The sequence below is a fragment of the Monodon monoceros genome, unplaced genomic scaffold (genome assembly GCF_005190385.1).
Source record: "Monodon monoceros isolate NGI ecotype Baffin Bay Population unplaced genomic scaffold, NGI_Narwhal_1 Super_Scaffold_20, whole genome shotgun sequence".
Lineage (NCBI taxonomy): Eukaryota > Metazoa > Chordata > Mammalia > Artiodactyla > Monodontidae > Monodon > Monodon monoceros.
This window is the reverse complement of record NW_021703777.1, coordinates 94288751-94355112: the sequence shown is the minus strand read 5'-3', so window position 1 is coordinate 94355112 and position 66362 is coordinate 94288751. Positions and strand designations below refer to the sequence as shown.

At 42.8% G+C, this 66362-nt stretch overlaps 1 protein-coding gene across 2 annotated transcripts; it reads left to right on the top strand.

Moving 5' to 3' along the window:
* Positions 1 to 12521: 12521 nt before the first annotated feature.
* Positions 12522 to 41913, top strand: BST1 (bone marrow stromal cell antigen 1). 2 transcript variants are annotated; one of them, XM_029235457.1, is made up of 9 exons: positions 12522 to 12786; positions 13906 to 14032; positions 16209 to 16344; positions 19299 to 19381; positions 22441 to 22517; positions 22857 to 22949; positions 26937 to 27023; positions 30329 to 30388; positions 40423 to 41913. In XM_029235457.1, the coding sequence occupies exons 1-9, from the start codon at positions 12593 to 12595 to the stop codon at positions 40526 to 40528; spliced, it is 963 nt and encodes a 320-aa protein (XP_029091290.1). In that variant the 5' UTR covers positions 12522 to 12592; the 3' UTR covers positions 40529 to 41913. The 2 variants fall into 2 exon arrangements, with proteins under 2 accessions (XP_029091290.1, XP_029091291.1); XM_029235458.1 differs by lacking the exon at positions 40423 to 41913 and adding an exon at positions 31070 to 31093.
* Positions 41914 to 66362: the final 24449 nt, after the last annotated feature.

Sequence of the window (66362 nt, the reverse complement as noted above, 5' to 3'; positions counted from 1 at the left end):
TTTCTGCACAGTCTGGATCCTCTGAATGAAAGTATTTGTGTTTAAGTTAAGAACACTTGTGTAAGGAGACATTTCAGAATGGTGAAACTAGAGACATCTTCCCAAGAAACATCCCAGGGAAGTAAAGATAAAGCCTTTTCCTACCTCCCTGGAGGCATTTGCGTGCATTCCAGGAGTAATGAGTAATCTCCCTGTAGGGAAGGGTGAGAGGATGTACCAGCAGCCCCCACTGTGTGCAGAGCTAACACCTGTGGGAATTGGGGGATGGGAAACAAACCCACAATGCTGATCTGGCTCTTTTTTTTTTTTTTGCTATGAGTAACATTGTATCTCTGACCCAAAGGTCGTGTGTCTTTATGTCAGTATATGTCACTTCTACAAAATCTCTTTTACTATGTACAACATATTCACAGGTTCCAGGGATTAAGACTTGGCTATCTTTACGGGGGACCATTATTCAGCTTATCACAGTCCACTGCCAGTCCGCGAAGACTCATACATCCCACATGAGAAATACCTTCACCCATTCCAAGGCCCCCCAGAGTCTCAGCCCATTACAGTATCAAGTCTAAAATTTCATATCTAATCATCTGAATTATGGGTGCAGTTCTGATATAATGTGTCCTGGGGCAAAATCCTCTACCTGTGGAGCTGTGAAACTAGAAAGCATGTTTGTGCTCTAGAAATACAGTGGTGGGACAGGCATAGAGTAACAGATCCATTCTCATTCAAGAAGGGAGAAAATGAAGAAAAAGAGTCAGTTAATCACTTTTGAAGTCCACCTAGGCAAACTCCATTAAGTTTCAAAGCCTGGAAATAACTTACACGGCTCATGCCTCTGCCCTCTGGACCCCTGACTCCACTTTTTGGAGCTTTCCACCCTTGGAATCATCCTTTTTCATGAAGAGTAACACATGTCTGCCACTGAGTGGTTTTTCTCAGCATGTTTTCTGCCTGTAGAATTTTGAGAGTCTTCATTTTTGCCCTCTGTCCCTCTTAGTCCAACTTGACAATGTTTCTGTTGGTATAGCATTCTCAAGAACTTTGTGGGTCACGGAGATTCACTTTATTAAAAAACAGGCTACTCCACAGATCTTTCCTGAATAATTTCATCTGTTTTTGGCTTCTGAGTCTTACACCCCTTCAAAGAGCCCTCTATGTACTTGAATGTACTAAACTTTTGTACTTTCCAAGTACTAGCAAAAGTCTATCCACACTTAAAAATGGTTAAGATGATAACTTTTATGTATATTTTACTACAGTTTAAAACATTTTTAATCAAAAAAAAAAAAAAAGCTGTGCAACTGCATCATTGGCTTACTCTCCAGAGCATGCTTTCTTGGCAGTGGATCTCTTAACTTCAGCATTGTTTGCAATCTGTGTAGGCTGAGAATTTCCCAAATCAAATTTTGCTTCCTTTTTGTAACAGTTCTCTCCGCTTCTCTCTCACATTTTACTAAAAGCAACCAAGAAGAAACCAGGTCACACCTTCAATATTTTCCTTGGAAATCTCAACCAAATACCCAAATTCATTGCTTACAAGTTCTGTTTTCTGTATAATTATAGGACACAATCTAAGCTTTCTACCATTATATAACAGATCCCCTTCCCTCCAGTTTCCCAAATCACATTCCTCACATTCTGAGACCTCACCAGAAGTCTTTAACACCCATATTTCTACTAACAGTCTGTTCAAGGCAATCTAGGACTTTTCCATCATGTTCCTCAAAATTCTTCCAACTTCTACCCATTACCCACTTCCAAACCACTTTCATATTTTTAGTATTTGTTACAGTAGAGTTGCCATAGTTTGGAGCTAGAAAAACATCTTTTTTCTGATGACTGAACTCACCTCACCCCTTCTCCAATCTCTCTTCTTCTTTGGGGCAGCCTCCTTGCAGACTCTGGCCAAGACTAGCCAAGAGTAATAATCCTGTGCTAATGACGTCCCAAGCTCAGTCTTGGAACTGAGGACAAAGGGAGGCAGAAAGAGGGATACTTTCGGATACCAAAATCTGTACTCATTTCCTACGGCTGCTGTAACAAATTACCACAATATTAATGGCTTAAAACAACATGAATTTATTCTCTTTTGGAGGTCAGAAGTACAATAATAGTCTCATTAGACTAAAGTCAAGGTGTCAGCAGGGTTTGTTCCTTCTGGAGACTCTGGGGAAGAATCTGTTTCCGTACTTTTTCAAGCTTCTAGAGTCTGCCTGCATTCCCTGCCTCACACCTTCAAAGCCAGCAGCAAATCACCTTCAAATATCTCTCTGCTTCCATCATCACATTGCCTTCTCTGTACGATCACCTCTCTGGGTGATTCCCCTTCTCTTATGATTACATTGGACCCATCCAGACAATCCATTGTAATCTCTCCATCTCAAGATCCTTAAATTAATCACATTTGCAAAGTCCCTTTTACTATGTAAGGTAATGTATTCAGAGGTTCTGGGGCCTAGGACACGGACATCTTTGTGGGGCCATTACTCAGCTTACCACAACCCAAAATAAACAAGGAACAAATAAGCTGTTAATAAGTATTTGAAACATTCCTTGAGAGGACACTATGAAACACTGTTCTAAAAACTTCAAATTCATGATATCTCTTGCTTCATACTCAAGCAACCAAAAATGCCAACTAACAAACAAGACAAAAAAAATTTTTTTTGACAAAATTTTAAATAAGGAAGTTCAGAAAGTATTGAAAGCTCTTGATGTTCAAGAGCACAAATTTCAGAGAGCACTGAAATCACAACTAACTGCTGAACAATCATTGACAGAAAGACACTGGAACTCACCAAAAAAGATACCCCACATTCAAAGACAAAGGAGAGGCCACAAAGAGATGGTAGGAGGGGTGCAATCACAATAAAATCAAATCCCATAGCTGCTGGATGGATGACTCACAAATTGTAGAACACTTATACCACAGAAGTCCACCCACTGGAGTGAAGGTTCTGAGCCCCACGTCAGGCTTCCCAACCTGCGGGTCTAGCAACGGGAGGAGGAATTTCTAGAGAATCAGACTTTGAAGGCTAGCAGGATTTGATTGCAGGACTTTGACAGGACTGGGAGAAACAGACACTGCACTCTTGGAGGGCACACACAAAGTACTGTGCACATCGGGACCCAGGGGAAGGAGCAGTGACCCCCTAGGAGACTGAACTAGACCTACCTGCTAGTATTAGAGGGTCTCCTGCAGAGGCGGGCGGTGGCTGTGGTTCACTGTGGGGACAAGGACACTGGCAGTGGAAGTTCTGGGAAGTACTCTTTGGCGTGAGCACTCCCAGAGTCCGCCATTAGCCCCACCAAAGAGCCGGGTAGGCTCCAGTGTTGGGTCGCCTCAGGCCAAAAAACCAACAGGGAGGGAACCCAGCCCCACCCATCAGCAGACAACCAGATTAAAGTTTTACTGAGCACTGCTCACCACAGCAACAGCCAGCTCTACCCACCAACAGTCCCTCCCATCAGGAAACTTGCACAAGCCTCTTAGATAGCCTCATCCACCAGAGGTCAGACAGCAGAAGCAAGAAGAACTACAATCCTGCAGCCTGTGGAAGGAAACCACATTCACAGAAATAAACACAAAATGCAAAGGCAGAGGACTTTGTACCAGATGAAGGAACAAGATAAAACCCCAGAAAAACAACTAAATGAAGTGGAGATAGGCAACCTTCCAGAAAAAGAATTAGAATAATCATAGTGAAGATGATCCAGGACCTTGGAAAAAGATTGGAGGCAAAGCTCGAGAAGATGCAAGAATGTTTAACAAAGACATTAGAAGAATTAAGAACAAACACCTAGAAGAATTAAATAACAAACAAACAGAGATGAACAATACAATAATTGAAATGAAAAATACACTAGAAGAAATCAATAGCAGAATAACTGAGGCAGAAGAACACATAAGTGGCCTGGAAGACAGAATGGTGGAATTCACTGCCATGGAACAGAATAAAGAAAAAGAATGAAAAGAAATGAAAACAGCCTAAGAGACCACTGGGGCAACATGAAATACAACAACATTCACATTATCGGGGTCTCAGGAGAAGGGAGAGAGAAAGGACCCGAGAAAATATTTGAAGAGATTATAATCAAAAACTTGCCTAACATGGGAAAGAAACTAGCCACCCAAGTCCAGGAAGTGCAGAGACTCCCAGGCAGGATAAACCCAAGGAGAAACATGACGAGACACATAGTAAACAAATTGGGAAAAATTAAAGACAAAGAAAAATTACTGAATGCAGCAAGGGAAAAACTACAAATAACATACAGGGGAACTCCCATAAGGTTAACAGCTGATTTCTCAGCAGAAATTCTACAAGCCTGAAGGGAGTGGCATGATATACTTAAAGTGATGAAAGGGAAGAACCTGCAACCAAGATTACTCTCCCTGGCAAGGATCTCATTCAGATTTGACAGAGAAATCAAAAGCTTTACAGACAAGCAAAAGCTAAGAGAATTCAGCACAACCAAACCAGCTCTACAGCAAATGCTAAAGGAACTTCTCTACATGGGAAACACAAGAGAAGAAAAGGACCTACAAAAACAAACCGAAAACTGTTAAGAAAATGGTAATAAGAACATACATATCGATAATTACCTTAAGCGTGAATGGATTAAATGCTACAACCAAAAGACACAGTCTCGCTGAATGGATACAAAAACAAGACCCATATATGTGCTGTCTACAAGAGACCCACTTCAGACCAAGGGACACATACCTACTGAAAGTGAGGGGATGGAAAAAGATTTTCCATGCAAATGGAAATCAAAAGAAAGCTGGAGTAGCAATTTCTTATCAGATAAAGGAGACTTTAAAATAAAGAATGTTACAAGAGACAAGGAAGGACACTACATAATGATCAAGGGATCAATCCAAGAAGAAGATATAACAATTATAAATATATATGCACTCAAAATAGGAGCACATCAATGCATAAGACAAATGCTAACAGCTATAACAGAGGAAATCAACAGTAACACAATAATAGTGAGGGACTTTAACACCTCACTTACACCAATGGACAGATCATCCAGACAGAAAATTAATTAGAAAACACAAGCTTTAAATGACACAATAGACCAGATAGATTTAATTGATATTTATACGACATTCCATTCAAAAACAGCAGATTACACTTTCTTTTCAAGTGCACATGGAACATTCTCCAGGATAGATCACATCTTGGGTCACAAATCAGGCCTCAGTAAATTTAAGAAAATTGAAATCATATCAAGCATTGTCTCTGACCACAGTGCTATGAGATTAGAAATGAATTACAGGGAAATAAATGTAAAAAACACAAACACATGGAGGCTAAACAATACGTTACTAAGTAACCAAGAGATCACGGAAGAAATCAAAGAGGAAATCAAAAAATGCCTAGAGACAAATTACAGTGAAAACACTGTAATCCAAAACTTATTGGATGCAGTAAAAGTAGTTCTAAGAGGGAATTTTATAGCAATACAACCCTACCTCAAGGAACAAGAAAAATCTCAAATAAACAATCTAATCTTACACCTAAAGGAACTAGAGAAAGAAGAACAAACAAAACCCGAAGTTAGTAGAAGGAAAGAAATCATAGAGATCAGAGCAGAAATAAATGAAATAGAAACAAAGAAAACAATAGCAAAGATCAATAAAACTAATAGCTGGTTCTTTCAGAAGGTAAACAAAATTGACAAACCATTAGCCAGACTTCTGAAGAAAAAGAAGGAGAGGACTCAAATCAATAAAATTAGAAATGAAATAGGAAAAGTTACAACAGACACCACAGAAATACAAAGCATTCTAAGAGACTACTATAAGCAAATCTATGCCAATAAAATGGACAATCTGGAAGAAATGGACAAATTCTTAGGAAGGTATAGTTTTCCAAGACTGAACCAGGAAGAAATAGAAAATATGAACAGACAAATCACAAGTAATGAAATTGAAACTGTTATTAAAAATCTTCCAAGAGGAGCTTCCCTGGTGGCACAGTGGTTGAGAATCTGCCTGCTAATGCAGGGGACACGGGTTCGAGCCCTGGTCTGGGAGGATCCCACATGCCACGGAGCAACTAGGCCTGTGAGCCACAACTACTGAGCCTGTGTGTCTGGAGCCTGTGCTCCGCAACAAGAGAGGCGGAGATAGTGAGAGGCCTGCGCACCACGATGTAAAGTGGCCCCCGCTTGCCACAACTAGAGAAAGCCCTCACACAGGAACAAAGACCCAACACAGCCAAAAATAAATAAATAAATTAAAAAAAAAATCTTCCAACAAACAGAAGTCCAGGACCAGATGGCTTCACAGGTGAATTCTATCAAACATTTAGAGAAGAGCTAACACCCATCCTTCTCAAACTCTTCCAAAAATTTGCAGAGGAAGGAGCACTCCAAAAGTCATTCTACGAAGCCACCATTACCCTGATATCAAAACCAGACAAAGATATAACAAAAAAAGAAAATTACAGAAAAATATCACTGATGAATATTAATGCAAAAATCCTCAACAAAATACTAGCGAACAGAATCCAACAACATATTAAAAACATCATACACCATGATCAAGTGGGATTTATCCCAGGGATGCAAGGATTCTTCAATATACACAAATCAGTCCATGTGATACACCATATTAACAAATTAAAGAAGAAAAAGCATATGATCATCTCAATAGATGCAGAAAAAGCTTTTGACAAAATTCAACACCCATTTATGATAAAAACTCTCCAGAAAGTTGGCATAGAGGGAACCTACCTCAACATAATAAAGGCCATATATGACAAACCTACAGCAAAATGGTGAAAAACTGAAAGCATTTCCTCTAAGACCAGGAACAAGACAAGAATGTCCACTCTCACCACTGTTATTCAACATCGTTTTGGAAGTCCTAGCCATGGCAATCAGAGAAGAAAAAAGAAGTAAAAGGAATCCAAATTGGAAAAGAAGCAGTAAAACTGTCACTGTTTGCAGATGACATTATAACATACATAGAGAATCCTAAAGATGCCACTAGAAAACTTCTAGAGCTAATCAATGAATTTGGTAAATTTGAAGGATACAAAATCAATGCACAGAAATCTCTTGCATTCATATACACTAATGATGAAAAATCTGAAAGAGAAATTAAGGAAACACTTCCATTTACCACTGCAACAACAAAAAATAAAATTTCTAGGAATAAACCTACCTAATGAGACAAATGACCTGTATGCAGAAAACTATAAGACACTGATGAAAGAAATTAAAGATGATACAAACAGATGGAGAGATATACCATGTTCTTGGATTGGAAGAATCAATATTGTGAAAATGACTATACTACCCAAAGCAATCTACAGATTCAATGCAATCCCTATCAAATTACCAATGGCATGTTTTACAGGACTAGAACAAAAAATCTTAAAATTATTATTGAGACGCAAAAGACCCTGAATAGCCAAAGTAGCCTTGAGGGAAAAAAACAGAGCTGGGCTAATCAGACTCCCTGACTTCAGACTATACTACAAAGCTACAGTAAAAAAGACAATATGGTACTGGGACAAAAACAGAAATATAGATCAATGGAACAGGATAGAAAGCCCAGAAATAAACCCATGCACCTATGGTCAACTTAGCTATGACAAGGGAGGCAAGGATATACAATGGACAAAAGCCAGCCTCTTCAATAAATGGTGCTGAGAAAACTGGACAGCTACATGTAAAAGAATGAAATTAGAACACTCCCTAACACCATACACAAAAATAAACTCAAAATGGATTAGAGACCTAAATGTAAGACTGTACACTATAAAACTCTTAGAGGAAAACATAGGAAGAACACACTTTGACATAAATCACAGCAAGATGGTTTTTTGATCCACCTCCTAGAGTAGTGGAAATAAAATCAAAAATAAACAAATGGGACCTAATGAAACTTAAAAGCTTTTGCAAAGCAAAAGAAAATACAAACAAGATGAAAACGCAACCCTCAGAATGGGAGAAAATATTGGCAAACGAATCAATGGACAAAGGATTAATATTCAAAATATATAAACAGCTCATGCAGCTCAATATTAAACAAACAACCCAATCAAAAAAAATGCGCAGAAGACCTAAATAGACATTTCTCCAAAGAAGATATACAGATGGCCAAAATGCACATGAAAAGCTGCTAAACATCACTAATTATTAGAGAAATGCAAATCAAAACTACAGTGAGGTATCACTTCACACCAGTTAGATTGGCCATCATCAGAAAATCTAGAAACAACAAATGCTGGAGTGGGTGTGAAGAAAAGGGAACCCTCTTGTACTGTTAGTGGGAATGTGAATTGATACAGCCACTATGGAGAACAGTATGGAGATTCCTTAAAGAACTAAAAATAGAATTACCATATGACCCAGCAATCCCACTACTGGGCATATACCCAGAGAAAACCATAATTCAAAAAGACATGTGCACCCCAATATCCATTGTAGCACTATTTACAGTAGCCAGGTCATGGAAGCAACCAAAATGCCCATCGACAGACGAATGGATAAAGGAGATGTGATACACAGATACAATGGAATATTACTCAGCCATAAAAAGGAACGAAACTGGGTCATTTGTAGAGACGTGGATGTTTCCAGAGACTGTCATAGAGAGTGAAGTAAGTCAGAAAGGGAAAAACAAATATCGAACATTAACACATATATGTGGAACCTAGAAAAATGGTACAGATGAACTGGTTTTCAGGGCAGAAATAGTGACACAGATGTAGAGAACCAATGTATGGACACCAAGGGGGGAAAGTGGCAGGGGGAGGGGATGGTGGTATGATGAATTGCAAGATTGGGATTGACATGTATACACTAATATGTATAAAATGGATAACTAATAAGAACCTGCTGTATAAAAAATATATAAAATAAAATTCAAAAAAGAAAGAAAAAGAGCACAAAGTTCAAACTATTATTGTGTCCAAGGTCTTTAGGATATAATATATGGGGGTGGGATAGAGAAGGTGGGAGGGAGACGGAAGAGGGAGGAGACGTGGTGATATATGTATATATATAGCTGATTCACTTTGTTATAAAGCAGAAACTAACGCACCATTGTAAAGCAATTATACTCCAATAAAGATGGTAAAAAAAAAGAAAAAGAAAAACTGATATATGACCCTAGGAATTCCCTGGAGGTCCACTGGTTAGGACTTCGTGCTTTCACTGCCGATGGTATGGGTTCAATCCTGTGTCAGGGGACTCAGATCCTGCAAGCTGCTAGGTGTGGAAAAAAAAAAAAAGGTATGACCCTAACTTATTTTGTCAAGTCTCAACCTGTACCCTATTTATCAGTCAAAATAAAATTTTACCTTTTTCAGGAGAAGCCCCATGCTTTCCCATTATTCTGTATTTGCTCAGGCAATTGGTTCCATCTGAAATCTCTTTCCCCCCAATTCTGTATATCAGCGTCCTATTCCTTCTAGAACTTCATGTAAGGAGAATAATAAAGTGTGTATTATTTTATATCTAGCTTCTTTCATTTAGCATACATTCTTTTTTACATTCTTCAGTGTGTCTGTAGTTCATTCCTTTGCACTGCTTAGTAGTATTTTATTGTAGCCTATATCACGATTTGTTTATTCTTCTCTTGTTGGGTATTTGCATTGTTTAGGGGTTACTATGAATTAAGGTTCTGTGAACATTTCATGTATAAATCTTTGGGCAGGCATATTTTCATTTTCTCTTTGGTACATACCTAGTAGTGGAATGTCTTTTTTGGTGAGGCATCTGCTCAACTATTTTAAAAGCAGATACCATTTAAAAATTTGGGTTGTTTTTCTTATTTTTGAGTTGTTGAATTCTTTCTATTTTCTGGATATAAATGTTAAAGCAGTAATTGAAACCGTGCACCTCAGATTGCGACTTGAACCCATGCGGCCGGGACTTGAACATGGCCAAAACCCTGCTTGGGACTCGAACTCACGGTGTTTTAATTAGAATCACTCACCTGGTGTCTGGACTTACTGAGGCTCATGTTCTTTGTGTCTCAGCGTGGAAAGAATTCAGTGAGAGACAGAGTGATAGGTAAGAAGCAGATTTATTTAGAGCGAAACACACTCCACAGACAGAGTGTGGGCCATCTCAGAAGGTGAGAAAGGCACCAAGGTATGAGGTTGTCAGTTTTTATAGGGGTGGGTAATTTCATAGGCTAATGAGTGGGAGGAGTATTCCAGCTGGTTCAGGAAGGGGTGGTGATTTCCAGGAATTGGGCCACCGCCCACTTTTTGATCCTTATGGTTGGCCTTGGAACTGTCATGGCACCTGTAGGTGTGTCATTTAGCTTGCTGATGTGTTACAGTGAGCATATACTGAGGCTCAGGGCCTAGTGGAATTTGACTTATCTGCCATCTTGGACCCATTTGGTTCTAATCAGTTTATGTCTCGTCCTCTGGCTATGTCATTGTTTCAAAGGTTGTGCCCTGCCGCCTTCCCTCCTGTTTCATAATCAGCATTTACTTTATTATGACTTGTGAATATTATTCATGGCTGAGCTTAGAGAATTATATGACTATACTTTTTTTTCTTATAAACTTGCTTAACTGGAGGTAGTAATCGTCTCCCTCCCCCCCCCCCCCCCCCCTTATTTGTTTGATTGGTATTCTACATACATTTATGATTATGGTTAAATTCTCTGCAAGACATATAAATCTCACAATGCATTCAAAAGCATCAGTCAATACTTCAGGTGGTGTGTGTGTGATTTCTTTCCCTCTGTCTCTCTCTCTCTTTTTTTTTTTGTTTCTTGGAAACATCCTTCCTAGAGCTGTCAGCACAATGAATGGAAATTACTTGCTCTCAGGTTCATCTCTGAAATTTCATACTCTTGAGATTTATCTTAGAAACTTCCAGAGAGAAGATCAAATAAACAGGATTAGGAAAAGGGCTCTAGATTTTTCAGTAGTAACATAGAAATCAGAAAACAGTGGAGCACTGCCTTCAAAATTTTGAGGGAAAATGATTTGCAACTTAAAATTCTCTCTAACCAAACTCTCAATCAAGCATGAGGGTAGAATAATGACATTTTACATTATTATGCAAAAGTCAAAAAATTTAGCCCTTATGACATCTTCTCAAGAAGCTATTGGAAGGTGTGCTCTAGACATGGGTTCTAGGAAACAGGGCATCAATCCAGGAGAGACAAGAACAGGCATCTTCCTGGGCCACTGCAAGACAACTATGCAGCAAGTTGAGAGCAGTAAGCTCAGGCTGGGACAGTAAACTGGACAAAAAAGGGTGTTTCCAAGAAACAAAAAGAAAAGAGAGAGAGAGAAAGAAATCACACACACCACCTGAAATATTGACTGATGCTTTTAAATGCATTGAAAGATTTACATGCCTTGTAGAGAATTTGACCATAATCATAAGTGTACATATAATATCACAAACAAACAAATAAGCCAGTGGTTGGGGATGGTGGGAGGGAGACTATTATTACCTCTAGGGTAAGCACGAAGTTCACAAGAAAGGAAACAGAATCATAGAATACTACAACTCAGCCATGAATAATATTCACAAGTCATAACATAAATGCTGATTACTGAGTTAAAGCTTTTGATAAAAAGACTTGGACAATGAAGGGTGCAGAAGGATGCCTTTTGAGGATGTGTGGGGTTAAAGATAGAATTTCCTTTGACGTGGTGGGAAAGATAGAATTTCCTTTGACGTGGTGGGAAGTCCTAGAATACTATCCAAAATGGAAACATCAAGAAACAGCACACAGGCATATTATTTGGAAATGTGGAAGTAAATGCCAGGAAAACAAAAACAAAATACCTGTTGAAATAATTTAAAATGCTTATTTCTGGAAAGTGGACTCGAGTTAGGGAGGGGCTGGACAGGACAATGAGAGTTTGGGTTATAAACTTTAAAAATAGAAAAGAGAGATTAAAATAAAATATTCCAGAACCCTCCACCCTACCTCTCACGGGCCTCCCACATTTATCACGTCTGCCAGGCACATAGCTATCATTACCGTAGGAATTGAGGACTTGGCCCTCCAGTGAGTTCTGTTACTCTCAAATCTCTACACCGATTGTCTCTGGAATTTTGCATCTATCTGGAAGGGAGATTGTGACCTCCGACAAGCTACTTAACTTCCCTGAATTCACTCACCTGTAAATGGGAGTGATAAACCTAGCTTGGAGGGATATTGTGAAAAGGCAATGAAAATTATGCTTGTAACGTGGTTGGCACATAGTAACAGCTCAATAAATATTAGCTTTTGTGGTTATTATTTCCTGAAAACAAACACCATCCACTCATCATTAACCAGTGAGAAATAGGGTGTCTGTGAAAGTTGTCATAGTTTGAAGACAGAAAAATCTTCCTTCGGGGGACCGAACTCGCCTCACCCCTTCTCCAACCTTGCTTCTTCTTTGGGCCTCCCACCTAGTGGACTCCGGCCGAGATTAGCCGAGGGCAATAGTCCTGCCCCCGGAAATGTCCCAACTCAGTTGCGGAGCTGAAGCAGAAAGAGAGAGAGCAAGTGAGCGCGGGTTCTGTTAGGCCTCGGGGAGCCACCTCAGCGCGACGGGAGGAGGCGAGTCTGGGAGGCACCCCCAAAGTGACTGCGATGGAAGCCCGGGGGTGCGCGCGGTCCCGGCGGCCGCTGCCGGCGCTGCTGCTGATCCTGCTGCTGCCGCCGGCCGCGGGCGCTGCAGGCGCTGCGGACGCGCGCTGGAGCGGGCAGGGCACCATCCCGCACCTGCAGAGCATCTTCCTGGGCCGCTGCGCGGAGTACATTGCGGTGCTGAGCCCCGATCTGCGGTGAGCGCGGCGGCTGGCGAGGGAGCCGGAGAGGAAGAGGAAGGGACGGGGAGAGGAAGGGGAGGAGGAGGGGGGAGAGGGAAGGAGGATGGGGAATCTACTGGGGAGGGTGCACTGGGTGGGGTCTGGAGGTGAAGGGTGTGTGTGTGTGTGTGTGTGTGTGTGTGTGTGTGTGTGTGTGTGTAAAAATGAAGCGGGTGCTGGGGAGTGGATGAGGATTAGGTAGCAGTGAGTTTGGACGACAGCCAGCGTAAGGTTAACCAGACCCATCAGACCCAGGAATATGGTCTCCAGCTGGAATTCCCCGAGTCCAGGTACTTTGGGAATTCAAATTTCAGGTCTTCTAATTTAGAGGACTTAAAGTTTGAGTCTCTCTTGCCAGCACTGTGCTTCTTACTAATTTTTGCTCCTTCCTTGGACACATTTTTTCTGTTTTCATGAAGTCCCTCTCTTGTGCCAGTTGTTTTTATTGTGACAGATTTTAGGCCAATAAAAAAGAATGGAAAATAATGGGAACACCCATGGAACACCATGTTACCACCCAGCATAAGAAATAAGTTACAAATGGGGTGGGAAATGGTTTTGGAAAGCTAGTTTGGACTTGAGGAGTTGCAGCGGACACTGGAAGTCATACTTTCTGCCTTAGCAGGAGGTGGAACAGTCTTTCCACACTCTGTGCTCACTCCTGATTTTACAAGGTCGCATGTCCGCCTGATCTCACCTGGCCCCCAACCCTAGGATGGACCTGTGTCTAAATGAAGGGGCACCTGAAGCTGGCAGCCCATGTGGTTTATTGGAATTGTCACCTTCTAGCTCTGTGCATTTTCTGCTGTCTCTGTGAGCCTGTTCTAAGAAATGTGTGTTGCACCTCTGAAAGACACTTCCACTGTCAGATTTCTAAATCCATCACCAAAGTTATTTTTCTTCCTCTTCTGAATTGGGGTTAATGCAAGAGTTATGACAATTTCCTGTCTCTTTTGTATGCCCAGTTCTGCAGAGTTGATATTTGACAAAATCACTAGTAAAAACTTGGAGAGAGAAACGGAAATATATCACACTGGAATGTGGTCTTTTGTTTTTTTTCTTCTTTTTCTTTTTTAAACTTGTACTTTTCCGCAGGGACAAGAACTGCACAGCCATCTGGGAAGCCTTTAAACTGGTGCTGGATAAGGATCCCTGTTCTGTGCTTCCCTCAGATTACGACCTTTTTATTAACCTCTCCAGGCACTCCATTCCCAGAGACAAGGTAACTCTACCTTCGCCTCGGTAAAACGTTGCTCTGTCTCTATAGAGACAGACAGTGTCCAGGCCAAGCAGCCAACTCGCAATGTGTGCCAGGCTCTCTGGTGGGAAAGTGGCTCTGTCTTCAACGGTGCTCCTGGGTCTCCTGCCTGTCCTGGGCAGAAGGAACTTTCCTAAGTCAAGAAGTCAGTGCAAAAACCACAGGAACATCAGGGCGTCACCACACCTTTCCCACGGGGCCTCTGCACCTGGCTAGCTCTGAACAATCTCCATCCTAACTGGCTCGAAAGGCCTGAACCTTGAGTACTTCAGAAAACCCTCTGTCAGTATCCTCCCAGGAGACCAATCCCTCCTCTTAACAGGTCTTAAGATTATATCCATTCAGGACCAGTTTCTTGAAGAAGCTGGTTAACATATAATCATGTGGTTTACATGTCTGTATTCTGTCTGTACTCTAAGCACTAATACAGTGAAAGTAAATGAGAACATCTATGTAAATTGCTTATTTAGAACAGTATCTTGAGTTTAAAGAAAGTTAGATATCATTTTTATTTCTCTGACATAAATTCTTTTTTTTCTTAATGAAGGACATATTTTTGACATAAATTTTTTTTAAACATCTTTATTGGAGTATAATTGCTTTACAATGGTGTGTTAGTTTCTGCTGTATAACAAAGTGAATCAGCTATACATATACATATATCACCATATCCCCTCCCTCTTGCGGCTCCCTCCCCCCCCCCCTATCCCCCCCCTCTAGGTGATCACAAAGCACTGAGCTGATCTCTCTGTGCTATGTGGCTGCTTCCCACTAGCTATCTATTTTACATTTGGTAGTGTATATATGTCCATGCCACTCTCTCACTTCATCCCAGCTTACCCTTCCCCCTCCTCATGTCCTCAAGTCCATTCACTACGTCTTTATTCCTGTCCTGCCCCTAGGTTCTTCAGAGCCATTTTTTTTTTTTTTTTAGATTCCATATATATGTGTTAGCGTACGGTATTTGTTTTTCTCTTTCTGACTTCACTGTGTATGACAGACTCTAGGTCGACTCACCTCACTACAAATAACTCAATTTCGATTCTTTTATGGCTGAGTAATATTCCATTGTATATATGTGTCACATCTTCTTTATCCATTCATCTGTTGATGGACACTTAGGTTGCTTCCATGTCCTGGCTATTGTAAATAGGTTGACACAAATTCTTAACTTGAGTTTTTCATTGTAAAGCCATGTAACATTGATGTTTACAAATGAAAACATCTTAACATTGATTTTTTTCATTTGTAAAGGCAGGTAAATGGAGCTGGGAGGTTCAAACACATAATAGGCTGAAAACATGATTTTTGAGTATATGTTGCCTTTGAACCTTGCAGCCTCTTGGTCAGTAAAAAGGGGAGCTGTTATTTTTGTTCTCCTTTCTCATGGACTTTGGTTGATAAACTCAGTAAATACTGAGCTAATTCCATGTACCAGGTGTTGTTCTCAGAGTTTCAGATGCAACAGGGAACAAAACAGCCTCTGCCCTTGGGAAGCATCCAGTCTAGACAGAGATTGCTGGTTGGAATACTGAGGATCTGATGGCATGATGAGGGGGATATTGTTATTTGTATTATTATTATGTGAAAACATTGTAACTTCATAGTGGAAACTATAAAGTATAATATAAAAGTAATGTATTTTTGAGGCACTTTACCCTTTAGGAATTCAATTTGTGATTGCATATCATCCTCACCACAGCTCTGGGAGAAGAGAAAGGGTTCATACTCCCCATTTTCCACATGTGGAAACTGAGGCACAGGGAGATTACATGGCTTGTTCAAGATCACACATTTAGTATGTGACAGACCCAAAATTCGAACCCAGGTCCCTTGATTTAAAAAAAAATCGATCTATCTATAATTTTTTAACTACTAGAAAAAATATAGATGTATGTATGTATCTGTATTTTTTCTCTACTGGGAAAATATTTCATTAACATTTGCATGATACCCTTGGAATAAAGCAAAGAGAGCTGGTAGCACTCTCTGAATGGGTAACTAAAGACAAAAACAAAGAAGGTTCAGTTGTTGTGAGGCAGGTCCCAGGTGAATGAGAAATGGTTGGCCTGACTTGTCTTGATGATACTGTGCCTGAAGAAATCTGTTTTGATTTCATTTTGTGTTGGTTTTTCCTTAGTCCCTATTCTGGGAAAACAACCACCTCCTTGTCACCAGCTATGCGGAGAACGGCCGCCGCTTTATGCCACTGTGCAATGTTCTGTATGGCATGGTTGGAGATTTCTTGAGCTGGTGTCGACAGAAAAATGCCTCTGGTAAGACTTCTGCACAAATCACAAGAAAAGTCAGGGTTCCTATTTACTATGCATATGCCATTTGTGCTAAGTGCTTTCGTATGCGTTTTTATCTCTTTGGATTCCGCCCCCCTCAAATCCTCTCAGGTAAAGTGGTCATAATAATAATTAAATAATAACAATGATAATAGAGAAAGAGAATCTATCTTTTGCTAGGTACTGTTCTAAGCACTTTATGGGTATTAACTCATTTAATCCCTGCAACAGCCCCATGGGATAGGTCCTATCCTGATTCCTATTTTGACAAACGAGGAAAGTGAGGCACTGCTTAGGACACTTGCTTAGGATTGCACAGTGCTCAAACTGCAAAGTCAGAGTCTGACTCCAGAGTCCTGCGTGACTCTGTCTCACTATCCCCATTTTCCAGAGGGGGAAACTGAGGCTTTGGGAGGATAAATGACTTGAAGAACTAGGGCCAGGATTCTCCCCTCTTCTCACTGATTCTGAAGCTGCTCCAGGCCACCAGCAGATATTTCGAGATTCAAATTATTGACTTAAAAAAAAAAAAAAAAGCACAACGTGAAAGCTGAGAGTCAAGCTTTATTTAGGGCAAAATGAGGACTATAGCCCAGGAGACAGCACTTCGGATTGCTCTGAGAAACTGCTCCAAAGAGGTAGGGGGGAAGGGTCACTGTTACATATGACTTTAGTGAAGGGGTGGGTGTGTGAAGTCAGGCACGCATTTTGGCAGAGACCTGCTGCTAGTCACAGGAACAGATGTCACCGTTAATAATTTTAGTACTTTCCTAGATATGAGGAGATGCAAGACTTGGGCTCATAAAATCTTCTCCTGAAACTATTTAACTATCTAAAGACCTGTTCTGCCAGCTTTTCCCACAGCACGGAGGGCCTCTTTCCTGATCTCCACCCTGAACTCCCCTCAGGGGGTGTTGAAGGTCAGCGGTTGCAGTGGCTCATGATTTAATCCTTGTAGAGGTAGATGGCAGGTGCCAATTTTGTAGTTGGCAAAATCACAGTGAAAGTTAAAGTCACAGGGGCTGGCCTGATGGTAAGGAAAACGCTCTTCATTCATCAACTCCCACGCTAGGAGCTGGTGATACAGCGGTCTCCGCCCTCAGGAAACAAGTAGTTTTGTGAGTGCAGAGAGGTGTGCTCTCAGGCGGGAATGACCCAGAGCTAGGGAGTAGCAGAGGGAGACAACGGCATAGACCAGAGCCTCGGGAAGCTTCCTGGCGGCTCCGTTCATTCACCCATGTATAAAGTTTGTAGAGTGCCTCCTCCGTGCCAGTCCTTGCTCTTCTAGGCACTGGGAACACAGCAGAGGATAAACCAGGAAAGTAATACCTCATCCTTACTTTATAGGGGCAGGGGTGGAGGTAAGACCATCAACAGGCAAGTAAAAACATATACGTATAGTTCGCCGTAAGATTATAAAGGTTACAGAGAAAAACAAAACAGGGAAAAGAGGGTAGGGAGTGCTGGCTGGTAAGGAGGGGAGAGGGAAGCATTGCAGTTTTACACGGGCCCGGCGAAGGCCTCACTGAGAAGCTGATGTTTGAGCAAAGACCTAAAGGACTTGAGGAAGAGCATTTCCTGACAGAGGGAACAGCACGTGCAAAGGCCTTGAGGTGGGAGTGTGTATGGCATATTTAAGGAACAGAAAGGCAGGCAGTAAGTGAAGGGGCAAGTAGTAGACTGTGAGGCTAGAGGAATAAAGGAGGGCCAGACAGCACAGGACATCGTGAGGATGCGGACTTTCACTTTGCGTGAGACGGGCAGCATGGCAGGGTGCAGATCAAATGGACATGGCCATTCTTCCAGTGGACTGTGACCAGGAAGCCTCAGTTTGATGATCCTACAGAGGGTGAGGGAGCATGGAGGAGGGGTGAGATGGAAAGATCATGAAGGGAGGGAGATGGTGGTATAATACAAATTAATAGTTGTCTTGGACCCCCTGGTTCCTGGCGCACAGCTCCTGAAACCCTTGGGCTCTGAGGAATGATGAGTGTCTTTTGTATGGTAATGGGATGACTGGTGGTTGGGAGCCCCTAGATAGCTTCAGATGCGGGCTGGTCACCAAAAAGATAGAGGCATCATTAGAGAGTTGGGACTTTCAGCCCCATCCTCTGTTCTCTGGGAAGGGGCGGGGGACTGGAGATTGAGTTAATCACCAATGATTTAATCAATCATGTCTACTTAATGAAATCTCCATAGAAACCCCTCTCTGACGGGGTTTGGGGAGCCTCCAAGTTGGTGAGCACAACGAGATGCTGGTGCTCCCGGGGGAGCAAGGACGCTCCATGTGTTTCCCTTCAAGAAGTTCACATTTTGCCCTGCTTCGTTCTCCCTGGAACGAATTGTCAATTAGCACTTTCTCCTTTTGTTATAGAGTAAATGGGGAACAAATCCCATTATATATCTGCTGAATTTTGTCCTTAAAATTTTTTTTAATGTAATACATTTTAACATTTTCTATATTTTAAATATTATAAAATTTCTATTTTCTGGTTAAGGACTGTTACTTTCTTGGTCTGTTTTTCTTGTATTTACTTCTAAGACCTGGGTTAATTGGAGAAGGCATTTCTCCCAACAATGCAAGAAAAAAGTTATATATGTAATAAATATAATTTTTAATATATAATTTTTAATATGGATATAATGTATAATATAATATTATATATTTTTGGACATATGTATATATATATATATATATATATATATATCACTTGCTAGAGCTCCAGTAGAGAATTAACCCAGCTGTTTAGTTCTCTGCTTTCCTCACATTTGTGCCGAGCACAATGACAAATGTCTGTGGGCAGAGCTATGAACGTTAAGCCCATACACATTATGTAGAATGAGTTTCAGTATATTTTGCGGAGCCAGCAAATATTTTCAATTAATTCTTCCTTGATATAATCTTTGAAATAAAATGTGTTTGTCTGTTTTCCCTGTAGGACTCGACTACCAATCCTGCCCTACATCTGAAGATTGTGAAAACAATCCTGTGGATTCTTACTGGAAAAGTGCATCCATCCAGGTAATCATGGGATGGCTGGCTGGGTGACTGAGCAGGTGTGGGATCTGTGAACAGGGGACAGAAGGGTTCAGAGGCTGGGCCATTACTAAACTTCTCTGAGTCTCAGTTTCTACCTTTGCAACATTCTGATTCACGCTCTCTTCTCCATAAAGGGGTGAGGATTTAAGAAGCTAAAATGCTTAATGCAATGCCTGGTACAGAGAAAAAATTCTGAATGTTAGCTCCAGAAGAAGGTGTTAAACAGTGATTATTACTCTGGTGTTGTGGTTGTCGTTAGTAGTTCAAATCAATGTGATTTTGATTGAGGTGTGAAGTGGGGTAACCCCTGCTTTATAGGAGAGCCTGGGACCCCTAAGATCTAGATGTGGGCGTCAGAGATGTGCACAAGGTTGATATTAACTGAAGAGGAGGCAATAGGAGACCAGGGATAAGCTGGAGACAAAGAACTGGTCCCCTAAATGTGGGTCTGTTTCTCAGAGGATATTGTCACCAGAGTTGATGATAGCTATCGGTAGCTATAACATGCCAGTGACTACAGCTTACATTTTCTGTCACCAGTGTTAGACCAAAGATTCCAAATAAAGAGGGTGCAGTCCTTAGCTCAAGTATTGAGCAAAGCAGTCAACTATTAACTGTTAGCTGTATTGACTAGGAGGCTGGTGGATGTCAGGTCCTTCTACCCACGGCCACCAAGCTCCTTTCAGGGCTCTCTGTGTCTCTTCTGGTCCTACTTCCTGCTCTGGATCACCAGGTGTCCACTGGGTCCACTGTTAATCAGGGTGAGTGAGACTGGTCCAGTCCCCCACCACAGCTGCAGTTTGGATCTAAGCAGAGGGCCCGCTCCAGACAGAAGCATTCTTATTCCTGTGCTCTCCTGCCAGCTCCGGTCGGAGCCCTCCGTCCATGCCCGCTCCCCACAGGCTCTGCTTGGAGTGCTGCCCGAGCCCCTCAGTGAGGAGTGGGAGGTGGTGGACACGTCATCACTTGAACGTGGGATCATAACGACAACTTGGGGGTGATGTCAACATTATATGTTAAAAACAAACAAACCGTATTCTCCCCAGCGGATCTGCCCAACTTCAAAGTGTGCCGGAAGCCACCGTCTTATACTTCCTTCAACTCTAGAATGGGAATCTAATAATCATGCTCACATTTTATGAGCCCTTAGAATACGCTGGATGGTCTGAACATGAGGAGAGGTAGTCTAGTATAGTGACGAGGAGAGGGTCTGAACTATAGCAAATAGGTATTCAATAAATGTTAAGTATTATTTTAAGTGATTTGATCTTTACAATCCTATGGGGTAGGGACTCTTATTACCCTTGTTTTACAGATAGGAAAAATGAGGCACAGAGAGGCCAAGAAACTTGATCAGACCTATTACCCAGCTACTAAGTGCAGCAGCCAGAAACCACATTTTCGACCATGACTTCATAGAGCCTCACTGTATCTGCACGCATGTTTTTAATGAAAAAAAATTTTATCATCAATGTAATAACTGCTCAGGCTAGAAAATGACAAATTATAGAAAGTATAAATAAGAAAACTAATCATCCATATTCATGCTACCTAAGGGCAAATAGTGGTCATCAGACCTTGACATTTGCAGATTTAACTGAGACTGTTAGCCTACTTGGAAGCAATCTGAGACAGGCGTGGCACGGAGTACATTGTTGCTTTGTTGCGGCTGGCATTCGACGTGGCTCTGCTGGGCATGTGTCACAGAGCTGCGTGATACCCCCTGCCGTCCCCAGCACCCGGCTTCACACTAGAATAAATGTTTTATCAGGGAAATTATATGCTCCAGTAGTGTTCTCAACTGGAGATTTGGGAACTTCTCTGGACCTGTCTGTCCCTTGGGAATCTCAGGGACAGACAGGTCCAAAGAATATTGACTAATATTCCCAGACTTCTGCCTATTTATTTATTTTATTTTATTTTATTTTATTATTTTTTTTTGCTGTACTCGGGCCTCTCACTGTTGTGGCCTCTCCCGTTGCGGAGCACAGGCTCCGGACGCGCAGGCTCAGCAGCCATGGCTCACGGGCCCAGCCGCTCCGCGGCATGTGGGATCCTCCCGGACTGGGGCACGAACCCGTGTCCCCTGCATTGGCAGGCAGACTCTCAACCACTGCGCCACCATGGAAGCCCTGCCTATTTATTTTTAACAGAGTGGAGCACATGCTCTGTCCACCTAGTCTTGCTTTTTGCTTTGAATGTAAGCACTTTCTATGTTATTGCATATCTTTTGTAGACTTTTTTTTTTTCTTTTGTAGACTTTTATTAATGGCTGGGTAATATTTCAGACACGAAAGGGCCATAATTGACTTATCCTTCCCTGTTGTTGACTGTTTTAGACTGGTTACAAACCATGTTGCAATATACATCTTTGTGCACATCTCTGTGCACCAGGTGATCCTTTGTGCTGTTTACCAAGTATTTCTGGCTCATCTTCTGAGCATGTGGTTTGCACTCATTCTGTCTCTTGAAGTTACTTATGTGTGACTTACGCTGGCCAATAGGATGCGAGTAGGAATGACTGTGTGACATCTGGGTGGAAGCCTTTAAGAACTGGTCTGTGATTTGCCACTTTCTTCTCCCTTTCCTGATAACCAGTGACTCTGCAGTTGTGGAGACTGCATCAGCTTGGGTCCCAGAGCAAGGACATATGGAGCAAACCCCAAACCCCAAATCCAAACACTTGTGATAAACATGTAGTGTGTGCATGAAATAAATCTTTCTTGTTTAAAGCCACTGTGATTTTGAGGTTGCTTGTAATGCCAGCGTAAGTTAGTGTACACCGGCTGAAACAATGCTGGAATCTGATACTAGTTTGCATTATTTTATAATGGTAGATTCCCAGGCATGGAATTACTGCGTTTTTGACATTTCAAAGCAGTTTGCTTTCCAAGATATGCCAGTTTGCATCCCTCTGGCTCTATGAAATACCAAATTTATCCCATCCTTGCCAGTACTGAAAATTGTCAATTTAAAAAACAATTGACCATTTCATAGCTTAAAAATGACAGCTTACTCAAAATGCTTGTTTCTTTTTGCAGTATGCAAAGGATAGTTCTGGGGTGATCTATGTCATGCTGAATGGTTCAGAGCCAACAGGAGCCTATCCTGTAAAAGGGTAAGAATGCAGCACCAACATGTAAGACAAAGATGCCAAAATGTGTTTTTAGTTGTTTTTAATGGAGGCTTAAGAGAGTCATTCACATCCTCAGTCTAATGCTTGCTTCAGTAAGATCAGGTAGAGAAAAACAATTGAATGACCTGGAGATCAGAACTATGTCCATACATTTATAAAGCTGATGAATGCCTGAATGAAACAAGTAACCTAAAAATTAAAGCTAAAAAGTGCCCCCCGCAAAGCTTTAAAACAAAAGTAATGTGTAAGTCAACTAACATTGATATGGGAACAGTATCATATTGCTTTAGGACTTTAAGAAATGTCTTTCTTGTTTCTCAGGTTTTTTGCAGATTTTGAAATTCCCCACTTACAGAAGGATAAAATCACACGCATTGAGATCTGGGTTATGCATGAAATCGGGGGATCCAATGTGTAAGTTATGGTGCTACTGGTAATGATCTTTGTGCAAACCTGCTTTTCTTGGATGTAGTATGATCCAGTCTGATTTACATTTACATTTCTGGGGAATCAACAGTCTTCTCTGTTTCTAATGTGGTAGGCAGAGAAAGGCAAAGGCTTGACTTTCTGGAAATGCCATGAGTCAGCCCTGAGCCCAGAGAGAAAACCTCCTTTATCCAGATACTCCTCTCAGCCTTTCTGAGTAGGTCATTTGTGTAGGTCAAAGCCAGTTTTTCTCCCTGGTCATTTAAAGCTCAAAAGCCTCACTGGGAGTTCACAGAATGGGCTCATGGACCATGTAACGAAGACGTTCTTCTCAGAGAACAACCAGTTTCGCAGCTGGGTCTCAGATAACTGGCTAAGGAAACTTTTATGATCCATATTTTTCTCGGAAGCCACTAACTCAAGTGGTTATATCAACTCAGATATCAATGCAAACTTGAACTCATCCTTCTCATCAACAAAGGGCAATGCTGGCAAAACTAAAGATAAAAAACGTAAACCCAGTTGGCTCAGAGACAAGCCAATAAGGCCAAGCCTGGTAAAAGCTGTGCAGCCGTGATGGTGCTTCAGAAGCAGCTGGGGCCCTGTCCTTCAGAGCATTGAAGCTACATTGGGGAAAACATTGAGTGGATATGTTATTGAAAGAATGTTCTGGAAGAATCTTAGCAAATTCCCCATTTCAGGCTGCCAGGACCCCCTAAGACTCACCATATAATGAGTGATATTTTTTTTCTCTTGGGCAGAAGATTAAATTTGCAAATGACTTATTACATAGTCATACCAGAATCTGCTCTTCTCTTCCCAGAAGACAACTTATACCTATTGTTGCATGAAAAACAATGTGTATTGTTTTTCTTGTTTCTGTGAGAAGTTGCTTTTTGTCTAGATATTATGCTTGCTTGTTGTTTTAATGTATCTATCAGAGAAAGGTTGTCCTTTGAATCTTTTTTTTTTAAAAACATCTTTATTGGAGTATAATTTCTTTACATTGTTGTGTTAGTTTCTGCTGTATAACAAAGTGAATCAGCTATACGTATACATATGTCCCCATATCCCTTCCCTCTTGCGTCTCCCTCCCACCCTCCCTATTCCACCCCCTTAGGAGGTCACAAAGCATGGAGCTGATCTCCCTGTGCTATGTGGCTGCTTCCCACTAGCTATCTATTTGACATTTGGTAGTGTATATATGTCCATACCACTCTCTCACTTCATCCCAGCTCATCCTTCCCTCTCCCCATGTCCTCAAGTCCATTCTCTACATCTGCATCTTTATTCCTGTCCTGCCCCTAGGTTCTTCAGAACCATTTTTTTTTAGGTTCTATATATACATGTTTGCATACGGTACTTGTTTTTCTCTTTCTGACTTACTTCACTCTGTATGACAGACTCTAGGTCCATCCACCTCACTACAAATAACTCAATTTCGTTTCTTTTTCTGGCTGAGTAATATTCCATTGTATATACGTGCCACATCTTCTTTATCCATTCAACTGTTGATGGACACTTAGGTTGCTTCCATGTCCTGGCTATTGTAAATAGTGCTGCAATGAACATTGTGGTACATGACTCTTTTTGAATTATGGTTTTCTCAGGGTATATGCCCAGTGGTGGGATTGCTGGGTCATGTGGTAGTTCTATTTTTAGCTTTTTTTTTTTTTTTTTTTTTTGCGGTACGTGGGCCTCTCACTGTTGTGGCCTCTCCTGTTGCGGAGCACAGGCTCCGGACGCGCAGGCTCAGCGGCCATGGCTCACGGGCCTAGCCGCTCCGCGGCATGTGGGATCTTCCCAGACCAGGGCACGAACCCGTGTCCCCTGCATCGGCAGGTGGACTCTCAACCACTGCGCCACCAGGAAAGCCCTACTTTTAGCTTTTTAAGGAACCTCCATACTGGTCTCCATAGTGGCTGTATCAATTTACATTCCCACCAAAGTGCTAGAGGGTTCACTTTTCTCAACACCCACTCCAGCATTTATTGTTTCTAGATATTTTGATGATGGCCATTCTGACCAGTGTGAGATGATATCTCATTGTGGTTTTGATTTGCATTTCTCTAATGATTAGTGATATTGAGCATCCTTTCATGTGTTTGTTGGCAATCTGTATATCTTCTTTGGAGAAATGTTTATTTAGGTCTTCTGCCCATTTTTAGACTGTTTTCTTTTTGTTTTTTTGATATTGAGCTGCATGAGCTGCTTGTATATTTTGGAGATTAATCCTTTGTAGTTGCTTTGTTTGCAAATATTTTCTCCCATTCTGAGGGTTGTCTTTTTGTCTTGCTTATGGTTTCCTTTGCTGTGCAAAAGCTTTTAAGTTTCATTAGGTCACATTTGTTTATTTTTGTTTTCTTTGAATCTGTTTTTAATGAGATAAGGAAATTGCAATTCATTGTCATCTCAGCACATTATTCCTGTGTCAGGAGAGATAATAAAGGGGTAAGAACACCTGGTTGTCCACATCTGTGCCACAGGATGGAGGTGCAGGTCATGAGCTAAGAAAATGGGGGTCCCAAACTGCTCAGATTTTAGGGGGAAAAATCATAGAGAGTGAAAAATCACATGGCTGATAGCTAATTGTGTTTAGCACTGCTTTGATTGCTTTTATTAAAAGAAAATAGGTTAAATAACCCATTGACTGAGCTCTGTGTCTAGGTGTCCTGAAACCTCCATGTCATTGCTTACCAAAAAGTTCTAAGTAGTGAACTTGGCCCAGAGAAGGACATAGAGATTTTGGCAAGGTTCTAAAACATGATGTCACTCAACACCTTACCCTCTTCATTCCCGTAATGCCTAGAATTCCGCTTCTGTGAAAACTTCCTCCAATGGCTCATTTCCTCCCTGTACACTCCCTCTCTGTTAATTTTATAGTGGGGAGGCTGTTCACCTTCCCACTCCAGGTAAACTGAGGCCGGATCCTGTCTGCAACGTGAATAACATACCTACTCATCACAGCTGGCAGTGTTGTACCCACCTCTCTTTGCCTTTATCAATCCCCCTGCTTAACTCTGACCATCGAGAGGGCAAGAATCCTTGTTGATGAGAATGTGGGGAGATAGACATCTTATACTCTGTTGGGGTGGTCAACGTGGGGTTCAGTGTGGCAGTGCCATCAAGAGCCTGAAAATGCATTCAAAACCTCAGTGACAGAAAACCTACTTTCAGGAATGTATGCTAAGGAAACAAATAATTAAGCATGTGTATGAAAATGAAACTTCAACAAGGTTTTTTTGTAGTGTCAATGACATTGCAATATAGGAATGAACCTTGGTCTTTAACAAGAGGCGACTGTGTTCTGATTATGTAAGGTAGACCAGGCAGGAATTAAGAATAATGGCAGAGAGGTATATATGTATAGACACAGACATGGGCAAATGCATATTACAAAATGCGTTGGGCAACAGAATCACATTGTAATATTTTAAAAGTCTTGTGGGAATAAATGTACTGTAAAAGTCTAGAATGATGTACACCAAAGTGTTAGCAGCAGTTATCTCTAGTGATATGAGATTTGGGTTTTTTTCCCTTTTGTTTATTTGCGTTTTCTAGTATTTTTTGACATGTATGTTTTTGTTTCCATTTGAAGCTTAACTTAATACACTCTGGGTTGAACAGGCAGGCACTCACCTTTGGTCAGGCTCGGCACACAAGCACAGTGCTGCGTTGGCGGGTGGGGCTATGATGAGCCCTGTGGAGCACCACGCATGCCCTGGCAGAAGCCCTCTGAAGGCGTGTGACTTGCAAAACTTCGGGCAGGTTTGAAGGCTCAGAGCACCCCATCCTGGGCACCCGTGGCTTGACTGCTGGCAGCCTTTTTGGGTCCAGAGAATTTGCCACATATTTCTCCAGAGAGGAGAACATCTAGGGAGCACACGGTCAAAATATTTTTTGATTAACACAGAAACAGCTCCCCCCATCCTCTTCTCCTTCTATTTTGATAGTTTTTATGCTTTTGTGTTTCAGGGAATCCTGTGGAGAAGGCAGTGTGAAAATCCTGGAAGAGAGACTGGAGAAAATGGGTTTCCAGTATAGCTGTATCAATGACTACAAGTAGGTGGCATATTATAGTCAGTGTATATATTCAAAGGAGGAGCAGAGGGTTGCCGAAAAGGTTTTTCAGAGATCAGCTCCAAAGGCCACGGAACTGTGCCTTCTGGGTTGTCACTGGGTGTGGGGACTGGGAGGGCCTTCTGGCCAGGGTTCCGCCTGGCCCCCGCCCACTTCTGTCCAGAGGCCTTTTTAATGACGCTAAAGGACAGACAGCAGCCCTTTGTCATTTGTGTATGTCTAGTTTTCTCTTCACTCGCTTACTGCATGTGTGTCACCTGAGAACAGGGACTGTGGTCCCTGCATCTCTGGATGCCACACTGCGCATGACATGTGCTAAGGTGGAGTTTGAGATACTTACAGAGAGATGCATGGTGACTGTGGACCAACAGGAAAATCACCATAGCTACCATTTATTGAGCACGTTATGGGACAGGCACTTTATATACGTATAATCAGAGATCGTTTCAGGGCATCCCTGATACTTGGAAATGTAGGTAAATTTGGCTCAAACCCTGCAACGGTTGAAAGCCCTCCCCTGGACTGGGAATTACTCACCTTGCTGCTTCCTTCTTCTCTCTGTGTCGGCACCTGAGTCTGCAGGCCTGTTTGTCTCCTTAGGGGCTGGAGTCCAACATTGCAAGGACTTAGTGGCTTTCCCGAACGTTTGTGGGTATGGCAGGGTGCACATTACATCTGCAGTCTTTGCCAGTGCCCGTGACCGTCCAGGCAGCCCTGTTGCCCTCTGCTGTCTCAAAAGTTCCATGGACCTGGTAACTATCCCACCTGAGCAAAGCCCCTGGAAGTATGGGTCTCCCCCTACTCTGGACTCCCCAGGAGAACAAGCCCCTCAAAGCTGTTCTTCTTCCACAGCTTGAAGCTGTACCATTTTACTCATCTATTATTGCTAATGCTCTCAGGAATCTCTCAAGTTAGGTGTTGTTATCACCCTCTTTTGAAAACAAAGTGAAGCACATACTCTTTTTTGGAAATATAATCTGTGTACGGAAAAAATGCAGAAACCGTAAGTATACAGGTGGATGAATTTTCACAAGTTCAGCATACACATGTACCCAGCATGTAGATCAAGAAACAGAGCACAACCAGCACCCCTAGTCTCCCCTTGGCTTCCCTTTCAGGGTCCCCGCCTGCCCACAATAGTAACCACTCTCTAGACTTGTAAGAGCATAGGTTAGTTTTATCTGTTTTTTTTTAATTTTATTTTTATTTACTTTTGGCTGTGTTGAGTCTTCGTTGCTATGCGCAGGCTTCCTCTAGTTGAGGCAAGCGAGAGCTATTCTTTGTTGTGGTGCGCAGGCTTCTTACCGTGGTGGCTTCTCTTGTTGTGGAGCACGGGCTCTAGGCGTGCGGGCTTCAGTAGTTGTGGCACGCGGGCTCAGTAGTTGTGGCTCGCGGGCTCTAGAGTGCAGGCTCAGTAGTTGTGGCTCACGGGCTTAGTTGCTCCGCAGCATGTGGGATCTTCCCAGACCAGGGCTTGAACCCATGTCCCCTGCATTGGCAGGTGGATTCTTAACCACTGTGCCACCAGGGAAGCCCTAGTTTTGTCTGTTTTTAAGGTTTATATAAATATCCGCTTTTCATGGATGGGTAAATTGAGTGTTAAGAGAGGTTGAGCAAGTTCCCAAAGGTCACCACTCGGTGACAGAGCTGAATTTTGAACCCAGTATTGTGTGGCCCTGAAGATTCCTCTTTTCTTTCTACTATAGAACTCTAATTCTTAATCAAGTCATCAGATTTTAGTAAATTAAATAAAAGGTAATTCTTATTCTAAAACAGCTCAATGATAGAGAAAAATATGGCTAAAAATTCCAGTTATGACCCCTTTGCTTTGGTCCAGGACCTCCCCCGAGGAGGCTGTCTTTTTATAAGTCATCAGGTCAAGTGTGGGAGCCCAGCCAGGGTCTTATTCCTGACTCACGGCTGTGAACCTCAGGGTCTCAGCCTGCTTTTACTGGCTCGAGTTTACCCCACCAAAGCTGGTTTCAGGGCTCCTCCCTTGCCTGGCTGAGCCTCCCAGCTCCCATTTTTGTACTGCTCGTGGGCTCTCTCTGTGTTAAGGTAGGGTTTTTATTGCTCCTGGGAGCCCAGAGGCGATAACAACAGGCTTAACATGGGAGAGCGAACAAGGTTAGAAGATCAAACTCAAGCCAGATGCCTCTCAAAATTCAGGTGACATTGACCTCTGTCCTGTGGCAGTTGAAAGTTCTCCCCAGGATTCCTGCAAATTTTGGCGATGTCTTTCTTCAAAGCCTCTCTTGTCTCTTGATTGTTTTCTGCTTAGCGCTGTATTGATCCAGACTCAGTGAAACTCAATGCATCTTTTTGGGGGGACGTAACACAGCAATAACAAACTACTCTTGTAAAAAATATCTGAATAGGGCTTCCCTGGTGGCGCAGTGGTTGAGAGTCCGCCTGCCAATGCAGGGGACACGGGTTCGTGCCCCGGTCCGGGAGGATCCCACATGCCGCGGAGCGGCTGCGCCCGTGAGCTATAGCTGCTGAACCTGCGCGTCTGCAGCCTGTGCTCCGCAGTGGGAGAGGCCACAACAGTGAGAGGCCCGGTAACACACACACACACAAAAAATCTATATAGTGTAGACTGAGAAGTAGGGAGTCCTACGGAGGGGTCACATAGCGTGCCATAGACCGAACCTGTTTCCTGTTCTTCCAGAGTCCCCTCTGGTCCCCCTACCCAGAGATCCTTCCTTGGCCTTCCTCCCACTGTTACCTGGATCCTATCTTCACTGCTGGCTTCCCTTCCCTCCTGGCTGCCTGGACCCCACATCTTCTACCTCTACTGTACAGAGCAATTTAACTTTCTTCACTGAAGCCTGGGCACCAGCCATCACCTGTGTGCTTCGAGTCCAACCTGCCCAAAATTCTTATCAAGAGGTTTTTCCAAGCAAAATCGTACATCCTTACAGAAGTGGTTCCATGCTCGGGCTCTGGAGTGGAGGTTCAAGTTCAGCTCCACAGCTTGCTACTGTGAGAACTTGGGCAAGTTCCTCTGGACAGCTTTCTCAACTGTAGATTGGAGATGATAATAGTACCTGCTTTGTTTGGCTGTTGTGAGGATTAAATGACATAATCTATGTAAAATATGTAATCAGATTTCTTGGTATATAGTAAGTGCTCAATAAATGCTGGCTAATATTTTTAAAAAGAAACTATGTTCTTCGAGGTCAAAGACTTTGTATCTCCAGTACCTTGCAGGCCCCCCCATAAATGTTTGATGAATGAAAGTCATTTAAATAATCCCTTAAATATTACTTCTTTTCATTTTATAGACCAGTGAAGCTCTTAAAGTGTGTGCAACACAGCACTCATCCTGACTGTGCCTTAAATTCGTAAGTGAATGTCTTAACCCAACTTCTGTGCTTCCCCAAAATAATCAGTCCGTACTATTTATAGAACACTGGTGGATTGCAATATCATTTTACACCCACCCCCTAAAACGTCTGGCTGCAGAGTAAGACTGGTACTTCTGCACTGCACTTCTCTCCATATCTGATCTTTTGGGTTGGTGCAGGTTTGCTGAACATCTGTGCAGCTGAGCTGAATGAACCCCTGCCATGTACCACAGAGCAGAGGCTGCCCTGATGCCTCAGCTTCAGCACAAAGGCTGGGAATGGGGTGGCAGGAGGACCTATTAAAACTTATTTCTGTTGCCCTTAGACATGACAGTTATTTTACCAGCAAAATGGGTTTATTTGGGAATAGCAGAGGAACTGCAGTTCGGGACAAGCAGGCTATAGCAAAAGCCATAGACAAGTCCAATAAATGAAGGAGAGGAACTTTATTTTATAGAGAAAAAGGAGGAAGTTGGGAGGGGGTGTTTTGAATGAAAGTCCGTCAGAGAAAAGTGAGAATTCAAGGTGATGACAGTTTCTCATTGGCTGAGTTGCTGGGGTAGTCGATTTCTTATGGAAGATGCAGTGTACATCTCTCCTGCTCTGGCCTGTTGATGATTGATGAGTGTTCCTGTGGATGATTCTGTTGGGGTCTGTAATCAACAATTCTTCCTATAGTTGATGAGTGGCACTGCATGAGAGCTCCCCCTTCTGACCTCCTGACTCCATTTAAGTGGTAAAGTTTACATTTCTCAATCCTAATGTATATATTTTTAAAAATTAATTAATTTATTTGCTTTTATTTTTGGCTGTGTTGGGTCTTCATTGCTGTGCATGGGCTTTTTCTAGTTGAGGCAAGCGGGGGCTACTCTTCGCTGTGGTGCACGGGCTTCTCATTGTCGTGGCTTCTCTTGTTGCAGAGCACGGGCTCTAGAGTACGGGCTCTAGAGCGCAGGCTCAGTAGTTGTGGCGCATGGGCTTAGTTGCTCCGCAGCATGTGGGATCTTCCCGGGCCAGGGATCGAACCCGTGTCCCCTGCATTGGCAGGTGTATTCTTAACCACTGTGCCACCAGGGAAGCCCTATACTATTAGTATAAATGATAGTATACATAGGATTCTGCAATGTGCTTTTTTCGCATAATAGTGTCTTGGTGTTGCTTTCCTATCTGTGGTGCTCTGTTGTGTGCGCACATCATGATTTATTTAACCCATTGCCCATAGGTGGACATTTAGATTGTTTCCAGTATTTAGCTATCATCAACAGTGAATAAGATGAAGCCTTTTCCCTCTACTTCCATTTCCTCAAAGTAATTTCTTTCAACATTTTGGTCCATCTCTCCCATACATCCCAGTACACACACATACACATATGTTACCAGGCAGAGATGTAAGTTTGTTCATCTATTTGTTTTTGGTTTGGTCTTATTTTCATTTATTTACTTGCCTCTGTTTTTGTACAAAGAGCAGTCATGCTGGACAGACTGTTCTGCTGTGGCCCTTTTTCACTTAACGATATAAGGACGTCATCCTTTTCTGCCTGTGCGTACTTTCTGACTCCGTGTTTTAGTGGCTGCGGAGTATTCTGTAGGATGGCCACTCGCCATTTATTTAACCATTTTTCAGTCATAGGCTGACTTCATTGTAGGTTGTGGTTGTAGTTGTTTATTATTATAAACAATGCTGAAATATAATCCTCGATTGCATACCTTGAGCTCTTGTTCAAGTGTCTGTGTAGGAAAGATTACCAGAAAGGGAGTTGCTGGGTCAAAGGATGTATTTTTAGTTTGAATTTTGATATGTTTCAACAAAGCTGCCCCAGTGTGCGCTCCCACCAACAGTATGTGGCAGGTGCCCCTTTCTCCCCTTCTTCACTAACCCTGGGTATTATCTGTACTTGTACCTGTATCTATACCTAATTTTAGTCAGTCTTCTGGATAAAACATGATGCTTTATTGTTGTTCTTTTGGTTTTTTTTTTTTTTTGCGGTACGCGGGCCTCTCACTGTTGTGGCCTCTCCTGTTGCGGAGCACAGGCTCCGGACTCGCAGGCCCAGCGGCCATGGCTCACGGGCCTAGCCGCTCCGCGGCATATGGGATCTTCCCGGATTGGGTCACGAACCTGCGTCCCCTGCATCAGCAGGCGAACTCTCAACCACTGCGCCACCAGGGAAGCCCTTTATTGTTGTTTTGATTTGTGTTGGCAGGAAGATTTCTTATGCCAACACCTGAGTTCTCTTCCCTTCCTTTCCTATCTGCTAAAATTGTATGTACCTTTAAAGACCCAACTCCAAATGTCCCTTTGTCTGTAAGGCTTTCCTAATTCTGTAGGTGGATGTAAGAACTCCCTTCTCTGTGCTCCATTGACTTTGTGCACAACCCAACTACAGCACTTCCCTCTCTCCAGTCATGTTGTAATTCATTCCTCACCATCTGTCTCCAACACTCGACTTAGAGATTGCATGAACTTCCTCTTTGTGTGCCTCATCACAATTGTACAGAGTAGGTGCTCCGTAAATGTCTGTAGGATCCATTTTTCCATCTAGAAGGAGAAGAGAACTAATCTGGGCTGGACATCAGCTGTATGCCAGGGGCTGTGCTGTGTGCATTGCATAGAACATTCTGTTCATCCTTCTAACTAGTCCATTAGATAGACACAGAGAGGGGAGAGAAAGACAGACAAACAGACAGGCAGAGAGACTGCTCATCATCCCCATATAGCTCTTCTTCCCATCTTCATTTAGTAATAGAACCCTTGAATGTTAGTTGGCCTCATGGTTGCCAAGAATAACAACTGTACTTCCCAGCCTCTCTTTCCTCTGTGGCCGAGTGATGTGGGTGACTTGAAAGGAAAGAACATTCATTCCCTCCCCCTTTGTTGGCTGGTGTATGGACCCAGAAGGTGTGGTGATGAGCCACCTTCGCTGGGCATGGCAGAGCATGCCATAGACGGAGGCTGGGTGCCCCCTACCGTGGAAACACAGTATCAGCCTGCACAGTTACAGAGAGAGAGACAAACATCTGTCTTGTCTAAGCCCCTGGGATTTGGGGTCCTTTCAACAGCAACCAAAACCTATATCTGAACCGATACGGATAGGTTCTGTTACCCTCATTTCAGGGGTGTAGAAACTCTGGCTTAGGGAAGATAATGAAGGATTTGCCCAAGAAAAGACTACCCAGCCAGTGAGTGGGTCTGAAGCGAGTCTATGAGGTTTCCAGAATTCACCCTCGCGACTGTTAGGCTCTTTTGACTAGAAATTGGGATAAGAGATCCACCAACACCAGCATGTGTCCCAGGGTGGCTGGCGAGGTTAAGTCCTCTCCCACTCTCTGCTGTTCACTGTCTGTGAATTAGGCACGCATGTTTTTGAGTCCTCTCACAGGAAGTAAAGAACAGTCTGTGTACCTGGGTCTTCACTTTCCTCACCTGAGAATGAAATCCACTCTCCTGTCCCTTCTGCTCAGAAACCTTCAACGTTCCCTGCTACCGAGTCTAAACTTCTGGCCTGGCCTTCCTGGTTATAAGAACCTCCTTCTAAACACACCACCCACTGCTCCCCACTAGAAACTTTCACTGCAGGCTCGGATCCACTTCCCTGAAGACACCCTGTGCTTTCCTGCCCACAGTCCTGTGGACACTGACCCTTCTGGCCATGGTGAGAGCAATGCAGTTGGAGTCAGATGACCTGAATTTGACATTTTTCTCATCTACAAAACTGAAATAATGGAAACTGCCACATGGGTTTGTTGTGAAGACGGCGCCCAACCTCCCTTCTAGACAGGATACTAGAAAGACTCCCCGGAGCCTGGACCCAGGCGCAGGCTTCAGGTTCCTAAAGTTCAGGTAAGGAGCACATTGGTCGAAACTCATAATTGCAAAGCATCGCACACCAGATCCAGCTAGCTCAGCAGAAATGGGATGTGTTGAAGGATATTCGGTCACTCAGAGTCTTCTGGGAGAGCCAGAGAAGCAGGGCTGGAGGCTATGCCAAAGTCCCACCCAGAACTGCCCTAGGGGAGATCTGCCTGCAGCCTGTTGGGCACAGACACCGCGGGGAGTTCCTATGATGCTCGTGCCTGGATGCTCCTTCTAGAATGTCTGCCACGGCTGCCTCGGAGAGCTGGTGCCAGGGCACCCCCGGCTAGAATGAACCCTCGGTGGCACCTGCTGTTTTAATCTACTCTGCCCACAGCTATACCCAGATGTGGGTACATCTGGTTGGCAGAGTTCTGGGCACGTGTTTGTGCTCTAACTCCAGGGAGGCTGGGAAATTGAATCTCTGCTTTAAATCCAGCGTCACGGCTTTAAATCTCATCTGTATGCTGGTGACTCCAAAATGAGTATTTCTATAGTCCAGGCCCTGTACTGAGCGCCACACTTGTATATTCAGCAGTTTACTCTGATGTCTAATAGATATTTCAGATGCAACACATCCCAAAGCGGACTGAATTTACCCAGGGTGGTAGGCTGAGTCATGGCATCCAAAGATGCGCAGGTCCTAATTCCTGGAATGAGTGGATTTTACTTTATATTACACAAGGGGCTTTGCAGATATGATGAAGTTAACGATCTTGAGGTGGGGAGATTATTCTGGACTATGCTGGTAGGCCCTGCATGTAATGTAAGTGTCCTCATAAGAACAAGGCAGAGGGAGATTTGGTTCAAGAGGAGGGGAAGGCAGTGTGGTGATGGAAGCAGAGATTAGAATGATATACTTTGAAGGTAGATAAAGGTCAAGGACACAGAGTCTCCCCTTAGGAGATTTTCCAAAAGGAAGCAGCCCCACTGACACCTCGACTAACCCGGGAAACTGGTTTCAGACTCTTGACCTCCAGAACTGTAAGAGAATAAATAAAACTGTGGTGTTTTGAGCCACTGAGTTGATTACAGCAGCAACGGGAAACTAATACACCCCTCAGTTGGTCTACCCATACATCCCTGTCTCAATTGATGGTAACAACCCACCTTTCCAAAAATCTCCAAATGCCTGTTCCTAAAATCTTAGCGCCATTCTTGATGCCTTCCCTTCTTTCACCCTTCAGCAAAAAATCTTGTTGATTCAACTTACAAAATTAATGGAAAATCCCATCATCTACTGTGACCAGCCTGGTCTGAGCCACTGGGCCTCTTTGAAACCCAGCTACTAAGAAGTTAGCCTTTTATTTTTATTGTTTATTAGGGAAATTTCAAACATGCACATAGTATAAGGAATAGTCCTTTAAAATTCAGTCATGTCACTCATCTGCTCACAGCCCCGCAGTCAGTCCCACATCACTCAGAGTTAATGCCAAACAGCCTTCCCAGGACCCCCAGCCCCACTTCTCTCCGACTTTTTTCTTCCTCCCCTTCCCTCACTGGGCCTCAGCCACAGTGACCTCCTGGGACTTGACAGCACATTCCCACTACAGGGCCTTGGTCGCTGTTTTCTCTGCCCAGAAGTCCTTCCCTATGTGGCCAACTCACTCACTTACTGTGTTTGCTCACATCTCAGCTCCCTGAGGCAACCTTGACCTCCATGTTTAAAGCTGCAGCCTGCACCGTCAGCTCTGGCTCTGCAAACCCCCTCATGTTGCTCTACTTTTCTTTTCTATAGTATTTGTTTATCATCTTCTGACTTATTTGCTTGTTGAGTTTGTTTTTTATTACCTGTTTCCCATCTGTTAGAACATCAGCTCCAGGAGGACAGGGGCTTTTGCTTGTTCTGTTCGCTGATGAATGTGACTCAAGAACCTAGGAGGGAGCCTGCAGCCTGGTAGGCACTGAGGAATGAATGAATGAGTGAACAAATGATTGATTTTTCTACCCTGGGGAGGCATAGATTTGAGACAAAGGATGTTGAAAGGGGCTGGGCAACTGAAGGGAATGACACGGGTCCTGTGAGAGTTTGTCCTATAAGAAGTGACCAGGGGCAGCATGTGTAGAAGTAACAGATTTTGATTGTAAGAAACAGAATCCAGCTGTGGCTCATGTAGGTGGAAAAAAGGGGAATAAAGTTGTTGTGGGGATTTAATAGAAGAGACTCTCCAGTGAGCAGGGGGCCTCATAAGGTCTGGAGAGGTAAGTGTCCTTATTGTTACTGTGTAACTTAGGTCTTTCTGGTTTTACTCTATCTCCTTAAACAGACTTTAAACTTTATGCAGATACAGATGGTGTAAAGTTCCTTCCTGTAAAACCTGTTGCACCCTACACTGCCATTCCCAAAATGGGCAAGTGGGGCCACCCTGGCACTGGTGCCTGCTTTTCCCTCCCCTGCTGCAGGCTCTGTACGGTGAATGAGGGCAGCTCTCCTCACCAGTCTTCAGGTCTTTCTGAGCACTTTGCACATGTCAGCCTGTCAACCTGGTCTTTGGAGTCATCATCTAATTGCATCCAACCACATTCTTGGAAGGTGGGCAGTTTGATCACCATTAGTGATGCTGAGGTTCAGAGAGGTTAAGTGACCCCTTAAAGTCACTCAGGACTGGCTAGAGGCAGAAGTGGCACCCAGGTCTGTCGGTATGTAAAGTCCTTGCTCTTCCCACTGAACCACACTGCCTCCAGATGTTTCTGGCGTTCACACCACAGCAGAGAAGTAAGAGGTTTATAGTTCCTGACCTGTTCTTTCCTTCTTTGGGCATTCTTTCAGTGACTGTTGAACAGATTTATTTATGACAGTTCTTTCCCAAGTCCATTGAACGTCAAGAATAAAACCCTCTTTCACGCTTTGCTGAGGTTTTCTCCACTTTCATTACTTTGGAAGGAATTTTACTAATCTCCTTTAAAAATGATTTAGCAAAGAATACTGGTAGATAATTTACAGAAGAGGAACCATCAGTGGCAAATATGAAACATTATTTTATTGATCTAATAATAACGAACTACACATTCAATAAGGGGCAATTTCCACCTCAACTTCTTTAACATACCGTGACAAAAAATATATTTATTATTTTTTATTTATATATATATATAATATATATATATTTATATATATATATATTTATATATATTATTTTTTTTGCGGTACGCGGACCTTTCACTGTTGTGGCCTCTCCTGTTGCGGAGCACAGGCTCCAGACGCGCAGGCTCAGCGGCCATGGCTCATGGGCCCAGCCGCTCCGCGACACGTGGAATCTTCCCGGACCGGGGCATGAACCCGCGTCCCCTGCATCAGCAGGCGGACTCTCAACCACTGCACAACCAGGGAAGCCCAGCAGAAAAATATTTTAAAGATGTTATTCAATGCTTGATGGCATTGTAAATTGCTAAAATGCTTTGGGAGAACAACTTGATAATATGTATCAAGAATTATAAAAATATTCATAATCTTTGACCTAAGTCAGACTTTAGGTACCCTATTCTAAAGACATGATTCAAAATATAGATTCAATCTACATGCTCACAGATGTTCACAAACAATTCTTTTTAATGCAGTATCAGAAGTGCAAACATTGAGAGCTGGAGCTAAATATTCAAGGGTACGAGAATAGTTACATCAAAGGGTTATACTTACTACATGGAATAGAATGTAGCCATTAAAAAAATTGTAGGTGGTTTATGTCAGTTATATCTCCATAAAGCTGGGGGTGAAGGTGAAACAACCGTAATCATGATAATCATGCAGCAATATGGAAAAATTCTCACAAACAATTAAAGTGAAAAACATGTAGAAAACAACTTTATATGCTTATAGGTTATAATATTGGCCAAAAATTCAGTAGATGGATAATCTACAGGATTGGTGAGGATATGAGAAAACAGACGTACTCATGTTACTGACATAGGGTTCGCTGTGTCAGTCAGGGTCAAGGGAAAACATCAGATTTCCCATCTTGCCCTGAATTCTCTCTCCAAAATGTGTTCCCCCGCTGTGCCCTGGCCCTAGGCCACAGAAGTGGGATGGCAAATTTCACTTGCTTAGGAATAATGGGGTAAAAGACTTTGAACCTGCAAAAGTTTAGAATCCAAATCGCATTATTTTTGTGGTAAGTTTAGGAACAATCTGTATTTTTTGATATTTAATTTATTTACATAATTTTAATTTATTTACAACATTTTAGAGAGTTTATCATTTAAGAATAGCTCTTGGAATAGCCCTGTGATTCCAATATAAGTGTAACTATTAAATAACTGATTTAAAAAAAACAAAAAAACTTATTTCAGACTTAGGAGTTTTAGTTGAAAGTTATAAGAGAATTTTACTAAGTGTTCAATCAGTACTGGAATGTTTAAGAGAATTAAGATTAAATTTTATACATTTATTAGATTTACTAGAATTAAGTATTCGAGAAGGTTTTGCTCACTTAAAGTCTTTTAAAATATTTTATAAAGAAAATGTAATGTGTTAAAATGTAAGTTTAAAATAATTTAACCTAAAATAACTTGAGTTTAAAATATTCAGGAAATTGGAATAATTGTGAAGCCCCCTTAAAAGTTATTATCAGAGTTGACTAGGCTTTTAAATTAGAAGAATACTATTCATAAATTAACTAGAAAAGTGTGTGGGAAAGTCAAGCTTTTGAATTTATAAATTTAATAGTTAGAATTAATTTTTAAAACCAAAGTAACTGCAAACAATGTGCTTTTTCTCTGCATAAACACCACCCTCAAGCAAAGCCTCACAGTGACATGAAAAGCTTAAGCTAAAATGTGACAAGTGGACGCATGCATCTAAAGTGAAAGAAAACAAAACTATATTCTGTTTGTGCATGATAATAGATGTAAATGATAGATCTAAGATAAACTCCCAATGGCTAAGGAAGGGAGTGAGAACTGGAAAAAGACGAAGGGAGACTCATTATTACTGTTTAGTTCTGTATTATTTTATTTTCTTAAAAAGTAAAAGTAAATTTGTCTTTGTCTTAATTGGTTAATTATTTAACAGCAAAAATACTAATCAATTTTGAATGAACTGTCTGGAACATTAACTGAATTAGAAGTGCAATTATAGAAAATGTCCAGCAGGAGGAGCCCTAGTACAAATTTGTGGGCTGCTCGAGATTCCTTTAGCAAAAAAGGGGCGAATAGCACTCATATGGAGTAAGCAACTTTCAAGGACCCCAGCCACTAGTCAGGATCCAGGGAATAAAAACTTCAGATGGTTTCATAATTTTAAAAGTTTGTTTTTTAATTGTTTTCAAAGAATTCAGTAATTTCTGTTTTTAAAAATCTGGTGGTCAGACCCTATTTGCTATGACCAGAGTCCCTATTTTGGCCAGATCCTCTCTCAGTGTCTTTATGTCATGACTGGTTTTTCCTCACCAGTTAAACTGTGATGATGTAATGTCCATCAGTAGGGAACTTGGGGAACTTTATGGTACGTCCATACAATCAGAATTCACCCATGAGGAAGAATGAATAAACTCCACGTGTACCGATATGGAAGTATGTGCAAGATGTGCTGTTGGGTGAAAAAACAAGTTGTAGATTCCATTTGTACTTAGATAAAAGGATATGTGAGTCTGTGTGTGTGTGTGTGCGTGGGAGTGTGTGTGCACACACGTGTGTGTGTGTGGGGAGTGTGTATCGTATTCCTGGAAGGACAAATCAAAACTATCAAGGATGATTCTCTATGGAAAGCGGGAATAGGGAAGCTAAGGAGCTTTTACTTTTCACTTTGTAACTTTCTGTACTATTTATTTTATTTATCTATTTATTTATTTATTTTTGGCTGCATTGGGTCTTCATTGCTGCGCGTGGGCTTTTCTCTAGCTGTGGTGAGCCGGGGTCACTCTTTGTTGCAGTGCGCGGGCTTCTCACTGCAGTGGCTTCTCTTGTTGCAGAGCATGGGCTCTAGGCAAGTGGGCTTCAGTAGTTGTGGCATGCGGGCTCAGTAGTTGTGGTGCACGGGCTTAGTTGCTCCGCAGCATGCGGGATCTTCCAGGACGAGAGATCAAACCGGCGTTCCCTACACTGGCAGGCAGATTCTTAACCACTGCGCTGCCAGGGAAGTCCCATGTACTATTTAAATTTTCCGCAGTGTGCATATATGTTTTTGAAAGTAGGTGTCATCTACCAATACTGACATTTTTTCTATTTCCTTTTTAATTTGCAGGGCAGCAACATCTACTCAAAGAGAAGCCCTGTCCGTTTATGCAGAACGAAGTGCCAGCTTTGTCTTTCCTCTCTTAGTGGCTTTGGCTTCAGTTGCTCAGATGTAATAACTAGAAACTCAGCTATGTTGCGCTAAGCAGCCTGCAGTCCTGAAACCTGCCCTTGCCCAGTCATCCTTCTTGTTCTGTGTACACCAGGTGACTCCATTGTCTAAAGAAGCTTCCTGCTGGGAAAACAATGTCCTGAAATGGGTTTTGAATGATATACACGGTCAGGATTTCAGAAATTAAGCTAGTTCTATTTAACCGGTTAAAACTACTGCATTAACAATTTGATTGACATGTATACACTACTATGTATAAAATAGATAACTAGTGAGAACCTATTGTACAGCACAGGGAAAAAGAACTACTGCATTAGAATTAAAGCTAGTTATTATTTTCTTATTTTCCTAATGATACAACATATTGAGACTCAGACTGTTTGTTATATAAGCAAACATTTTAAGAAAATTTTGGTAGAATTGTATATATATATTTTTATATTTTCTTATACAACCAGCAGGGCACACTGCATGTTTGTTGATAGCTTCAAATATATGTATACTATATAAGTGTATTCATACATGTTTGGTAGGCAGAGAGTTATGTATAATGATGTCTATTTAAGGGTTATTTACAATGAAGGGGAACTAAACATTCTACTAATAGGGAACTCTTTGCATATGTTTTGGTATATCTGTAGGATGGAATATTATTCAAATAGGAAAAGTTATGTTTACCAGCCCAAATGTCCTTCATCTGGTGAATGGATAAACTAACCTTGGTATATCTATACAGTGAAATACTACTCAGCAATAAAAAGTAACTAACTCTGGATAAATGCAGCAGTGTGGGTGAGGCTCAGTTGCAGCATGCCAAGTGAAAGAAGCCAGACCAGAAGGCTACATACTGTATAATTCTGTTTACAGGACATTCTGGAAAAGATGAAACTATAGGAATGGAGAACTTTTTGGTTTCAGGGTTAAGACTAGGGGGAGGGGCTAACTGAAAAGGAGCATCCTGGGGGAATTTGAGGGGAGGGACAAGACTGTTCTGGATCACTGGCTATGATGGTGGCGACAGGAATCTATATTTGCCAACACTCAGAACTGTATGCCATAAAGTCATTTCACTGTTTGTAAATTTAAAATTTTCAAAGAACATTTCGTGACATAGAAAAATGCCAGCGATCAGTGTAAGACATAGGACATAAAACTATTTATATGATCTAATTGTCTAAAATATAATACAAATGTAACATTGTGGATGTATGTTTGTATTATACGCATGTTGTAAATGAATGAAAGGAAAAGAAATAAACCCCAAAGCAGAGCAGTGATCTCTGGAGAATGTTCTTATTAGTGATCCCTATTCTTGACTTTTGACTTTTTGTGTTTTCCAAATTTTCTCTAATGAGCATGCATTACTTTTCTAATCAGAAAAAGAGAAATAAACACATACACGTCATCTATGTGTGGTAATTTGACACAACACAAAATTCCAGAAGAGGAAAAGAAAACCAAAACTCCTCACAGACACTTCCTGTTCTTACTCCCTTTTTCACCTAAAGTGAGCGTGGGAGGTTTAGATGTGAGAACTCGCAGATTCTGGTGCCCCAGCGACCAGCAACTGGGGGTGAGAGCTCTCACTTTCTGTCGTTTCCTGTAAACCTCTGGAGAGAAAAAGAATTGCCCATTGCGGGCAGAGCCATTCCTCAAACCTGCTGCCCTGACTGCAGAGCTCTTTCTTCCTCCTGACAGAGCCTCTACTCCATTTTATGTAACCACTTGCCCAAGTGTTCACTGTAAAGCTCGGAGTCCTCACAGCTTGATTGTTTTATATAACACACATTTACAATTCAATCTCGTGCGTATTTAGAGATCACTTCAGACACTGCACTGGGCAGGGAATCTCACTGGGAATGATTGCACAGGTCTCCCAACTAGCTCCCTGTGCCTCCAATCTCTTTCTCTCTTGGTTCCTTCTTATCTCCCATCATTACCCCTCTCTTGTGGGGTCTACACACTCAGCCGCCCAACGCCATGGTGCTCATTCCAGGGTTCGGGAGAGGGCAGGTCCCTTGACCATCACCATCAGTCACCTTCCTCATCCCCATCATCTTAGCAGTCATCGTCACCACCATCATTATCACCACCATCATCACCATGCCCAGTATTTATTGAGTTCTTACCCTGAACCAGTCACTGTTGTCAATTTTTAATCATTCTTTTAATTCTCATTACTATCCTCATTTTGCAGATGAGAAAACTGAGGCTTGACAAGGTTAAATCACTTCTGCAAGGTCACCCAGTTAGTAATGGAGGAGAAGTGTTACAACCAGGTGGACTGACTCCATCACTGGGGTGCTTTTCCATTTGCTGCACTAAATAAGGCCCCAGGAATGTTAACAACACTTGGATTCTGCTCCAGAACCCTCTGAACTCACTTCCCCCTTCCTCTTTCTATTTCCTCAGTCTTCTTAGATCTCCAACCTCACACTCCACCTACCATTTATGTCTTTGTTTTTCTTTTGCACTTTGACACCAGAAATAATCCCTCTTGTCCCAAACTGAACTCCCATCTTTTCTACACCTGCATCTCTCCTCCTCACCTCAGCACATTTAAGGACACTTGTCAGGGTAACATGCCTTCTATCTCACCTTCCCAGAGCTGACATTGTCAGATCCCTATTCAGACCGCCTGAGCATTGTAGGTGGGCATTAGACTTACAGCTAGAATCCTTCCAGGTGTGCATATGAGCATGAGGTATTACCAGTGTCAAGATTTTTTTTTTTTCGTAGCTGAGGCGCATGGGTTTTGGAGAAGCCTGGTATGGATGGTTGAAACTTGGGATTTATTTTTCTTTTTATATAAATGTTGAACACATGTATCCTTTGTCATGAAATACCAGGTTATGGATGTCTTACCTTAGCTTCAGGGAATACATTTGACCAAGTTTTCTAGAAGAAAGAAGGAAAGAAAGAAAGAGAAAGAAAAGAAAACCTCTGTAACGTGTCACAATGCTGTCCCAGTTCACTCACCATAACAACCCATATGCCATGACAAGAAGTAGAGCATTATAAAGAGAGGCAGGATGAACAAGCTTGCCAAAGCAACTTTTGTTCTCAATTCAGCCTTGGAATTCATCATTTCTTCTTCTTTGTGTAGGTTCCAGAATTTTATGATACCTCTCCCCCTACCCAATGAGCTCTAATAGGTTTCCAGAGGGATCCAGACCTTACCATGTATCTTATTATTGAGGATATCGCTTGAGTTACCACCTCTTCCCACCATGTCTAGCAACAGTAGATTAGACAAGTGTCCAAACGACATAAATCCTACTGGCCAACCAGAAGAAAAAGGAGGTAGAGCCCGGCTTCAAGGGTTGTGATCTGTGCAGTTACACAGGGACCCATGCTCAGAGGGGCCCATGCTTGGTTTAATGTTCTTCTGTCTCTGTCTTTAAATTTTTAATTTTTGAACAAGGAACACAGTATTTTCGTTTTTCACTGGGACCTGTAAATTATGTAGCTGGTCCTGAGTGGAAGTAAAGCATTCCAAAACAAAGGGAGACTTATTCTGTCTAAGGTGGCCCTGTTTAATATGTAAGAAATAGGTGATGGAGGCTCTGACTGTGCCCAATCTTGATCACAGGCTTTCAGCGCTTGATGGGAGCTGAAAACACCCCTGTTGGCTCCTCTTCAGCGTATTTCATATACCTGGGGAATTTTTTATCTTCTAAGTCCCGCTTCCCCAAGAAGGAAGCTAGCAGTATGCTTTCCCAGTCTTCTTTGAAGCTAGGGTGCAGACATGTGACCTGTACTTCGCTGGTCAGGTGCTCATGCAGGAGACTTCCCTTCAGGGGAAAGAGAGGTGAACATGGAGATGCATCAAGGATTTGGCCTGATCAGAGGGGAAAGGCATGAAGAGTGGGGTGTTATTGGTGCTTTGACTGGTGCAGGCTGAGGCGACCGTGCCCAGCGGTCACTGGGCTCAGAATCTCTGCTGGGTGGAGGGACGTTGTTAACTTGGGTGTGGTTTCAGGTTTCATAGTCTGGAAGCTTCATTCCCTGACTCTCCTGGAGATTCTAGGAGTGCTTTCTGCTTAACTGGCTGGAGTGGATTCTGTTGTTTGCAACTGATAAGCTTCTGACTCTCACTGAAGCCCTCTCCAGCTCAAGGTGAAGGTTAGAGATGACTTGCTCAGCCATGTCTCCACATTTTGGGAGCTTATGAGGTTTTTCACTGATGAAGGGGAGCATCCCTATGTGAAATGGCAGTGGTTGCCAGTGTGCTTGTCTGGGCTTGCCAATTTCCTGTGGTTTCTGGTGCCCTTGTGGTATACTTTCTTTCTAACTTGCAGTGGTGGACAGAAGTGCTGAGTGTCCATCACTTTACACTTCAGCTGCTGAGGTCTGAGCCACCATCTCTTCTTGTATGAATCTCAACAACTCCCCTGCTGCCCCCCCCCAAAAAAGGATACTGTCTTAGACCACTTCGGCTGCTGCTATAATAAAATACTACAGACTGGGTAGCTTAAAAACAGTAGAAATGTATTTCTCACTGTTCTGGAGGCTGAGAAGTCCAAGATCAAGTTACCAGCAAGGTCATGTTCTGGTGAGGACCCTCCTCTTGATACATAAGCCAGAGCATTCTTGCTGTGTCCTTACATGGAAGAATGAACTAGGGATCTCTCTGGAGCCTCTTTGTAAAGGCACTCATCTCATTCATGAGGGCTCCACCTTCAAGGCTTAAGCACCTCCCCAAACCATCACTTCAGGCATTAGGATTTCAACATTTTGGGGATGAGTTTTGGGAGGAACACAAACATTTAGACCATAACAAGCACCAATGCCCAAGCCAACTCAGAACTCTTCACAGCTCATCCATCTTGCACTCCACCCCTTCACCTTAGAGGGTTCAACCAAACTCTATCCACAAAGCCATCTGGCTCTCCCTGTGTGCTCAGAATGCTCTAACCTTCTGCTCCATCCCCTACATCTCTGCCAGTTATCTCCTGCTCATCATTTAGATCTCAGCTCAAGGGTCTCTTCCTCCATGAAGCTTTCCCTGGCCAACATTCCCACTCTAGGTCAGATTCAAAGTTCTTTTCCTTATTTCGGTTTGTAATTGTACGTTTGTTAATATGAATATTGATTAACATCTGTACCTGCCCACTAACAACAAGGCCAGGGACCATAGGTAGCATTAAAAATAACCATCACTGTGGCACAGGCCTGACCAATCAGAGCAGACACTAAATGTCCTAATCAGGAAGGCCACTAGCTTTAACAACTGGCCAGCCATGGTGAGGGTACCAGTAGCAGCCACAGCAGGGATGGGATTAACTCTCCTCATTGTATCTTCAGCCCCTGGCCCAGTGCATGGCACATAAAAAAATGCTCAATAAATATCCCTGTGAATAAATGATTGTTCTCTGTTGTTGATCCTAGATTTGCTCCAAAGCAATTCTCGGACCTAATGTGTTGGACCTTTTGTGACTGCCTAGCCTGCCCTTACTCAGGACGTGGACACCAGTTAGCCCTGCTCCCTGAAGCTACTGGTCATGCTTTCCAGCTTCCATATAGAGCAGACACTCAGGTACCTGGTAGAAGAGTGGATTCTTCCCTCAAAGCCAGGACACTCTGGGGACCACGGTGTGGTAGGACACTGGCTACACAGGGAGTGGATGGGGCTGGGACCAGGTCAAGCTCAGAATGGGCTAAGTAAACAGGGTATGGGAAGAAAGATGGTAGAGGAACAAAATCCAAGAAGAGCTGGCATGATGTAGAATGTTCATTGGTGTGGCTACTGCTATGAATCGTGAATGGTGTCAGCAGGTTAGAGAGGCTGTACCCAGCTGGGCACTGTCAAACCAAGTAGCTTGCCATAACCCAGATGTGTCCTGCTTTCTCACTCCTTGGGGTCTTGAATGTGCTGGTCTCTCTGCACTGATTTCCCTTCCTGCTCTGTCATCCATTTGTCAGATTTTAAGGCCCATCTTAAGCATCACCTTGTAGGGGAGTAAAATTTTCCACCCCAAAATATCTCTTTGGCATGTAGATTATCTTGAGCTGAAAATAACCAAGGCCCAAAAGGCTCAGGAAGAAACTTTGAAATTCCCCCTAACTGCCTAAAAGAATTAAGAAAGAGCGCCAGTTCCCTAGAATAGAGCTGTCACCAGAGATACCTGCAAAGATATGGGCTCAGTGTGGAGGGGGAAACTCAGCAGGGCTTAGAGATCAGACAGTGGTCCACTCTGTGACCCATTGTCTCTGCATGACCCAGCAAACATTTACTTACCAGACATTGGCTTTACTATCTTCATGTGAATTGCATTTCTACCCTTTGAAGTCCCCAACCACTACCCTCAACGTCCTCTTTCATCTTTAGCTGAAGAGAGTATTTAAGGTGAAGGCTTCAGTCATTTTGGTGAGTTACTCAGTTTATCTGGGTCTCTCCCATGTATACGTTATTAAACTCCTTTTTCACTTCTCCTGCTAATCCATCTCATGTCAATTCAATTCTTAGGCCAGAAGCACCTAGAAGGGTAGAGGAAAATTTCTTCCTCCCCGACAGCCTCCTGAGTCCTCTGGTACCTCTACCACGAGAGCCTTGGCTGTTCTTTGCTCCTTTGCTGCCTCAGGCCCTGTGCATTCCCCTAAGGTGGTCCATCTTCACTGTCTTGTCATCGTTGGGACTGTGGTTTTTTGAAGACTTACTCATCATTTCCTCCCTGGCCTGACCTTGCCTGGATAAAGTGGACATTCCACATGTGGCTTTAACGAGAGAATGGATATGTGAATGAACTGGGTTTCAGAGAAGAAAACACAGGGTGGGTGATTCTTTAATTTTCTTTTAATGTAAGTTTTGTTGAAGGAAGTCAGGGATGGTACAAGGGAAGATTAAAAGCATCACATGTCAGGCTTCCCTGGTGGCACATTGGTTGAGAGTCCGCCTGCCAATGCAAGGGATACGGGTTCCTGCCCCGGTCCGGGAAGATCCCACATGCCGCGGAGCGGCTGGGCCTGTGAGCCATGGCAGCTGAGCCTGTGCGTCCAGAGCCTGTGCTCCGCAACGGGAGAGGCCACAACAGTGAGAGGCCCGCGTACCACAAAAAAAAAAAAAAAAAAAGCATCACATGTCATACTTTTCTGTATTTATGTTATACTTCAATAAAACATGTGAAATATATGATATATTCTAGTGTGGGTGAGGGGAGTAGAAGGGAGGATGACAAGTGGCATAAGAACTTGGGATTCCTAGAAAGGAAGAGAAAGGTCCCTACTGACTTCCAATTCAGCTTGTCTCAGGGTCAGCTGGCTCCTCAGGCTAATCCCATGGAAGCCCCAGCCAAGGGCATCTCTCAGGCCAGGCTTGGAGAACACAGTGTCCACTGCCTTTGGGTTGCCGGGGTTACCAGTGGATTTACACAGTCATTCACAGCACACCGGCCTGTGACTTAATTAGATGCTGTCATTTTGAGCTCCGCGGAAAAGAAAGTGTTTTATTTTTTAAAAAATAAAAATAACTTTACATTTTTAATGACATCTGATCACTTGGAAAACTTTAAACGATACAGAAAAATTAAGGGAGAAGGCGATAAATATCCTCTGTCATCCTATATGCAACGTAGCAGATTTTTCTCTCTATACATTCAAACACACACTCGTGGTTTCTGAATACATGAAGCTGTGTTTGATATCAGGAATACAACTGAGAGCAGAATCATTCAACTGCAAGTTCTAAGCTTTTTACACATTAACAGGCTGATTTCAAACATTTCCTGATCTGTTTCCTCTCCAGCCTAACTTCTACAGTGCTCCCAGAGCAAGCACCCTAAGTGAGGGTCCTGACCGAATGATCTGATCCCCTACTTAAGATGTCGTAGGACAATGGGGTGCGAGAGGATGGTCACATCCCAGGTCTCCAGTGAGTCCCTGGGACTGGCCGCCAAATGAGGGTCCTTGGCTTCATGCAGGAAAGAATTGCAGAGCGAGCTGAAGTAGAGTGAAAGCAGATTTAAAGCAGAAATACACCCTCTACAGACAGAGTGTGGGCCATCTCAGAAGATGAGAGGCCCTGAAATATGGGGTTGTTAGTGTTTATGGGCTGGGTATTTTCAGTGGGAGGATTATTCCGACTATTTTGGAGAAGGGACAGGGATTTCAAGGAATTGGGCCACTGCTCACTTTTGGCCTTTTATGGTCAGCCTCAGAACTGTCGTGGCACCTGTCGGTGTGTCATTTAGATGCTAATGCATTACAATGAGTATATGATGAGGCTCAAGGTCCACTGGAAGTTGAATCTCCTGCCATCTTGGGCCTAGTTGGTTCTAACCAGTTTATGTCATGTCCTCAGCAGCTGTGTCCTTCTTTTAAAGGTTGTGCCATGCCCCCTTCCCTCCTGTCTCACAAACTCACCAGTGCAAAATAAAACCCATAGTTTTAAATCTAGCATTCAAGGTCTTTCCACTTGCCCCCAAACTGCCTTCCTCACCTTGTGTCCCCAGAGACCCTCCATGCTCTGCAGCCGCCTATTCTCAGTTCTCCATTCTCAACAAAACCCTCATATCCGGTCCCTTCACTCACCTCCTCCTTGAAGCCTCACTTTGTTCCAGTTTCAGATACATTTGTTTTTAATGTCTCTCTGAAGGACAGTGACTTCATCCATTGTCTTTGTGTCTGTCAGAAGGCTTCACCCTGAACTACGATGACCCAGTGAGCATTTGATATGTGAAGGAATCAATACTGAATTTGCATATAAGATTGAGCAAGATGATCAGGTTTGGGGAATATGAAGAAAAATCCTACACTACTCATGGGGCTTCCCTGGTGGCGCAGTGGTTGAGAATCTGCCTGCTAATGCAGGGGACACGGGTTCGAGCCCTGGTCTGGGAGGATCCCACATGCCACGGAGCAACTAGGCCCGTGAGCCACAACTACTGAGCCTGCGCGTCTGGAGCCTGTGCTCCGCAACGAGAGGCCACGATAGTGAGAGGCCTGCGCACCGCGATGAAGAGTGGCCCCCGCTTGCCACCACTAGAGAAAGCCCTCGCACAGAAATGAAGACCCAACACAGCAAAAATTAATTAATTAATTAACTCCTACCCCCAACATCTTAAAAAAAAAAAAAATCCTACACTACTCTTGTTGACCACAAGTTCACATGTCCGAAGCACAGTGAGGCCAAATGAAAGGAAACATCGGAGTTTGGAGCAGGGAAAGGTTTATTGCAGGACCGAGCAAGGAGAATGGGTGACTCATGCTCAAATACCCCAGACTCCTCAATGGGTTTGGGGGAATAGGTTTTATAGGCAAAATTTGGGGTGAGGGATGCAGGGTGTGTGACTTTCCTCTGATTGGTTGGTGATGAGATAACAGGATGGTGTTCCAAGAATCTCAACCATCAGCCTTCTGGTTCCAAGCAGTCTGAGGTCTCAGTGTGTAGTTACCACCCAAGTGGAGGGTTCCTGTAGAAGAGCTCAAAGATGTATTGTCATGTATGTCCCCTGGGGAGGAACTAGGTCTCTGCCTTATTGCCAAACTATTGTTTCTTAACTGACTTTCCTTTGTTTCTATAACACATTCTCTCACTTCCCAGATTAGCAACTGTTGAAATCTGCCCTTTGGTTCAGGGAAGGTCTAGGGGGCTGAAGACTTTTTCCTGCAAATAAGAAATGGGGACACAGAAAGGATTTTGTACCCAGGAGGGCCCCACAGTGTCCTGCTCCATTTCACTACTCCTCCTGGGTTTCCCCTTTACTAGCCACACGGAACACCTCACTTCTGACACTTCTGGTTGCCAGATATGTGGGGTTTTTCCCACATCAAGCAATTCTCTGACACCAGCCGCGTGTCCTACATTTCAGCTTGATTCGGATGCTACCTACCTGGAGACAGCGTTAGATTCCACAGGTTAAGGGCTCAGTCCCACAAGACTGCCCCTCCCCCCCTCCACCAAGCCAGTTGTCAGCCCATGTTTGTTACTGAACCAAACTTGGGTCTGCTGGTCCATGCACAGTAAAGCCAATCTACTGACACTGGGTCGTGGTAAAGGAAAGTGCAGCGTGTATTGTAAGATGCCATACAAGGAGTCCAGAACAGCTAGTGCTCAAAAAAGCCCGAACTCCCTGATGCAGTTCAGCAAAGCAGTGTTAAAGGCCAGGTAAGGGAGGGGAGTTGCAGGGTATACGGTCAGCTCGTGCACAATTCTCTGATTGGTTGAAGGTGAGGTAACAGGGCAGTGTCATAATGATAACTAACATTATCAATCCTCAGGCTCCAGGAAGTCTGGGGGCTACGTGCTCATGGTCATCAAGTAGTCAACATCTTCCACTTGCTAGGGGTTTTAGCATCTGAAAAAACAACTCAAGAAATGTGCATCAGATACTGTTAACTAGGTACTTCAGAGAGGAGCTACAGCAGAGGATATGGGGGTGGGGTCTGTCCTGGGAAAGCCCCATAGTGTCCTGCTCCTTTACAGGTTGTCACCTGTGCTTCTGACTGACCAGTTATAGATCAGCGGTTCCTATGACCTCCACTTTGTGTTTGATTCATTTGCTGAAGTGGGTCACATGACTCAGGTCACATAACTCTAGTGTTTACTCACTAGATTACCATTTAATACAAAGTATGTAACTTAGGAACAGACAGATGGAAGAGATGCAGAGGACAAGGTACGGGGAAAGGGCACAGAGCTTCCACGCCCTCTGCAAGCCCCACTTCTGCCACATCTCTGTGCATTCACAAACCTGGAAGCTCTCCTTTGGGGTTTCTATGGAGCCTTCCTTACACAGGCATGATTGATTAAATCATTGGCCATTGGTGATTGGACTCAAACTCCAGCCCTTCTTCCCTCCCCTGAGGTCAAGGGGGTGAAATTGAAAGTTCCAATCCTCTAGTCATGTGGTTGGTTCCCCTGACAAGCAGCCTCCATTCTTACCTGTGGGCTTTCCAAAATTTCACTCATTAAGATAACAAAGACACATTTACTGCCCTCCTCAGGAAATTCCAAGGTTTTTAGGAGCTCTGTGCCAGGAGCAGGGATGAAGACCAAACCTATATTTCTTATTATAAATCACAATATTACAGGGAACCAAATGGGGTTGCAGCCCAACATTGTGGCTAAGAGCAGATTCTGTTAGGTGTGAATGAAAAATATTGCCCTGCCATATCAGTACACAAAGGATGTTGCAGCCATCAAGCCATCAGCCACTGCAGTCACCTTCCAGCGATGCACCTTGAGGAGACTCAGGTCGAGACAGCACAAGATACTGGCCGCAGATGGCTGAGGTGCATATCAAAAGACTGATTTCAGTGAACCCAGACTCTTGCACCTTCCCATATATAGAAAAGCGCTAAATTCCTTAACTCAAGATATCTGGATTTTTAAAATTAACAATAATCTTTTGACGTTCCACTACCTGGTCTTTGTCGCAGAAACTCCTCTGTACCCTGGCTCCTCCCTTACCTCTTTGGAGCAGTCCCTCAGAGCTATTTGAGGTGCTGTATTCTGGGCTTAAGTCCTCAGTTTTGTCTGCCGAATGAAACATAATTCTCAACTTTTACGTTGTGCATTTTTTTCAGTCGACATAGGTCTGGCCAGTCCTGCCTCTATCACTTGCTAGCTGTGTGGCCCCGGGCAGATCATGTATGTCTCCAAGTTGCATCACCTTGTTGTAAATAGGGATTACAAGTACTCAGAATGAAATTGGTCCATGTGCATAAAGAACCCAGGACAGTGCCAGACCTGTGATAAGTTAGCACTGTGTAAGTGTTAGTTGCTAATATTGTTATTGAGACAGGAGGGAAGGGGGCAGGGCACAACCTTTTAAAAGAATGACATAGCCATTGAGGCTATGACATAAACTGGTTAGAACCAATTATGCCCACGACGGTGGGAGATTCGACTTCCAGTAGAACTTGAGCCTCATTATACGCTCATTGTAATGCAGTAGCATGCTATATGACACACCCACAAGCGCCATGACAGTTTCGAGGCCAACCATGAAAGGCCAGAAAGGGGGCTGTGGCCCAATTCCTGGAAATCTCTGCCCCTTCCCCAAATAGTTGGAATAAGCCTCCCCCTTATTAGCTTATAGAATTGCCCAGCCCATAGAAACTAACCACCCCGTATTTCAGGGCTTCTCGCCTTCTAAGATGGCCAACACTCTATCTATGGAGTGTGTATTTCCCTAAATAAACCTGCTTTCCCACTTAATTCTTGGGGCAGAGTCCCCTGCCTGCCCTCTTGTATCTCTCACAAGGGTCCTGTATTAATAAATCTACTTCTTGCCTATCCCTCTGCCTCTCGCTGAATTCCTTCTGCGTTGAGACATAAAGAGCCTGAGCTTCAGTAAGTCCTGATACCAGGTGAGTGATTTTAATTAAAAGACAGAGGGTTCAAGTTCTAATCTGAGTTTTGGCTGGTTTCGAGTGCCAGTCTGAGGCGTGCGCTTTCATTATTACTACTAGAGATGTTCGATACTTATCTAAACACCATCTACCAATACAGTACTTTCTAGTGCAGTCCAGAGATTACTGTGCAGCAGGCACTGTGCCAAGTACTTTCATAGGTGCCCCGTTTAGTCCTCACCGCCCCATGAGATCAGTTCTATTATGTCCTGTTTTACGAGGAGAAACTGTAAAAGGAGAGAGTTTCATTACATGGCTAAGATCACACAACTCCAGCATCTCTGAGAGTTCCTCCTGCCCTGGGCAGGGATGGTGGCAGCCAGCCTTAGCAGAAGTAGTGATATACCAGCTCTGCTTCTTCATGAACTGACATCCAGTGCCAGCACCAAGCCTGGCACTTAGTAGGTACTTAATGCATATCTTCTGAGTGACTGAATAATGATTGGCATTTGACCACAAGCGATCTGAAAGGCCCCAGAGCACAAGCGAGGGAGCTGGGCAGGCATGTTGAGGAACTGAGTACTAGTCTATTCTGTTCTATTCTGGGTCTCCTTGGTAGCCACCCTAAAAATTGGTCATTTTCCCTCTAGCACGACATACTTGATAACAAGTGACTTTCGGAACCTGAAGAGGAATGGTAGAAACTACGATGGTGAAGATGGTTAACTTAAAATGATAAAAGATGCAGTTACTTTACCAGCAAAATGGGTTTATCTGGGAGCAGCAAAGAATTGCATTTCAGGACGGGCAAGTATGGCAACCATATGCAAGTCCAGCAGAGCAAAGGAGAGGGAACTATTTTATAGAGGAATAGGGGAAGTTAAGACGGGCTGTTATAAACAAAAAGTCCACTGGAGGAAACTGGGAGTTCGAAGTATGGTGGCTTTTCATTGGCTGAGCTGTGGCAGTCTCTCATTGGCTGAGTTGTTGCCAGGCAAGGAGAAAAAGTTTCTCCGTTCTGCTGGCAGTAGTAAAGTAGTGTCATTTCCTGTAGGAGATGCAAGATACATCTCTTCCTTTTGGGATCTGTATTGACTTAGAGTGGTACCTGCATGAGAATTCCCCTTCAGCCCTCCTGACTCCATTTTAGTGAGGTTTCCAATTTGAAAAGGAATTTCAGACCTTTGAGATAAAGTGTAATGTTTATGAGCCTTTCCTTGCTAAGATATTCACTCTGTATGGTGCATGTATTAATGTAGCAGAGGGACGTGCACAAAGATGAGAAAATGAGATGTTAAAGAGGGAGGACCTGGATTCTGAGGCATCTGAGGTAAATTAAAAAGAAAAAGAATGGGAAAAAATCCTAAAAACATTCCTGAATATTGGTTGATTTAACAAATATTTTGGAAGACACAGGACTTTGATCAAAAAATGAGGTGACCCTCTCCTGGTGATCTTCAGAGACGTGTAGTAGGAGTGAGCACATCTTGGCCGGCTGATCAGTTACATGTCTGAAATTCCCCTTGAACACAAATGTTGCGGACTAAATTGAGATCCTCCCCAGTTCATGTTTTGTTATGGCAGCCCCAGCAAACTAATACAACAGTGAATATTTCAAAAGTAAGATGTAGAGGCAGACCTGTGCTGAAGTGAAAACCAGCTTTCTCAACTCCTTCTTCTGCGAGATAATGAAAATTGAGGTTTGCAAGAGTGCTAAATAGATACGGTGAATAAAGGGTGTCACTTAGAGAAGAATTCATGGCCTCACTCCATGTGGGATAGTCCAAAGCAGAGCTGAACCAGCCCTGAATGGTATTCTTCCATTTATTTAGTCTTTCCAAAATTCCTCAGTGCCCAAAAGTGGAACTCATGAAAACGAAACTTCACTGAAGACTTTGCAATTGCTAGAACTTCATTTATAGGCTTTTGAAATACAGAGCTCAGCTTTACACTTTACACAGGGAGACTTGTGGCACCAAAGAAAAGGGTAAACTCAAACACTTTACTGGCCAACAAGGCTCAACTATTGTTGAGACTGGGAAGCTGTCTTTTTAAGACCTGGCCAGGGTTCTGAACATCCACATTAATAACCAATGAAGCAGGTGGCAGGATCTGCACTATGCTAATTTCAACACAACTATTCATTACTTATAGCCTTATGTTTCTGTGTTTTCTTGGTAGAGTCTATCCCCAAATTCATCCCAATAATAAGAAATGTGTATGTATGAAATCGCTTTACTTAGAATTTTAGGAATATAGTTTTTTTTTCCCCAAAAGATGTGGATTGAAGCAGATTCCCCAAATCATATTTTCATTGTTATGTTATTTTCGTCCTTTCAAATTCCCATTGCCATGTAGCTGTTAAAGGGTCACTGTCAAAACTACCCAAAGTCTTCACTCAAATGATTTATTTACTTGAGAAAAATGCATGTCAAAAAGCCAGTCCAAGTGTGTGTGTTTCTGACCTGTGCGGAAATAGAAAGGGTTTAATTTGACTTGTATCAGCTGCACCTGCATGCTTTTGTGATAGAAATGTGACGTGATAATTCTAAGATGCGGCTTGTAAAATTTTGCTATTTGGGAATAGCTGGCACATAGTTAAAATCTCTTGGAAGAACACATTAAGCTTGTTTGGACTGGATTCTGTGTGACACAGTGATCTGCACAGAATTATAATCAGAATGGAGTTCTTGTTTACCACTGCTGCTGCTAGTAGAATTTAGGAGGGTTAGAGAGAGGTGGGGAGGGAGAGAGACTCTCCTGACCCTGATAATTAAACTAGGAATTGCTCTCTATTTTTATGTGTGTGATGGAGACACAGGGTGCTTTGGGATGGCAGAGTGGGGACCTAACTCGACGTAACATCAGGGAAGGAAGGCTTCCTAGGGGAAGTGACCTCTAAGTTGAGATGGGAAAGATAAGGGCTATTCAGCCAGATGAGAGGTGGGGGCATGAGGAGGTGGGTTGAAAGTATTTCCAGGCATAGAGACTAATATGTACAAAGGTTTATGTCCTCAACTTATTGAGTCTGTCTTAAATGTTTGCACTTTGTTTATTTAACACCTTTATACTACTCAGCCAATAGTTGCTGGTTATCTTGATTAGGAGTCCTGGGAGAGGTAGTGACTGTTGGAGGTGTCATATCCAAGAACCCAGGACTGTTTGAATTTCTCCCCTCTCCTCCAGTGGAGTTGCCAAACATGCTACAGGCAAGCCCAAGCGCAGATTGGAAACTGACGATTATTATTTAACCACTAGATTGTCAGGCTGCTCATTAGGGACAACCCTGGCTAAGCTGAGTGAATGTGCCCCAGAGCACATCACTCTCACGATGTGGTCACCTCGCCCACGAGTAAAAGTGGCTCAAGAATTCCTTGCTCCCAGCAATCATATCAGTATCTGCTCCTTCCTGAAAGGGGGTGACAGGGCATTGGGGTGTGGAAGGAGGTGAGGCTAGGCAGATTAAGTAGGGAGAAGTGCTGAAACGTTCTGTCTGTACCCTCGATAATCTTCATGAAAAGTCACAGTGATAGACATGGAAGCAACCTAAATGTTCATTGACAGATGAATGTGTAAAGAAGATGTGGTGCATATATACAATGGACTATTACTTAGCCATAAAAAAATGAAATTATGCCTTTTGCAGCAAGATGGATGGACCTGGAGATTATTATACTAAGTGAAGAAAGCCAGACAGAGAAAGATGAATATCATATGACATCACTTATATGTGGGATCTAAAAAAATGATACAAATGAACTTATTTACAAAACAGAAATAGACTGTCAGTCTTCAAAAAAAAACTTATGGTTACCAAAAGGGAAAGGTAGGTGGGGGAGGGATAAACTGAGAGTTTGGGAGTAACATATACACACTACTATATATAAAATAGATAATCAACAAGGACCCACTGTATGGCACAGGGAACTCTACTCAATATTCTGTAATAAACTATATGGGAAAAAAATCTGAAAAAGAATGGGTATATGTATATGAATAAGTGAATCATTTTGCTGTACACCTGAAACTAACACAACATTGTCAATCAACTATACTCTAATATAAATTAAAAACTAAAATAAAAAGGTCACAGTGATAGATGCCCAGAAGCTCTCAGACTTCAAAGGGGCTCACAACGTAGTTGAGGAGGGGTACAACTGACAGCATTATTGAGAGTATGTTTGTCAATGGTCCACAGGGGCCACATTTGACCCATCACTTGCTTTTGTACAACCCAAAAGCCATGAGGGGGTTTTACATTTTTAAATAGTTGAAAAAAGCAAAAGAAGAACAATATTTCATGACGTGGAAATGACATGAAGTTCAAATTTCAGTGTCCGGAAGTAAAGTTTCATTGGAACCCAGCCACGTTCACTTGTTTACATATTGTCTGTGGCTGCTTCTGAGATGCGGTAGCAGAATTGAGTAGTTGCAACAGAGATTGTATGACCAGCAAAGTTGAAAGTACTTATTATTGGGCCCTTTAAAGAAAATGCGCACTGACCTATGACCTAAAAGTCTGAGGCGGGCTTCCCTGGTGGCGCAGTGGTTGAGAGTCCGCCTGCCGATGCAGGGGACACGGGTTCGTGCCCCGGTCCGGGAAGATCCCACATGCCGCGGAGCAGCTGGGCCCGTGAGCCATGGCCGCTGAGCCTGCGCGTCCGGAGCCTGTGCTCCGCAATGGGAGAGGCCACAACAGTGAGAGGCCCGCGTACCGCAAAAAAAAAAAAAAAAAAAAAAGTCTGAGGAAGTCAGTAGCCCCCAGCCCAGTTGCTACACTGGGAGAAGCATGGACAGTCTGGTTGGTGCCTCATGGCTCCACTCTCTCCTTCCTTCAGACACGTGATGCAACCCAATAATATTACCTTTCCTCCTAACATTCTCAGCTCTGCTGTCACAGCTGTGACAAGCCCGTGACAAGCAGTTTCTCAGCGAGAAGGAGGAGAAGGTCTTTTTTCGCCAGGCTTTTGTTGAGCTGTTTTCCCTGGAGAGCTTGAGAATAAAGGAATCTCTTTTATTAATTGTGCCAGATTAAGATGTTGACTGACTTAACGACTTAGTCAGAAGTTATACTGACTTTCCTCAAAAGCAGACCCGGTGACAGAAAATAAGTCCAAGTAAATTCCAAGTCAGTTTGCGAAGTGCTCCCAAGAAACGCTGGTGAGGGAGCGGAAAGTGAGTCAGGGAGGGCAGCAAGGCAATCCAGGTTATCAGGGGAGCAAGTGTAGACAGTGTAGAACATACTTCAGAGTTTCTGCACCTGAGAATGGGAGGAGGTTGAGATATTTTTCTACCCATCAGTCATGGATGGAGGACGGCTCCCACGAGGACCTCTGGTCTACACCATAGTGGCAAACACCAGCAGGAGCAGAGATGGGACACCGATGGTGGCAGTGTGATGCCACTTGCCCTTTTGTCCCCGAGCCTGCGCCTGTGGCAGTTGCACAAATGTTAACTCTCTGGCCTGAGATCTGTGACAGAAATTGCCAGTCATAAAGGATATCGGTAAATTATTACAAAACAAAAGTATACACGGGGGCATCGCAACAAAGCACGGCAGGGGATTATTGGAATTTTTCTAAGAATTTAGAGTCTCTGGTTTTGAAGACTGCTGCAACATTCCAAAGCAAATATCCACAGGCTTAGCGATAAAGCTAAATGTAAAGATCGATGCAATGGACAGAAAATAAACGGTATGTTCACATGAAGCTCTAGATGAACTAATGATTACTGAGAAACCGTTTTAAAGAGGGTTTTCCCCTGTAATTTAAGGTACAGTGAAAGAATGAATAAAGAAGCACTTAGAATTATGTACAAATCATGAAGCCACTTCTGGTTTGTTACACAAGTTATAGAAACCATCAGAGGAAGCATCAAAATGCTATTGTATAACTTAATGCTTGAAACCGAATTCAGAGTTACACAGAAGTTCCTTGAGAAACAGCCAGTACAAGAGGAACACTCTGACCGTCCTCTGTCCTCCTGCAAGCAGGAGTTAAATCTCCCACATGAAAGGTACCCTCCCTGTCCCAAGAGGTTAGAAGGCATCCTTATCACCAGAAATAGAAAATTTGGACTAAGGAGGCTGTATAAACAAAGCCTGTTACTTCTTCACTAATTTACTACTCTAAATCCAAAACCCTTTTTCTTGTTAGTTCTTTACAAATTACTGTGTCTACAAGGTATAAAAGCTTTCTGCTTTGGTCACTTCTTTGAGTCTCATAATTTAATGGGGCTCCTGTATGCATGAAATTAAATTTGTTTCTCTCCTGTTAATCTATCTTATGTTCATTTAATTATTAGACCAGCCAAAGAATCTAGAACGGACGAAGGGCAAATTTTCCACCCTTACAGTGCCCTCTTGTTATTAGAGACATTAAAAGTCAAAAGCGTTCCGAGTTATACAATTAATGGATCCAAGCCATATACCCAAGGGTGGTTTGTGCTGTTTTCAACATCCACTGAAGTCTTCCAAGGGGCATACTTCTTTCATAGCCGTAGGAGGTGCAAGATGTAAGATGTTCTTTATTTTGTAGGGCACATCTTGGCATGCCCCGGACCACTGGCTCACTCTAACTTTACTGCTGAATCTTTATAGGGTTGTTTTATCTCCCACATTCTAGCTTGCATGTGTTTTACCAGGGTATCTAGGAGACTTTCTACTTCATACTACTAGTTTTAGCCAGTATGATATCAATATAAGGGGCCAGACTGTTGTTAGACAGAATGTTTAGACAATCAAGATCTATTTAGACTGTCCAGGGATCTAGAGCAGTAGAGCTACCATAGCCCTTGGGCAAGATGGCGAGCCACTGCATGTTCCAGGTGAGCGTGAACTGCTTCTGATCCTTCTTACCAAAGGAGATTGAAAATAAGGCATTTGAAACATACCAAGTGCCCAAATCTGTGATAATTTACTCTAATAAAGATACTACCTTCTGGCATTGCAACTACGAATTCGGATTATCACTTGATTAAATATATAATAGCCTGCTGCCTTCTGACATAATCCATCTAGTGTTTGGTTTTTGCAGGGTCTAGACTGAATTAAATGAGGATATGGTGGAATAATCCACCCTGCTTTATTTTTTTGAGACTTTGAGGGTGGTCTTAAGCTCTTGCATTGCACCTGGGATGTGGTCCTGCTTCTGGAACGGGGGTCAGTTTCAGAGGCTTCCATTTGGTCTTTCCTACTGTAATAGCTATTACAGGTCAAGGAACCAATGTGAGAAGGGCTAGGGAAATGACCACTGGATGGGTCCCTGGACAATGGGACCCACTGTGATAAACTTTGGCCAGGAGTCCATTAGTTACCTGGCCTCAGTAAGCCCTTATTTAACTAAGGGGGCCCGTGACTGTTTTTTGGGTCTTGTAGCTGTGACAGTTCAAATTTTATAGTCAGTGGTCATAAGAAGGTCAGAATATTTCCATTCTTCTAATGTGCAGTAACTCAGATAAATGGCCATAGGTCATTTTGAAGGACAGGTTGAGAGAATCACTATTTTATATACTTGCTGTGGCATTGCAGGACACTTCCTCCCCCTTAAATGATTGGATCTGGGTCTGAGGTTCCAGATACAGGTCTGGGGATTGGGTGAAGAATTGTGATCCCCCACTGTAATAGCGGACATCAGCCTTTGGCTCATTTGCTCTATATCACTCTTTTTTTTTTTTTGCAGTACGCAGGCCTCTCACTTCTGTGACCTCTCCCGTTGTGGAGCACAGGCTCCGGATGCGCAGGCTCGGTGGCCATGGCCCATGGGCCCAGCCGCTCCGCGGCATGTGGGATCTTCCCGGACCGGGGCATGAACCCGTGTCCCCTGCATCGGCAGGCGGACTCTCAACCACTGCGCCACCAGGGAAGCCCCGAACCTAGTTATGATCTAAAAGCAACGAAGGGAGTCAGGTCCTGAAGAGGGCAAGAATCACCCTGCCACGTGAAGCCTGTGCACATCTTCAGGCAAAGGGAGCTGCTGTCCTCCAGAAAGGAGGAGAAAGCCAGTCCTACCAACTCTGGGGGTTCAAGGTTTTCAAACACATATACAAAGATGTGTCCATCCTGAGTCTCAGGGTCTCACTCCTTGCCTGGAAGGGATGTAGACCTACCAGGGCTATGAATTCAGATTTCTTGTCACTCTGCTCTGCCCACGGTGAACATACTGGGCTCGCATGACGTTCAGCACAGTCTGCCCTGCAGCTGCAGGAGGTGAGTGTCTCCTTAAACGCACCATAGAGGTCTTCTAGCCTCCCACCATACCTTAGTTGATAGCTGGCTGACCTGATTCTGTCATTTTCTTCCCTTAGCACTTTGGGGGTAGCAGAAAGCAACAACCTACTCTACATTCCTTATAATACTATTTTCCTTACAATACTATTTTCCTTACATCTCTCAGTGGCTCAGATAGTATATAAATGGATGTATCCATTTCACTGAGTCCATGAGTTTCCCTCCTGTGATGGTCCTAGTGATTGTAATGCCACTGTACGTCAGCGGAGGGGTACATTGAGACCAGGGAGGGAAGAAGCCAATAAAGGAAGGATTTCCAGGCAAATTGTCACTGAGGGCAACTGGAACTTGATCCTGCAGGCAGCTTTGGGCTGACAGTGTAGAACGCTTCAGAGGCACATGTGAGCTGAGGTCTTTATTCTTCATTCCAGTCAGTCATTGGTTGAGGGCTGCTCCCAGGGAGGGTGTGAATTCCTGGGCACTTTCAGGCTACCCTGTGTGTGGATAGAGCAGGTACTGAAAGTCAGAGAAAGCTCCCAGACAAAGAGTTGCAGGTGCCTCCCCTGGGCAGTTGGACAAGTGCCCAGAAACTGCCCAAGTGGGTAAGCCTCACACACCAGCATTATCTGCTATGGTTGGTTTCTTTCTCACTTGATTTAAATACTTCCCAGTTGAGATAAGGGATTTTATTTAGGGATTCTTCCTGGGATCCTTTCAATTTTGCCTCTGCCTCAAAATCCCTTCTTGCTACAGTACTGCCTAATTCATGGCAGACTTCCTACTCTATCACTTTCCTGGTCACTTTCTTATTTTTCAAATCAAAGGATACCTTTGAAAATAAAGGTATTTATTTCATTAAAATGATGGAGCTTCCTTGTTTAAAACTATAACAAACCCAAAATGTAGCAGATGTGGCTTTCTCTAGCAAATGACAGTGAGGAATAGTTAGCAATGCATATCTACCCCTTCAGGTGGAAGAATTTTAATATGTATCTCTGCTCAAAACTAGAGAGAGGTTCATTAATTATTTGTAAAAGACAGCAGGATGAAGAAGATACAGGTCTTAAACCTCAAGGAACTACTATTCAGAACTGTGCTGTCCAATATGGTAGCCACTAGCCCCTTGTGTCTACTGAGCACCCCAACTGAGATGTGTTATAAATATAAAATAAACACCATATGTCAGAAACTTAGTACAAAGAAAAAAGAATGTAAGCAATCACATTAATAATTCTTATATTCACTGTATGTTGAAATGATGTTTTGGATTGGTTGGGTTAAATAAAATATATTATTAAAATTAATTATGCCTGTTTCTTTTTGCTTTTTTAAAAACATGGCTACTGGAAAAATTAAAATTACATCTATGGCTCACATTATATTTCTACTGGACAGTGCTGATCTAGAAAGAATTATCACATGGCCCGCCATGAACTACAATGTGAGTCAAAAGTCCACAAATTTGAGCCCTCAGGACAGTTAAGCTATTTCTGAATTCTTGAAGAGGGAACAATTAATTAAAAAATGAAACCATTGTGCACTTCTCACCAATTTAACTGTCTCAGCAAGTTATTTGATTCACCAGTTAGGGCAAGTCATGTAATCTCACCAAATCTGTTTCCTAATTGAAAGGGAACAAAATCCAGTATTAAAGATTGGTGACATGTTGATAACTGTTTAAGTCAGATGAAAGGTGTAGTGGGGTTCATTCCTGGTCTCTCTACTTTTGTGTGTTTGAAAAGCTAAGTAAAATCTAAAAAGAAGCAAACAAACAAAACAAAACACTAAAACAAAATGAAACAACAACGTAAAACCCCAGCAGAGTATTAATTACCACCCTAAGAGCTCCAGTTATATTGCTATAAAAATCCCAGCCCTATATCCTAAAGGTTTTGTGAATAAGCTAGAAGACCAGAAATGACTGGACAATATTAGCTAACAATGATGACGTATTTGCTGTGTGTCTGGAGCAGTTCTAAGTGTTTTCCATGCAGTACCTCTTTTGAGCCTCGCACTGCAATTTATAGTTAATAATATCCCCCCTCCCCCTTTATAAGGTGAGAAAACTCAGGAGTGTAGAGCAGGAAAATAAGTCAGCGAGATACCACATCTAGGAAATTACAGAGCCAGGACTCAAACCCAGCGAAGTAATTCTAGAACTTGTACTCTTAACAACTATGTTGGATCATCCATGTAGTTACTATTTGCCAGAATCGTCCTCATCATTATCAACTTCTATCTGCAGGCTCTAATTAATGTATTTCTTTAATTGCCAGAAAAGTAAGAAATGTATTAAGTGAAAGTACCTTTGCCACATTTCATTCACTAGAGATAACTGGTCTGAGTGTAGTGGATACTTTTCCAAATTTTTCCTATTTACACATAGCTTATATTCGAGTGCTTGCTTGGTGCCAGGCAGAGTTCTAACTGCGTTACATGTATTAACTCATTAATCCCCACATACATGTTGATTTCAGGGGCGAAGGTCTGAGACTTTCGTTACTGACCAGTTAGTGTGAACCCTGGCTGCAAGATTCCAGAAACCTGTACTGGGGCTCAAGTGCTGCCCTGCAGCCCTGGTCTGCTCCCTCTTGGTGTGGACTCTCAGGGACGGGCCGAGGTCCAGGGAGAACAGTCCCAGCATCCCCCACAGCCCCTCCCAGGGCTCCAGGAGACCAAGCAGCCCCATGTCCTCAGCTTTAGGTCCCCGATTCCAGGAGCTTCCTTCCAAGCAGTCAGACTGACTTCACGTGGAGAATAACTTGCCTGTGAAACCACATGGCTTATTTCCTCCTGCTGACCCTGCCCAGAGACTCTGGGAGAAGTATCTGACCAGTGACAAAGATTCTCCTTGATCTCTAGTCAGGCTCCTCTAAACTCCCAAGACCCTGACCTGGGGCTCTGATCTTGAACTCTGTTCAGTCCAGCTTTAGCAAAGACACTTGCTAAAGCAGAATGCCACTGGGTCAGTTTAGCCAAAGTTCCCCACCTTTGATGGATGGTCAAGTTCATCGCCCTCCACCCTCAAAATCTTATCACCCTACCCTGTGAAGGGGAGTAGAATATGTCAACCCAAAATGTGCCTCTTGGGCCAAAGGATTACTTTGAGCTGATTAAGAAACAGCAGACACTTGAGAAACTCGAAAACTGAGGATTAATTACACTTTTGTAAGGGAAATTTACATTTATAAAGGAAATCTCCATTTGTAAGAGTGTCTCCCACTCTGTACCAGGAAGAGAAAAGCTATATCTTTGTTTTAAGAGAAAAAGGATTTAAAAAAAGAGAAGAGTTTAATACCACCAGGAATATTTACTATTTGTTCCAGCTGAAATCTGATAATAAGATATTTGAAAGAATTTTTAAAAATAGCTCTATGGTCAGAAGTTAGCCATATTGGAAGTTGATATTCAGAGGCTGATAGGAACTATTTTTATTTTTATTTGTTTTTTTTTTGTTGTTGTTGTTTTTGCGGTACGCGGGCCTCTCACTGTTGTGGCCTCTCCCATTGCGGAGCACAGGCTCCGGACGCGCAGGCTCAGCGGCCATGGCTCACGGGCCCAGCCGCTCTGCGGCATGTGGGATCTTCCCGGACTGGGGCACGAACCCGTGTCCTCTGCATTGGCAGGCGGACTCTCAACCACTGCACCACCAGGGAAGCCCTTGTCCAAGATTTTTGGAGAAGATTGCTCCACAGCTTGTGAGGCACAGCAGTCTCCCAATCCATGGATTGTCTTCCCTTGATAAAAAGACATCAAACTCCTTACTAAAGTGTATTATTTTTGTTATTTGACAAGGTCTTTGCCACAAATATTAGTTAAAATTTTTGGCCATCTGATTGGGTAAACTTAACATAGTCCATCTGCCAGAACCACAGTTTGGATCTAACCGTTCTTTTATAAATCAGTGACTTTTGTATCATTGTACCTGTCTCATGACCAAAATTTTAGAATGAAAGCTGTACTATCTCTGTGTCTGCCTTTATATGAATGTTATAGACGCGTGGCGTTTTTCTACCTCTAGGTGATGTTGCTGGTACTTCAATGGTTTGTTTTACAGATTTAAGGAAGCATTTTTCTCTTTTCTCTTAAGCTATCTGTAACTTACATTAACTTGGTAAATCGTACCTCTGTAAAAAGAAACAGAAAGCAGAAAAGTGGTTGCCAGGGGCTGGGGGGAGGGGAAAACAGGAAGAGGTTGGTAAAGGGGTACAAATTTTCAGTTTTAGGGTGACTATGATCTGAGGTGACTACAGCTGTTAACACTGTATTGAATAATTAAAATTTGCTAAGAGAATGGATCTTAAATGTTCTCACTGGAAAAAGAAAAGGTAAATTTGTGAGGAAATTGTGTGTTAATTAACTTGATGGGGGGAATCCCTTTACAATGTATAGGTATATAAATTATCAGGTTGTACGCTTTAAATATCTTACAATTTGTCAATTATACCTCAATATAGCTGAAAACAAAATCACAAGAGAATCTTATTAGTGGAGAAGGCACTCACTTAAATCTGCATAACAAACGCTGCCCTGTTTACCATGTTTTTCCTGATAACCTCCCAGAACTGTCTCCCTGCCTACCCCCCCCACCCCCGCACTCCCCTTTCCCTGTTAAGGTGGAATTTAATTCTGAATGCTAAGCCACCTCAGGGAGTTACTCATTTTTTCCCCTGGGTATCTCCCATGTATGCATGAGGTATACATGTTAATAAATCTGTTTGTTTTTCTCTGTCTTTTATTACAGGGCCCTTGGCCAAAAACATAAAGGGGTAGAGGCAAAATTATTCTTTCCTCCTCTGTACCTGCCTTTAGCAAAACCCCTAAAGTCAGTTTAGCCATAACCTCCCCTATTCTTGATGTCTTTTGTTGGTAATTTTCCACCCACTGACCTCCCCCTATGCCTTGGCTATAAGTCTGTACTTGTCCATGTTCTATTCAGATTGGAGCCAGCTCTATACCAAACTCTCTTTTTCCCGTATTATAATAGTTCCTGAATAAAATTTGCCATTGCTGCTTTAACTTCTGTCTGATTCTGGTTTTCTTTGAACCCAGTAACATCTGGAAGTACTCTCTTTCCTTCTCCCCAAGATCCACTGACAGTCTTTTTTTCTCCTGAATTTACTCATTTAACTTTTTCTGTTTCCAAATGTGCTGTTTCCCCTCACTCATTCAGCAAATATTTTCTTTTTAATTTTTATTGGAGTATAGTTGATTTGCAATGTTGTTTTAGTTTCAGGTATACAGCAAAGTGAATCAGTTATACATATACATATATCCACTTTTTTTTAGATTCTTTTCCCATATAGGTCATTATAGA

Coding starts and splice junctions, on each gene's coding strand:
- BST1 (XM_029235457.1), top strand. CDS start 12,593: ATGGAAGCCCGGGGGTGCGCGCGGTCCCGGCGGCCGCTGCCGGCGCTG. Junction 19,382..22,440: donor GGAAAAGTGCATCCATCCAG/GTAATCATGGGA, acceptor TTCTTTTTGCAG/TATGCAAAGGATAGTTCTGG. Junction 22,950..26,936: donor GAAATCGGGGGATCCAATGT/GTAAGTTATGGT, acceptor TTTGTGTTTCAG/GGAATCCTGTGGAGAAGGCA.